Below are 60948 nucleotides of genomic sequence, written 5' to 3' on the forward strand. Positions count from 1 at the left end.
GTTAAGGCACAACAATGGGCCGTTGGAAGTGGTGGAGGGACTTTCTCGACCTACCACCTGTGCTAACGCACAAACCTCCCCATAGACGGTGCCAATTGTAAGGACTCAATTTGTAACGACTCCAAAATGATGTTGGGTTCGTACGTTAAGGGCCCAAACAATATAATTTGTAGAGCGTGGGTTTGAAAGGTTAGGCCTTGATTACCGGACGATGGTTAGTCATGGTGTTCATACAGGTTCATACAGAACTAAACCATGTTCGCTCGAGAAGTTTTTCTCCTCAATATGGCCTGGGAGGCTCTGGTTCTTGGCCTTTTTTCCCAGCCACTTCTTCTGGACTGCTTACTTCTCCTTTTATATTAGCCTTTATCCCCTCTTCCAACGTCCACGTGTAGGTTCAACTTTCCAAGGCTAATACTTGTCCTATCAGCCCATATCCAAAGTGGTTGGGGGTGGTTGTAAAAGCTGAAAAGCATTGCTCTGTCTAGCGCAGAGTATTTAATTCCAGTAATGGCAGCCTTTCCTTTGTCCTTTGTCGCCATATTGTCCAGTGCTCCTTTATCTATCAATGCGGATGTGTTCGGCTCTTCCCAAAACTGTTCCTATGCCATTCTTGCCCTTTCTTTTAGGAGTGCCTTGGGGATGCTGAGGATAGAGTCATCCTCGGCCATGTCTCAGGGCTATTTGGACTTTCACTGTAGGTCCTCAGCTATATCCCTCTTCGGCTCGGGCCTTGGGCCCCAATGTAAAGTGGGTCAGGGTCACAAATCCTCTGGCCCCACAACTGCAATATGTGACAAAATTTGATGGAGATACATTAATTAAATAAATTTGAAAATTAGAGGATTGAAATTAATTATGGTAAAATATAGATGCTTTACATTTTAGCCTTATTTTAAAGTTATTTTTAATTTTTTTTTTAATAAAAAAGCATTAAAAATCACCCAAAAAGTAAATAGGGTTTAAAATATAATTTTTTAATGACAAAATTTAGGTACAATACCTTAGGTGCTATTCTCTAAGTTCCCCTATTAAGATTCAGCAATGTGACTATTTAATTAAAAAATATACATTCATCCCATGAAAAAAAATTCACATGACAGAACCTTAAAAGGGGAACCTAAGGAATAACACCTAAATATTGTATCTAAGTCTTGCTCATTTTTTAATAAAAATTTTAAAGGCTTTTTTTAACTGATTAAGCAATAAATATGCTAATTTTTTGGTATGGTCCCTCGAATTGACAGTGTAGGCCTGACTTAAGCAATGTTGAGCCATGGCACAAACCTATAAAGGAAATCTTTATTTTTTGACACAAACTTGTGACTTAATTTTGTTCTGGGTCTAAGAGCATTCACATCAATCTCCTTAGATTTTTAGCTAAACTACCTCAAAAAACTATACTTTTACTAATTTAGTTATTCATGTTTTCTATGTGCACACATCCGACTCAATACTTTATTTCTTATTTCATTTAAATATTTATTTTTTTCTCTCTCCTCTCTCCTTTCTCTCTTCTCTGTCCCGACTACCACAACTCCCTCCATCCCAACCACCACAATGCCGCTACCACCTCAACCCACAAAACCTTGCAAATAATAAATAATAAATTTAATTTAACATAAATAATGTAGCTTAACATACATAATATTGTTAAAATAAGGAATTCATTATTACGAGGGCCTATGATTTGCTATGTAGTTGTCACAAGTGCTCTATAAGGTCTGGTTGGAGTTGAAAATGAGTTCCTCTGTCTCTAATTTGAAGATGATGATCAATGAACTCCGTAAATTTAGATGAAGAAAAAGAGTTGAGAATATACAGGTGATTTAGCAAAGTAGTCAAGAAAAAACCTTTTGTGGCCTTGCAAAGAATCACGCTCAATGAACCTATGGTGTCGAATAGAAGGATGACGTGATCTTGACCATTCTAGCAAGTCTTATAATTATCTCCAACTCATCATAAGGATTCATTTGCAATTACATTGAATACAACATTCATTCCTGCATATAAACAAGCCCATAGAATCAAATATAAGTTTCTCAAGTCAGGTAACATAAATTAAATGTTTCAATTGTGAATGCCAAACCATGCCAACCCAAAGCTCTAGATTTAGCAAAATAAGTACAACCTGAAACCCAATTATTTCAAATTGCTTGCTCAACGTGCTAAAATATGATATACTGCTTATTGCCAAAAAAAACCACGCAATCACAAACAGATATTTCTAAATAACTACTCCATAGATTAGCTGCTTATGAGTGTTTCTTTACTTATGTGAACTGATGCAGCATGGGCATACTTTTGGCTATGCTCCCGCATTACCTCTTCTTTGCAGGATTTGTAGTGTGCATTCTCAGCAGTTTAGAAATCTATCACAGCTTTATTTTCTTAATCTTCAAGGAAATGATCTTTATGTGAGTGGTCTAGGGTGGGTTTCTCATCTTTCTTCCTTACAATATTTGTATGCAAGTGGAATCAACCTTCAAAGGGAAAAGAAAAAGGCTTTAGGTAAGGAATCAGCTCCCTTCTCTTCAACATTATGGTCATCTCAATGCCAACTTCATGACATGCATTGGTTCCCAAAAAAAAAGTCAATTTTCTATCCATGATCTAACAAAATTCCTATAGGGAAATGTGTCCAAAATGCATTTTGCAGAAGTCAAAATTAAAAGAATTTAGATTGTCTTCACACTCTGTTGTCATGAATGTAAGCTCCAATGGGGCTCCTACTTTTAAACTCAATGCCATCACTGTGAGTTCTTGTTAGATTGGTCCAACATTTCCTGCATGGTTACCAACACACAAATCTTAAGCATTTTGACATCTCACAGTTAGAATTGCAGATGCTTCCAGACTGGTACTAGAATTTGGCTATGTACCTTAAATTGATCAATCTCCCTGAGAACAAATTTGATTGCAATGTATCCAAGGTATTGCTAAATTTTGAACTCATTGATTGAGCTCTAATTGTTTCAAAGGTCAGCTACCACAATTATTTCCAAATATCACAATTTTGAATATTGCACTTGATTATTTTTTTAGACCAATATCCTCATTTTTTTGCCATGAAAAGAGATTGGCCTGATAGTTTTAGACTTATCGGATAAATGTCTATGGGGAGAACTGCGTCATAACTAGATGCATTGGCTATCTTTGAAAACCGTCTTCAAGTCGAACAATAATAACCATTCATATGTAATTCACAACTCACTGGCTCCCTTATATAAGCTTGAGCCCTTATGTTTGAACAACGATAGCTTGTTTGTAACTGTACCTTTTTCATTAACTACACATACCGTAGGCTCCTTGATCTAGACTAGAATAGGTTCACAGGGATTTCCCTATCCTTCTCATTTTTTTTTTTTTCAATATTTCTTTCAAAACAACAAAAAAAAAAAAAAAAAAAAAATTCATCATAGTTTGTTAATTAGTTAGGAAGGTGTTAAGCATGAACTCAATAACCATATCACCAATCCAACCACTCCACTCTATGTCCATTCACATCCACCACAATATTTCCATCTTTGTAAATTGACCCAACCAATTAGCAGGTAGCATTATGTTTTCTAAGCCTTCATATGCCAACTACTAATCAGAGCAACTACAAAACCGTGATCTCACCTTGAATCCTTATGACTGCACAAAAGGTGGCCACATTGCTTGTGACTGCAAAAATACCACATGTTCAATACATTTCAACAAATTACAAAACCAAGCAGTAATCAAAAGAGACAAATTAGAAAAACAATGTACAAAATTAGAGTTACATATAGAATTGTGCGCCTTCACTATTCAGACTAGCAATGGTGAAAATGGGTAAAGAAAAATGATAACTTTAAGCAACAAATCACATCTTAGCAACTGAAACAGATACTCTAATTCAAGATTAATGAAATATAAGTCATAATAATTTAATCAAACACGTGTTCAGAGCACACCCAGACCACATGCCCGTAGCCCACCAAACCCACAAGCCAGTGACCACTCATATGTACATGGTAGACATACCCACACTCAACTGGGCATCATACCCATCATCAAGAATATTAGGGAAAAAATGATCAAAGCACAAAGCAAGGTGGCTCCACATAGAGTTCAAGGTGGTCACAGGACCACCTTGACCTAGAAAAAAAATACAATTATTATGTATAAATTTTAAAAATTTATAATTTTTTTTTATCATTAAAAAAAAGGTGAAAAACACATTTTGGTCCCTACATTTTCAGCCGATTCCCGTTTTAGTCCCTAAGTTTTTTTTTTACCGCTTTTAGTCCCTCTCCTGAAAAACGGTTCCATTTTGGTCCCTACCGTTACATCATAAACGGATATTGCTGATGTGGCAAACGGCACTGATAATCAATAATAAAATAATGGGTCTACAGTAACCTGACTTGCTACTGTTAGTTATTCCCGCCCTTAGTAGTCACGTGCCACTCACGTGACGGTCCCTAACCAAACAAAACCCCAAATCACCCAATTAGTCCTAACGGCGAACTTGTTGAAAATCCCTAATCTCTTACCTTACTCGTTGCTCATCACAAGACCGATCAAAAAACCCACAAATCTGCAAGCACAAAAATCCCACAAATCGGCAAGCACAAAAAACCCACAAATCGACAAGCTTCAGTGTGTTTGTGCTGAGCAGATTGCGAAGGTTGTATTTCTCTCCAACTCTCTTTCTCTCTCGTTATGTTATGAATGCCATTTTAAGTGCTGGGTAATTGTTATGGGTTTGAATCTCAGTTGTTGGGTTTTGAGAATTTGGGAATTTTGAGATGTTGTGTTTTGTTATTGCTCTGGAATTTCAATCTATCTCTGTTTCTCTCTCGTTGTGTCTCACTCTCACTCTCACTCTCTCTCTTCCTCTCTCCCTTTATAGCTTTCGTAGTGGACATTATACTGACCATGATAGTGGAATATTGTTGGGATTTTCATTGTTTGCATTGTTTGGCTGTTGTGTGTTGCTTTTGTTATTTGCGGCTATGTTTGTTTTACTTTTTGTTTTACTTTTGTTTATCAGGGACCACAATACTAACTGTATTTTTGTTGGCAATTGCATTGTTTGTCTGTATTATGTGTTACTATTGTTTATCAGGGACCACTATATTGACCTTTGATAAACCATGGAATCTTTGTGTTGGTATTTGCATTGATTGTCGGTATTGTGTCTTGCTTTTCAAGAAGTGGCTGGGTCCATGTGATCCCTTTGTCGATATTATATGCTTTTTTATTTGTTTATTAGCCTAACAAAGTATTATTAATATCTGTTTTCATTTTCATTCTGTTTTCTTCCTGTGACTTGCATGCAGGATGAATGAGCTTTTTACTCTGCATGTCCACCATGGTGGCCGTTTCATGTGGAACCCTCAAGTGTATGTGGGAGGGACAGTTGATATAGTGGATAATTGTGACCCAGATAGGTGGTCAAAAGTAGAGATTGAGAGTATATGTAGGGATTTTGGGTACTCTGAAATAGATAAGCTATGGTATAAAATGCCTGGTGTGAACCTAGAGCGGTCAAATTTCCATCAGGTGGTTGATGATGATGCTGCTATGTTCATGACTGACTTGGTGAAGGGATATGGGGAGATTCATGTCTTTGTGGAGCATCCAGTGCATGAACCAATTGAGTTACCAATGGAGGATTTTGATCCCTTAGCTGCTGGAGTACCTAGTAGTGAAGTAGAAGGTGTATGTGTAGGTGTAGGTGAGTATGATAATGAAGAGTACAGACCTGATTTTTCACAATTTGGAGGCCATGATAATGCTGAATTTGTTAATGTTGACCATGGTGAGCCACATGAGGTAGATGATGAGCAAGTTTGTGCTAGGAGGGCTGACAGAGCGCCAGTTGTTGATGACCAAGTTGAGGAGAGTAGTGAGGACAGTGAGGGTAGTGAGGGTAGTGAGGGCAGTGAGGGCAGTGAGGGTAGTGAGGATGAGAGGAGTAACTTAAAAGAAGAGCCAGAAGTGCAACCAATGAATATTGGTGAAAAGATAGTCCTAATAGTTGGGACAATCAAGCTGAAGATGCTGAGGTTGAAGCAGGACAAATGGGTGGTGGTGTCATGAATTCTGACTATGAGAGTGAGGAGTTGCTTAGCCTTGATGAATCATCATCAAGCAGTGAGGGTGGTGATGATTCAAGTGATGATGACATCCCTGTTGCTGAGGTTGACAATTCTATTAGGAGCAGCAAATACCCAATCTTTAGGCCAGTAGCCAAAGCTGAGAACCTTAGGTTTGAAAAGGATATGTTGTTCATCTCAGCTAAACAATTTAAAGATGTTATAACTGATTATGCAGTCCATGGTGGGTGTGGGGTATAAAATTCGTGAAAAATGACTTGGTGAGAGTGAGAGCCCGATGTCAGCCAGGGTGCAAGTTTGTTGCCTACCTTGCAAAGGTGCCAAGGGAGAAGAGTTTTAGATTGAAAACACTGAACATGGAACACACATACAGCAGAAGCTATAGAAATCCAAGGTGCACAACATCATACATTGGGAAGAAGTTAGTGAAGAGGGTTAGGAGACAGCCTGGCATAAAACTTAAGGATATTCAGGATGCTGTGCATGAGAAGTATATGGTTGACATAAGTGCAGACAAGGCAAGTAGGGTTAGAGAGAAAGCTCAAGAAGCTATTGATGGGACCCACACTGCACAGTTCAACCAACTATGGGAGTACTGTGATGAGTTGAGAAGGTGTAGTCTTGGGAGCACAATATTGATGAAGGTGCATACTTATGATGATGGTGATTTGGCAGCTGAGCATGGATTGGCAACCGGGCTGCCATATTTTGAAAGGATCTACATCTGCCTTGAAGGTTGCAAGAAGGGCTTCTTGGCAGGGTGCAGGCCAATCATTGGTCTAGATGCATGCCATTTGAAGACCAAGACTAGTGGGCAGCTGATGTGTGCTGTTGGCAGAGATCCCAATGATGAATACTTCTCATTCGCTTATGCAGTAGTAAAGGCTGAAACAAAGGACACTTGGACCTGGTTTCTTAATTTATTGCTTGCTGACATAGGAGATGACAAGATATGGGTGTTCATATTTGACCAACAGAAGGTATGATGGTAACTTTATTGTTTGTTGAATTAATTGTAGTTAATGGTAGCTTCATTGCTTGTTGAATTAAATGATTGTGCTTTGCAGGGGTTGGTGAACACCTTTGTTGACAATTGGCCACAGTACGAGCACAGGATCTGCTATAGACATTTATACCAAAATTTGAGGAAAAATCATCCTGGTATCCTTATTAGAGACCTTTTTTGGAAAGCAGTCAAGGCTACCTATCGGCAAGCATTTGAGAGGGCAATGAATGAGCTAAAGGAGGTGGATGAAGATGCATTCAAGTGGCTGCAATCTCAATCACCAACTATCTAGACTAGGCACATGTTCAAAAGTGATGGCCAGAGTGACACAGTCTTGAACAACATGTGTGAAAACTTCAACAGCACGATAGTTAAGTTCAGGAGCAAACCTATAATCACCATGGTATGTATAATTCTCCCTTTCATGTGCATTATGATCCATAGACCTATGTAATTCATGAATGATTAATTCTCCTTTTCTCTCTATGTGCTTGCAACTTGAGTGTATTAGGCTATATCTGATGACTAGATTTCAAGCAAACAAAGAAATGATTATGAAGGTGGAATCTGAGTTGTGTCTTAAGATAAGGAAGAGGTTGTACAAGGAGAAGTTGGCATGCAGCAAGTGGATAGCATGTTGGGCTGGTCGTATGAAGTTTGAAGTGAAGAATGGGCTTGAGAGTTTCATTGTGGACTTGGAAGAGAAGCAATGCAGTTGTAGGAAGTGGGATATAGTTGGCATACCATATTGCCATGCCATTTCTTGTATATTTTTCAACAGAGAAGATGCTGAAAAGTATGTCAATGCTTGCTACAAAAGGACTATCTACATTGATTGCTATAAACCCATTATAGAGCCCATCAATGGCCAGAATATGTGGGGACCTAGTGGACTGCCACTTGTGCAACCTCCTATCAAGAGGAGACCTCCTGGCAGGCCTAAAAAGAATAGGGTACTAGAGCCTGATAAACCTAGAAGTCACAGAAAAAATAGAGGCCTAGGCATCTCAAAACAATGCAAGTTATGTGGGAAATTAGGATACAACAAGAAGAGCTGCAAGGAAGAAGTAGGAGGGAACTCCTCCTTGCCTGGGAGTGCATCCCAAGCCAGTAGGACCACTAGGAGGGTAAATATACACTTTGACTTAGATATCCTCATTGTTTTGTTTTTCAGTTGGCAAACTATTAATTGTTATTGTGCTTGTACTTGCAGGCAGCCAAGGATGCTCAGCCAACAGTACATAGGGCACAACTAAGCTCTAATGATAATGTGACCACAAGTGCACCTCCAACCCCCACTAATAACCAGTCCAATCCAAGACCAAAAAGACAGAGGAAGAGAAGTGCAGTCACTACTGAAATCTTGAATGCAACTGGGAATGCAGCAAGAGATATGGCAGCAATGAGATCTGCTAAAAGATAGCAAACTGAAGTAGGATCTTTTTTTTTTTTTTTTTTGTGCTATATGTTGAAGCACTCTTCATATGTTTATGTAACTGCTAGAACAATTGGCATATGTTTATGGGCTGACCAAGTCCTTTTTTGTATAAATGTGCTTGGTAGACTTTGTCCCATATTTTGTAATTATTGTGGTACACCAAAAACTATCATTGGTGTTAAATATTTTGTAATTATTATGGTACACCAAAAACTATCATTGGTGTTAAATATTTTGTAATTATTCTCCCATTGTTATGATGATTCAGCTTCCATTATTCAGATTTGCTGGTTTTTAGTTTTGGTTTTTAAAAGGCTTAAACTCAAATTTGCTGGTTTTTAGCTTTGCTGGGTAGTTTGGTGATCATGCAGGTTTGGTGAGCATTGGAGTTTAATGTGCTGGGCAGTAGCCAGTTTAATGTGTAATGATGTATGATGTATAAATTAATGTGTAATGATGTAATGATGTATGAATAAATGTATATTATACAGGTTTGGTAAATTATGCAGGTTGCTGGTATGCTAAATATGTTACAGTCAGCTCCTTCATTTTGAGTGATGCTAAATATTTTACAGCCAGCTCCTTTAATACATAAAGAGCTGCCTCTTTTTGCAACCAGTTGCTCTCTAAATTGCTGTCAAATTGCAGTATCAAATTGCTGTGTCAAATTGCTGTTTCCATTCAAAATTGTAGTGTCAAATTGCTGTCTAAAACAGGATGCTTTCTCAAATTGCACAGTTAATATCAAAATTGACAGTTGATGCACAGTTAATATCACAAACTGCTTTGGCACAAACACTTAACAACAATGTAATAAATTGGTACACAAATCATAGATGAATTAAAAAGACCATATTCCATTGCTAAAGTCTTGGATTGCAAAGAGAATTACACCAAAAAATCAGGCCTTTTCCCACTATTACATACCAACAAATTCCAACACAAATTATGGCATTTTTCCACTAATACATACACCAAAATTCAGGCCTTTTGCCACTAATACATACAACAAAATTCAGGCATTTTTCCACTAATACCTACCCACCTAATGACCCATTTCCCCCCCCCACCTATTTAGCCAACCAGAAGAAGTATCAAACAAAGTAGCATCCCACTTATCACCAGAGACAGCCCCAGGCAAATGAGCAGCCTCTTCTCTCTCTTCCTGTAGCCTACAATGGCAGCTTCAAGGGTCAAAATCCGTTGCCTCTGCTCCGGAATTAGCACCTTGCCCCGCTCGCAGATTTCATCATCAAGCCACTGAAAAAATTTACACTTGCGTCCAACCTGACACCCAAGGGCCAGATAAATGATGTTAAATGAACAACCAGAATCATGAAAAACAATAACAAATAGTATTAGCAAATACTACCTTACCAGAAACTAAAATAGTATTAGCACAATGTTCTTGTATTAGCACACTTTATATTGTCAGCAACAAGCTGAGGTTTTTTTTTTTTTCCTTAAATTTTTAAATTTTTTTATTTATTTAAGAAAACAAATTCTGGGTTCCCAAGACAAGAAAACCAACTTGGGTTTTCTCTACGAATTAGCAAAAAAAAATTGGTTGTCAAATATTATGAAGCTGTGTTGGTTTAAGATCAAAATGACGGTCTTAGCGAGACAATAATGAAACCTAAGAGAAATAAAAGGTCTATAAATGAAAGAGAGAGGGGTTAGACTTAGACTAAAGGGGATTGCAAGATTGAAACGAAAATGAAAAAGGAAAACAGAAAGGCTAAAGGGAACCTGAAGTGCTTCCAAAGTTAAAAACCCAGAAATTTAAAAACATTACAAAGAGAGATACTACCTTACCCAGTAATTTGGACAACCGTAGAACCTTCTTCCAGGGTTGTCAGATGTCCACAAAACGACCACAACGGGTTTCTCCGAGCAGAAGCATCGGGCTGGGCCCCTTTTCCTCAAGCTTCCACTCGATGACATCGAGCTTGAATCCATGGAAAGTAGTTGATTTGAAGATAGTTTTCGGCTGTGTGGTGAGCGAGGAGCAATTGATTTGAAGGTGTTTTTGAGTTCGTGACTGGTGAGGGACTTCAATCCGTGTGGTGACTGATGAGCGAGGAGCTGAGGAAATTTGGGGGTTAGGGATTTCTAATTGGGTGATTTGGGGTTTTGCTTGGGTTAGGGACCGTCATGTGAGTGGCGCATGACTACTAAGGGCGGGAATAACTAGCAGTAGCAAGTCAGGTTACTGTAGACCCATTATTTTATTATTGATTATCAGTGCTGTTTGCCACATCAGCAATATCCGTTTATGATGTAATGGTAGGGACCAAAATTGAACCATTTTTCAGGAGAGGGACTAAAAGCGGTAAAAAAAAAAACTTAGGGACTAAAATAGGAATCGGCTGAAAATGTAGGGACCAAAATGTATTTTTCGCCTTAAAAAAATTTTGTGATCACCCTAAATTTTTTTTAGGCCCAACGTAATTAAATTTTGGACAAAATTTGGCAACAAGCATAGCTATAGACTAAGGCTACAACTCAATTCAATAACTTTGTTTTTTATTGAATGTGAATTTTAATAAATTCACCATTTAATTACATTTCCTTTTTTAAATCCTTCATACTTGCAATATTTTAAGAAGATAAAAGATCAATAGCTATGTCATCAATTAAATATTTAAATTTCGAGTTTTTGTAGTCTAAAATTATACATAAAAAATAATTTATGGATCGAATGGCAAATAACATTTGATTGGCATGAAATTTTAACATGTTATAAGAATATAGAGCACATGCAATTCATCGATTAAATTTTCAAAATATGTAACAATATTAATTCATTTGGGGAGAGTGACTACAACAAATGTTTGTAGCCAAATTTTGTTCTTAAATTTTGGTTCCCTTAACAATATATATGTCCTTACAAATAAAAAGAAAAAGTCCAAGAAAATTTTTATTTAACTAAACTTTTGAAGAGATGTAGCTTGCAACATTTATAATGAGACTATTATGTAACGATTTTAAAATTAAAAATTAAAAAAAAAATTGTAGAAGGAAATTGTAAGATTTTATGTATTTGTGTGTGTGTGTGTGTGTGTGTGTGTTTGGTCAATGTATGAAATTATCTTTTTCTTAGATTTTGTATAATTTAAATTTCTTAATGAATACCCTCAAAAAAATTCTTGGAGCTGCCACTGGCACAAAGAAATAAAATTTGGGGAAATTTCAAACCAAATTTGCAGTACCTGACCCATGGATTTCAAACTATGCCGAGTAAAAATTTCCTTTCCTACACTGATGATATTGACCAACTCCTCTTGCTGAAAATGGCGCCAACTCAAGAGCGCCATTGTTCACAGTGATGGAAGAGAGAGAGAAAGGCAAAGAAAAATAAATACTAGCGAGCGGGGAACATGCAACTCCAACTGTAACGAGGTATTTTGCAAAGTTAAAATTGTAGGATAAAATATTGAGATAAAATATTGAGACTGATGCGTGCTGTTTTATTTTAAGTTTCACTAGAAAAGAATTGAAATATTATTTTAAAGAGCTTGATGTGAATGCTCTAAGTATGAACCTAGACTTTTGGATTACTTTTTGGGTTAATGAAAGAAATGTGATCACTACCTTTTATCTCAAAAAAAAAAGAAAAAAAAGAATGGAGTATGTCTAATAGCACAACAATTTTCACAATTTTAGCCACAACTTGCTTACATGGCAAGTTGTAAGTGGTGGACAAAAAAATGGTGGGTTCATATGGGTCCACAATTCTACCACTCATAAGTTACTACGTGAATGTGTTGCGATAAAATTGTGAAAATTGTTATGGTACCAGACTTACTCTCCAAAAAATGGAAAAGAAATTCATTTTTTAATTTTTTTTATGGAATTAAATAAGAAGAAGAGGACAAAAGTGTAGATTTGGAGGATGTTATATATCAATATTATAATTATGAACCAATGGCTTAATCATGGACTTCCTCTGCTAATAACAAAGAATCAAGTCAGCCGCCAAATGAGTAAAAGAAGAACTGTTGGAATGTATCTAGACTTAAAAATGGTTATATGCTCATTCTTGAAGCTGATTAGTTCATTGCAATTAGTACTTTGGAAAGTGTATTTCTAGAGAAATTGACTTCATTGATATAATCAATTAGGGATGCAAAGTTTTTTACAACACTTCTTAGATAAATATTACTTTTGAAAGATAGACCTATTATTGATACCAATTTTATTATACATTAATAAAAAAAATACGTAAACAATTGTATAAAATTTTGTAATGCTAAATTTATTGTTAAACAAGAATTTGAGCATATTCTATTTACAATGCGACAAACAACCCCATAACCTTATTCTATTAGTAGGGTGTAAATGAAAGCACCTTGAAGATTTTCAGTGTATGATGATGAAATTGATCAATGGACAATTCACAGTAATCACACTCACACAAGCTGTGTTGCAGAAACAATATGTTAATAGACTTTCCATCCAAAATATTTGTATGTTAGTAGACTACAAAACAGAATTTTCTAAAAAAAAAGGGACTACAAAACAAATTATGTGCAATGTATCTTCATCGATGGTGTCCTAGTCTCTACTAAATACTAATAGGAAGAATGAATGTTTTCTCTTATATACTTTAATCCCAAAGGAGAAACAAAAATTCAAAAAGGCTTGTTCCTTCTGGCCCCTAAACAAAAAACATATGCCAATATATGTGTTGTTAAGAGTACATTTCACAACCTTGAACCAAGCAATGCATTCTGCTCGAGATATTTTGCAGTAAAGTAAATCAATTTTTTTTTTATTTAAAAGTAATAATAATACTACCAGTATGATATTTTACTACTTACTATGAAACACATGAACCCTTTTCAAACAAAGAAGGGAAGTGCTAATCCTAAAGTTGAATATGTTACTATGAAAAAGGACATTAATGACAAGCTTCTCATACTTATAGGGTTAAAGAAGTCAAGACAGTGTGTTACACTAAGCTCTACAACTCTGAACCTCTGCTCTATACGTTAAGCCCTAGCAGTCCCCTCTTAGTTTTCTGTTTGCTCTCTATTTATATAATAATACACACATCGCCTGACACAAAACCTTTCTTTTCACGAAGTGGCCCAATTGTCTCTCTTATTTGTGTTTCGGTGGAGTAAGAAGAAAGCCTAGCATCACAATTATGACCACGAGCCCACCTGTACATCTCTTGTCCATGAAAGCACTCCTATTCTATTTTTTTTTTTTTCCTTTTTCTTTTGCTTTCTACACTTCGCGCATGGATCCCTTTCTTCCTTCTTTTATTTCTTTAATTCTATTTCTTTGCACTATAAGTCTTTAGGTCTCTTCTTCTTATTCTTTATTCTTTAATTTTTTTTACTTTTACTTCATGCCTTCCAGGTTTCTTCAACATAAAACCCTTATTACCTACAACATAAAGATAATATATAATCAATTATACAATAGCATAAAAAGAAGGCTAAATATGCAAATATGATGGTACTTTATTGTATATATTTCATGTACATCACTATCCACAAGAAAATCATACATGATATTTTTATTTCACAATTCACACAATGTGTTTGTCAAAAAATCGAATTAATTTATGCGATAGTTAAAGTATTAGTCTTCTCTAATGATATTAATATATTCAACTTTTTGTAATATTTTCATGTCGTATAAGTTTATTGAAATATTTGAACGATAATAAATTATTTAACTGACCTTTTTTTTATTAAATTGTAAAAAATAATAACTTTAACTAGAAAAAACCTGACAAAAATATCCCCAATTCATTCTCAAAAATAAAACTCAAAAAATAAATGACATACCATCAACACATCTCATACAAAACACACAAATATTATCACTAGTATTGTCCCATAATTTAAACTTATAATCTAAAGCATTTAAACTTTTACAGGCAAAATCGATCAAATCATAAAAGCATTAACTTGAACTTGATATTTGTTATTCTTGATTCAATTTAACAAAACTTTTTTAAACATAAGCATGCACTTAATCATAAACTTTATTTTAAACATGGGAAATAAGTTAATTCTTTTTTATTCCATGTGTGCTTTTTTTTTCCTACGCCTATGCACATTTTTCGTTTTTACTACATATAAAGGTCATAGAAAAGTTTTTACCTTTTCACACAATATGGCTTCCGAAATAGAATATTCTTTGAAAAATAATAACACATACAGATTTAGTTTTTTCTTGTTAACTCTATTTTACTAACAACATGCTTTCTTCTCAAAACAACAACAACAACAACAACAATAATAATAATAATATGTTCAATTTCTTTATATAGGGTACTTGATAAGTTTGAATTAATTGAAATTTGTGTTGTGTTTTTGTATGTAGACTATTTGCTGTTTTTTTGTATACTTATGGTATCTCAACAGAAAAAAGAATACCAAGGGTACTTGATAAGTATGAATTAATTGAAATTTGTGTTGTGTTTTTGTATATAGACTATTTGCTGTTTTTTTGTATACTTGTGGTATCTCAACAGAAAAAAGAATACCAGACAATCACTCTAACCACTAAATTTTACTTAGCCTTTGTTTTCTCTCCCATTGCAGTCTTCAAAAGGTTGAAGGAAATATAGCCAAAATATTCTTGATTATTAGGATACACTGATCAACAGATCATTTTTTTTTTCAGGTGTCTTTAAAATATTATGGAATTTGAATAATTCAATTCCGTAGAGATTGTCATTCTCTAATCTTCAAGTGACAATATTCCTTTTTCCTTAAAAAAGAAAAGAAAAAAAGAAGTGATAATATTCATTAATGAGTCATATCTCACCTCTTTAAAACATAAATATTTGTATTGTTATTTATATACTAAATATTCAAAGCTATTAATTCATTAGAGATATGTTTTTAGAAGAATTAATTCATTAGAGATAAAAATATTACTCTTTAGAGATTTTTTTTTATCAAAAAAAAAAACTATCATATTTTATGCACTTCATTGATGTTTCTAACCAAACATCTAGATTTAAATATTTGTATCTCAATTTAAATATTTGTATATTTCACTATGTACATAAACTATTTAAAAAAAAAAAAAAAATCTTACATGTTTAAACTTGGTAAGTATCTATGAGAATTTATACAACCTTCATTTACTTATGCAACAATTTCTTGAATTTATTCATATCGATACGTAATAGAAAATAAAATATCTTTTGTCAATACAATTTTTTTAATTAAAAAATATTAAATATATATGTGGAACATCAAAAAAGAAAATTATGTTTGTGGAGTGAATATTAAAATCAACTCTTTCTCACATATGTTTAGAATATATATGTACGGTACGGAGATCCCAAAACTCATATGGGCCCTGGGCCCAGGCCCAATGGAATGGCCCCATTGCCCTAAGACTAGCGGTGGCTGTAATCATAATCTCCCCACTAACACAAGCTATAAATAGAAGAAGTTGGGGAAGAGGAAAGGGTTCAGAAAAAAGAGGAAAAAGAGTCATTAAGAAAGAGAGGAGCAATATCACTTTGAGTCTCTGTGCCGAGAACGACCCAAGGTAGGAAATCTTGAAACACAGTCTACAAATAGATTGTGAGCCCAAGTGAGTTCAAGCCCAAGAGTCTCATTTCTGGTGCGCACAATATATATACTAGTTAAAGCCCCGTGCGTTGCACGGTTTTATGATAAAATTTATAGAATATATGTAAAAATAATTATTATAACAAAATAAATAATTCTTATTAGTTTATGTTATAATATTATTTGTAGTTACATGTATCAAACTATTTGCATATGAATTTTGCATTTAATGAATCTACATATGATTACAAACCTTTCTTAGGATATGCTTGAAATATTTTTTGACAAACCTGAAAAAAAAAAAAATCAAGAAGAAAATTAAATTGAATTAAATAAAAAAAATAGAACCGTATAGATTGTAAAGTTGCATATGAGTCTATGACCGCTTTAAAATAATATTTAAAAAAATTAGCTATCATTTCAACTTTGATTTTACTATTTTAGTCAAATAAATTTAGTTAAATAAGTTCGATAATTGCAAAGGAAAAAAAAAAAAAAAACCTATTTTATAGTGATGGCTCAAGAGTAAAAATAATCAATGCACAAAAAATTTGGTATTGGAAGAATGATCCAAGGTAGGAAATCTTGAAACACAGTCTACAAATAGATTGTGAGCCCAAGTGAGTTCAAGCCCAAGAGTCTCATTTCTGGTGCGCACAATATATATACTAGTTAAAGCCCCGTGCGTTGCACGGTTTTATGATAAAATTTATAGAATATATGTAAAAATAATTATTATAACAAAATAAATAATTCTTATTAGTTTATGTTATAATATTATTTGTAGTTACATGTATCAAACTATTTGCATATGAATTTTGCATTTAATGAATCTACATATGATTACAAACCTTTCTTAGGATATGCTTGAAATATTTTTTGACAAACCTGAAAAAAAAAAAAATCAAGAAGAAAATTAAATTGAATTAAATAAAAAAAATAGAACCGTATAGATTGTAAAGTTGCATATGAGTCTATGACCGCTTTAAAATAATATTTAAAAAAATTAGCTATCATTTCAACTTTGATTTTACTATTTTAGTCAAATAAATTTAGTTAAATAAGTTCGATAATTGCAAAGGAAAAAAAAAAAAAAAACCTATTTTATAGTGATGGCTCAAGAGTAAAAATAATCAATGCACAAAAAATTTGGTATTGGAAGAATGATGATTTTTTAAAGATTATGAAAATTCAAGAATTAAAGTTTCAAAATTTTACAATTAAAAACCAATTAAAAAATGATTAATGAAAATTTGTTGGGAATAAAAAATTATACTAATAATTAGCGAACAAATATTAATTAATGTTGCAAGCCAATACATAGTACTATGCATACTTTACATAAATAATTATTAAATGATAATATTCAAAATATAAATATAAAAAAAGAAAAAAAAAAGAAAAAAGGAAAAACATGAATAAATCCAATTTGAAAAAATAAATTTCATTTTGTTTAAAAAAATTATATAAAAAATCCTATTAACTTAATAGTGATGTATTTAATTGATCCAAAAAATAACAAAGCAAATAATTTTGTGCCAAATCACATCTAACAAATAATAAAGCATTCAAAATATTGAAAGACAATTTAAATTCATATATGCTTGCATGAGATACATACTTGTCCACCATTGCTGGAAAAAAAACACAAAAACAAAGAAGAGAAATACATACCCGTAATACTTTGGATGGTAGGTTTGATAAAAACTTCTACTATGGATTTCACAGACATCAAATTGCCTAAGTAATAAGAAAAAAGAAGAAGAAGGAGAGTTAGATTTCTAAACAACATAGAAATTATAAAAGAATGAGAATTATTAATAATAATGGGGGAGAGAAAAGAAGAAGAATTTGTTATGCCTAAGATTATATAAGAATACAAAGAAAAATAGAATATATATAGAAAATTTTCAATTATGAGGAAATTAGATTTCTAATCACTCTCGGAATTATAAGAGAAAAAGAATTAATTTAGGATATATGCTGTATCCACAAAATAAAAATGTCATATAGATTGAATAAAAAAAAATGTTTGACAACAATGACATGAACGTAAAAAAAAAAAAAAAAAAAAAAAAAAAAAAAAAAAAAAAAAAAAAAAAAAAAAAAAAAAAAAAAAAGAGGAAGAAGAAGAAGAAGAATGTAAACGTGAATGATGCTAATAAGGAAATTGGATAGATTTTTTTTTTTTTTGGAAGTTATAATCGGTTTAGATTTTTAAAATTATCTAAAAAAGAAGAAGAAGTAAAACTCAATGTAACTTATTTTTTTAAAGTTATCTAAAGATGATTTATTTACAATTTTTTTTTTTAATATTTCAAGCACCTATTCTGAAATTTTTTAGATAAAAAGGTGTCATTGATATCAATTAACGTAGGTCTAGGCCTCATGTCTATCAATTTATTAGAATACTACATTAACGTTAATCATAATTCTATATTAAAATTTAGTGTTTATCCAAAGAATAAAAAAGTGAAGGAAGGGATTGGATGAAAAGTTTAGATTGTAATCAAATTAAAGTTTTTAATCAAGTTAGAAATTATAGGAGAAGAAGATAACAACAAAAAGAATTTATAATATAATTTTATTAATTCTATAGGCTTTTTTTAACTGATCCTATAAAATAAAAAAAGAATTTTAACTAATTATGCAATAAATGCGTTTAAGTTTTTGCCGTGTTAGTGCGGCTCATGTGTAAAAAGTACTTATGTACGATGGATGGACTCCTTATGGACCCTCAAATTGACAGTGCAGGCTGACTTAATCAATATTGAGCTGTGGCCCAAACCTATAAAGGAAATAATTTTTTTTTTTATACAAACTTGTGACCAAATTTCTCTCTGGGCCTAAGTTTGAACTCAGATTTTTGGATTACTCTTTGGGTTAATGAAAGAAATGTGATCACTACCTTTTATCTCCAAAAACAAAACAAAAAAAAATGTGATCATCCAAAAATTAATAAGTCCCAACATTTTTCACAATTTGTCTGTGGCAAGTTGTAACTTGTAAGTGGTGAATGAAAAAATAATGAGTCTATGAGGGTCAATTATTCCACCAATTATAAGTCACCACATTAACAAGTTATGATAAAGTTATGAAAATTGTAATGGTACCAGACTTACTCTAAAAATGAAAAAGATATTCAATTTTTTTATACTTTTTTTTTCTTGGTCTTCTTCTGCTAATATTAATAGCAAAGGATTCTGAGTCTTTTGGATTAATATTGTAAAATTTAAAGTTAATTTGCGTTATAGGAACTGTTGGAAGTTAATTGAGAAATTGAGGAGAGAGACTGAATTTCGGCAATGGGATTGCCGAAATTCAGCCAAAAAGTAGGAGAGAGAATAAGGAAGGGAGGAGAGAGAAAATGTTGAATTTCGGCAATGGGACTGTCGAAATTCCACTGCCCACTTTTACTTCCCGAATGTTGTGTGTCCGAGTGTGAAGTTCTCTTAAAATAAAAAAAAAAGGCAATGGCGGCAATGTCATTGCCAAAATAGGGGAATAAATTTTTTTTTTTTTAGCAATTGTGATAATGGCATTGCCAAAAATGGGAAAAAAAAAAGTGGTTTTGAAATCTCTAGAAGAGTAAAAAACAGGTTTCATGTCCACAATATTTTCACAATAAATCACAAAATTTTCAAAATTGGGGTAAAAATTTTTTTCCCCTATTTCGGCAATCCCATTGCCGTTTTCTATCATTTTTTTTTTTTTTTTTTTGCGGCAATCCCATTGCCGTTTTCTTTCCTTTTTTTTTTTTTTCACATTTACGGCAATGGTATTGACACAAATTTTTTTTTTTCATATTTCGTCAATGCCATTGCCACAATTAGTTGTCACAAATTTTTTTAACTAATAATAACTAATTATATGTGATTTATTGTGAAAATATTGTGGACTAATTATATGTGATTTATTGTGAAAATATTGTGAACATGAAACCTGTTTTTTACTCTTCTAGAGATTTCGAAACCACTTTTTTTTTCCCATTTTCGGCAATGCCATTATCATAATTGCTAAAAAAAAAAAATTTATTCCCCTATTTCGGCAATGACATTGCCGCCATTGCCTTTTTTTATTTTATTTTAAGAGCACTCCACACTCGGACACACAGCATTCGGGCAGTAAAACTAGGCAGTGGAATTTCGGCAATCCCGTTGCTGAAATTCAACATTTTCTCTCTCCTCCTTTCCTTATTCTCTCTCCTGCTTTTTGGCTGAATTTCGGCAACCCCATTACCGAAATTTAGTCTCTCTCCTCAATTCGCCAATTAACTTCCAACAGTTCCTATAATGCAAATTAACTTTAAATTTTGCAATATTAACCCAAAAGACTCAAGGATTCTACCGCCAAATATTTACCCCAAAAAAAAAAAAAAAAGTCAGCCGCCAAATGAGTAAAAGAAGAACTGTTGGAATGTATCTGGCCCTAAAAATGGTTATATGCTCATTCTTGAAGCTGATTAGTTCATTGCAACTAGTAGTTTTGAAAGTGTATTTTAAAGAAATTGCTTCATTGATATAACTAGTCGCTAACCTGTACTATGCACAGGAACTTACTTATTTGTGAAGTAGGCTAAAATAATTTTATAAAATCTTAAATTGATTAAGAAACTATATCATTGCATGATATTGCAAAATAAATAAATAAATAAATAATTTAGATATTAAAATTTCTGAAAGACCAAAAAATATATTAAAGAATCAGATGATTCATTGCTTGGAAATTATTGAAACAAAACAATATATATATATATATATATGACTAAACAATAGAGAAATACAAGAGAAAAATAGGTTATATTCAAAAGAATAATCCATGACTATAACTATTGAAAGTAATCAAAAGATTTTGAACCCAAAAATTATAGATAATATATGTGTGTGTGTGTGTGTGTGTGACTATATAACAGAAAAATATAAGAAAAAGATGTGTTACCATTAAAATTTTTGAAAGACCAAAAAGTACACGAACCAATAAAGTAATAAGTTTTGAATTTTAATGGGTTTAAACTTTAACGATGAAAAAAATAACAGAAGAAGAGTTCATATCTCTACTCGGTTTTAAAAAAATATATATTGAGGTTTGCATTGCTTTTATAGTATTCAACGTTTGAGTTTGAGTTTGAGTTTAAGTTGGACTTATTAGAGAGATATAGTATCACTCATTGTGAAGTTGATATTTTTAATTTAAAAAAGTTAAAATTTTTGTTTTAAAAAAAAAATAATGATATGACAAGCTCTGTAGAAGTCAATAAAAAGTCAAAAGTTTCAGTTATATATATATATATATATATATATAGATTAAGTGGGGATGAAAATTTTTTTTACAACGCTTCTTAGATAAATATTACTTTTAGAAGAAAGAATTATTATTGATACCAAATTTATTATAAATTAATAAATAAATAAAAAAAACTTACACAATTGTCTACAATTTTGTGATGCTAAATTTATTGTTGAATAAGAATTTGAGCATTAAAATACAACAAACAACCCCATAATCTTATTCTATTGAACCTTCTCCATAACTTATGACATGATAAGGTTAAGGTCAAATTTGCTGCCTACATGTTTTTAAAAAAAGAAAAAAAGAAAAAGAAAGAAAGACCTTAGTTCATAACAACCAATTGAATCTTCTCCCTTTGAGATGAAGAGTTCCAAAGAAAATTACGATTACAAACTTAGGCAACACTTTAAAACCAATGGCAAGAATTTCTTTTGCTAGATATTGGACCCTTTCTTGCACTATCCACGAGAAAATAATCCATGATATTTCTATTTCATGATTCACTCAGCATTTGTCAAGAAATCGGATTGAGTTATGCAATGGTTAAATTATCAGTCTTCTTTAATGATAATAATATATTCAACTTTTGGAGATATTTTCATGTTGTATAAGTTTATTGAAATATTTGAATAATAATAAACTATTTGCCTAATTATATATATTTTTTAATTTAAAAAAAATCATTAACTAGACAAAATATTATAAAAATATCCCAAATTCTTTTGGAAAAATAAAACTCAAAAAATAAATGACTAGCTTATTGTCAATGCATCTCATACAAAACACATAAATACTACTAGTATTGCCCCATAATTTAGGCTTATATTCCAAAGTATTTAAACTTTTACGGGCAAAATTAAATCATCAAAGCATTAAATTGCACTTGATATTTTTTAATCTTGATTCAATTTAATAAACCTTTTGTTAAACATAAACATATACTTAACCATAAACTTTACGCCAAAATGCAAAACCTATCTCTAAGTTTCACAATTTTTCATTTCAATTCTTCTAAGTTTGGGTTTTGTCATTTCAATTCTTTAAGTTTTATTTCTTCCCAATTAAGTCCTCCATTAATATGATGTTAGTTTTTGTCGTTAACTTACCAAAACAAAGTCGTTTTTGACTTTAGTTAATATTTCAATTTTATTTATTTCTTAATTTTAGAAAAATTATTATTAAAAAAAAAAAGAAAGCAAATGAGAGGAATGACGTCATTTGTGAATACATCTTACTTCTATCATTTCTAATAATAACTAAAATTGATTAACTTAGTTATCCTCCCTCTCCCTATTTATCTCTCCTCTCTCTTCTAAAAAAAGTAATATCTCCTCTCTTTTCATAGTCAGAAAATGGAATCAAACACACAATTAACCAACAACAAAAAAAAACACACACACACACACACATTTAGCCAACAAAGCTATGGGGTCTAATCATTGCGGCATGTTCTCGAATGATGTCTTAGATAGCACCTTTCTCAAATTACGACAGTAAAATTGACAAACGAAGTTATTAATAAAACTGAAGTGTAACAAAGATGTTGGAAACAATGCCATTGAAATCATAGCAGGTTTTGTTGTGGATTTACTTGTCATGAAACTCATTATTAAATTGGCTTTGATATATAGATGTGTGAGATTAATGATTATTTGGTGGAAAGTGAAAAATGAAGAAAAGAGCTCAAGTTTTGGCCATTTGGCATTTTATGTTTCTTTGTTCCTCCTTTTGGAGTGGAGTGGGGCCACCGAGAACACCAACCTCGCTCTCGATCTCTCCCTCTCGATCTTTCATTTATGATTCTTTGGTTAAAATAGATTAAAAAAAAAAAAAAAAAAAAACCCTTCTTACATGTTTAAACTTGGTAAGTATCTAAGAGCATTTATACAAGCTTCATTTACTTTTGTACCAATTTCTCAAATTTATTCATATCTAATACGTGTTAGAAAATAATATATATCCTTTGTCAATACAATTTTTTTAATTAAATAAAACAATATTAATTATATATGTGGAACATCAAAAAAGAAAATTATGTATGTGGAGTGAACATTAAAATCAATTCTTTCTCATAAATGTTTAGACTATATATTTATATTTATACATATGTTTATGTTTATGATAGGTATTACTTACTTTATGTAATGTTTAAGATAGATGTTTATCGAAACCAATTATCATAATTGATTATTACTAGAACAATGTTAATTAATCAAATGATAAACTCCTTTTAAGTTTCTTGAAACTTTTTGGCTATTGAGTTCTAATTGGATAGTATTTCAAATTTCTAGAAGCTTGTGCTTTAGAGTTTCACTTAGAATAGGATATATTAATCATTTTAATGTAATTATTGAGTGCAAATAGAAAAAGTACATCAAACAATGTATAATGTGTAAGTCATATTATGCACGTGAAACATGTGATATGATACAAAATGGTGAAAATGGAAGATTGACATCAAAAGAATTATGGTATTCTATATTTTATTTGTTTTGGCTAAATTTTAATTTTGCTGTGTTACTAATTATTTTAATTTTAATTCATATTATTATTATCAAACAAAATTAATTAGTATAAACGTTCAAACAACCTATTTAAAAAGGGAACAGGTACGAATATTTTGCGAGTAAAAGAAAAAAAAAAAGACACAAATGTAGTATAAGTCTTATATATAAATTAAACTTAGCAATATACTATAATAATTCAAATTGATATTATAGAATTTCAATTTTTTATTTACTAGTCAATGATAGGATCAGATCACCTGTAATTTATTAAGTAAAAAAAAAATTTATTTTATTTTATCTAAGATAGAATTCTAAAATATAATTTTTTTAAAAATTTTTAAGGCTTTTTAAAACTTTTTCTCAAAAAATACGCTAATGTTTTGCCCTATCGGTGTGGCCTATGTGTAAAAACTACGTAAGCAATGTTAAGCTGTGGCCCAAAGCTATAAAGGAAATCTTTATTTTATATAATTATACAAACATGTGACCCAATTTCGTTCTGGGCCTAAGTATGAACCCAGATTTTTGTATTGCTTTTTGGGTTTGTGAAAGAAATGCGTGTGATCATCCAAAAATGGAAAAGGAATTCAATTTTTTAATTTTTTTTTATGGAATTAAATAAGATGAAGTGGACAAAAAGTATAGGTTAGGAGGATGTTATATATGTCAATATTATAATTATGAAACAATGGCTTAATCATGGACTTCTTCCGCTGATAGCAAAGGATCAAGTCATCCGCCAAATGAGTAAAAGAAGTGTTGGAATGTATCTAGCCCTAAAAATGGTTATATGCTCATTCTTGAAGCTGATTAGTTCATTGCAATTAGTAATTTGGAAAGTGTATTTTAAAGAAATTGACTTGATTGATATAATTAAGTAGGGATGCAATAGTTTTTAGAAAATTGACCTATTATTGATTCTAATTTTATTATACATTAATAAAAAACATGAAACAATTGTGTGAAATTTCGTGACAGCTAAATTTATTGTTGAATAAGAATTTGAGCATATTCTGTTTACAATAGAACAAATAACCCCATAATCTTATTCTATTGGTAGGATGTAAATGAAAGCACCTTGATGATTTTCACAATAGTCACTCTCACACAAGCTGTGTTGTGGAAACAATATATATATATATATATATATATATATTAATAGACTTCCAATCCTAAATATGTGTATGTTAGTAGACTACAAAACAAAATTTTCTAAAAAAAATAAAAAAAAAAAGACTACAAAACAAATTATGTGCAATGTATCTTCATCGAGGTGTCCTAGTCCCTACTAATATGAAGAGTGAATGTTTTCTTTTATACTTTAATCCCAAAAGAGAAGAAAAATTCAAAAAGGCTTGCTCCTTCTGGCCCCTAGACAAAAAACATATGCCAATATATGTGTTGTTAAGAGTACATTTCACAGCCTTGAACCAAGCAATGCATTCTCTCTTGAGATATTTTGCAATAAAGTGAATCATTTTTTTTTCTATTTAATAATAATGATAATACTAACAGTATGATATTTTACTACCTACTGTGAAACACATGAACCCTTTATAAATGAAGAAGGGGAGAGCCATCTTAAAGTTGAATATGTTACTATGAAAAGGACATTAATGACAAGCTCCTCGTACTTATAACCTAAAGAAGTTACGACATTGTTACACTATGCTCTGAACCTTTCAGTTTCCTTTTCAATTACTTGTTTAAAAAGTCTAGTTATATATGATTTGACATATTCTTTGTCACAACTTACAATACGTGAATTAGTAATTGAAGTACTTAAAGTAGTGGACTCATGTGCAAGTGAAGCAGTGATGACTCCATGTTATGGTTAGGGTATTCATTTAAACACACTGGCCTTGAAAAAAATTATATATAATTTTTTTGAATTTTTTTTACCATAAATAAAAATTGAACACTATAAAATGCAATTACAAAGACTAATAATAATAACAGTAACAAAAATCAATAAGTTGAGTAACAACAAAAATTCTTATCTATTTTAACATAAAAATCTAATTTTTAAAAAAAAAAAATTACATAACCACTTTTCAAAAAAATCTACATTAAACCATCTATTTTACACTACATTTTATAAAAGTATTATTTATTTATCAATTTTTTACTACTCAACCAATGAACCAAATCATCTCTCTATATACGAGTAAAGAAAGTGTAATTTGCATATGAACAATTACTGTAACTACAAATACATTTTATACAATAATACATAAGTTGATGTGGATGATTTTTGTGGTTGGTTGTACAAAAGTTGGCCCTTATGCCATTTTATACGGATTAATATGAATGTTCTTAATGACTACCTTAAAAAAAATTCCTAAAGTTATCAGTGAAGTGAAGTAATCCAATTAATCTATTAACACCAAAGCCAATGGTAGCAAAATGTGTACAAAATGGTTTGTTACTAAAAAAAAAAAAAAAAAAAAAAAGGAGTCAATTATTTCCTTCTTAGGGGTGAGAGAGTGGCTGCTGTTTAGGACATAGCATAATAGCATTGCTAATTCTACACATTTTCAGCAAAAGTAATATTGACATGATATATAAAGGACAAAATTAAGGTACAATATTTAGATGCTGTTTTTTAGATTTTCTTCTTAAGATTCAGTCATATGGTTATATTTGACTAAAAATTAACTGGTGGATTTATAGACCCACTATTATTTTAATTTTTCTCACCCACTAAATATAATTTGTTATTCTCACACGTGGTGGAAAGTGTGTAAGATTTATTATTTAAGCAAAATTCATTCACAAACAATGTCTGTTTTTGGCGTAAATTATTCAATCAGAAAGACGAAAAAAGGATTCAATCAAAAATGCAGTGGGTGGCAATCAAAAAAGAAAGAGGAAAAAAAAAAAAAAAAAGATTCAATGAACCTAGACACATACAAGGTACACTGAACCTGGTCATACTTTTTTTTTTTTTTTTTTCTTCACTCTAATAAACTCAAGGCGTTTTGGACGCCAAAGCGGACTCCACGACTATTTTCCACGTCAAATCCAAGTCTAACTTAATCAGTGTGACGTGGCAAAACCGATAAAAATCAACCTATCAATTTAATGCAATTACCACGCGATAAGCCTGTGCTGGTGAGCTATAGTTCACGTTTGGTCACACATGCACACACATTCATGGCATGACTTTCTTATCTACTTTTGCATTGGTTACCAAGTAATGTTGACACCGTTGAACAGCGTCAAATGGAGCAAAGTTATTGTGTATCACCAGGGGCGTAGCCAGGATTTTATATATGGGGGGGCCGATTTTTGACAACGATAATTATCATTGTTGTATGGATAGTCTATATTTTTAGGTTGATATGGACCTCCTTTGAGATAAACTCGTCAGATTCATCTTATTTATTAATAGGAAATTCACATATTTGTTTACGTGATCCTGGATCACAATCTATCTCTTCAGATTGAATTCTTGAATATTTGGAAGGGTGTTTATTAGGCATTGAAGTATCAACATTTATATCTATAACCACATTTGTTTCTACAACCATAGGTGTCCTAAATTCTAAATTGCTAACATCTTTTTTCTTAAAGAATGCATCAATTATTTTTCGTTTGCTCATAATTCTTTAAGTTTTAAGAATATAACTCAAAAATTAACCTGAAAAGAACTTAAAAAATAAACTCTTAATTAGAAATTTTTACTTAATTATATGGATGTTATTCGTACTTAAGAAAAAAAAATTTTCCACTGTAATTTAAATAGTCAACCTATCATCATTCCTATTATTAATTATATGGATGTTATTCATACCTCCCCATGCCTTCAATCATATATTTCTCTAAAAATCTATGAAAAATTAAAGTGCATGTAAATATTTAAGTAAGCGTATATAGTTGAGAAGAAGAAAAAAAAAAACACTAAAAAAAGAGATGAAGGTGTGCTGAAGAAAGAAAAGAAAACTGAAAACTTATCCTCTGAATGATTTATTTTAAGAAAGCAAGAAGAAAGAAAATAATGGTCAAGTTTTTTTTTTTTGGATCGTGAGGACTGAGTTTGAAAGGAGGGCTAAGCTGAGGTTTTGTTTTGTTTGGGGGCTGCTGGTACTAGTGGAGTGGGCGGTGGCGTGTACACTGAAGACAAGAAGAGAAATGATATGTCTACAATATTTTTATAACATTTTTACAACAAATTCTAAGTGGCAAGTTGTTATTGATTGTTATTGTTGGAGCAAAAAAGTAATCTTAGTGTTAGATTCAAATTTGAACCAATAATAACTAACCACTTATGATTTGTAAAAATACTGTAAAAATTTTGTAGATGTAGCAACTCTCTAAAAAAATAGCAAAAGAAAGGGTTCTAATTTTGAGATTGAGAATGAGTGATAAAATGTTAATTTGTTGAGTAGTGCCTTTGGGTATTTAAATATAAGGGGGCTATGTTTTGTTTTATTAGAAGATAAAAGAAGCCTACAATTGAAACTAAAGCTGCTTGGGTCTGGGAGTGAAATGAACAGAAAAGGGAGGGGGGGCCGGATGTAAATAATTGGGGGGGCCCAATTAAAATTTCAATATAACCTGCTGGACTTTTTTTTTTTTTTGCAGGGGCCACGGCCCCCCCAAGGGGCAACGTGGCTCCGCCCCTGTGTATCACCACACACAGATTGATAACTGTGCAGTACCAAAGTGACACACATCAAGAACCGACAATCTTAACTTGGTCAACAAAATAATGATTTTGAATTCAAGTGGTTACTCAAGTGACACAAAACCACAAATTCAAAGTGGTTACTACTTAAATCTGTGTTTTGTGTAAAACTAATGGTTTTTAGCATAAAAGAGGTATATGCCAATCGTTTGTAACTGATAAAGTCTGGTTTAACCTTTTAAAAGATATATAAGAGAATTATGCGAATCTTAGAGACTAAAATTCCTCAATTTTTCAATCTATAATGTGCTTTTTCTTTTTCTTTCTTTTTCCATGTTGATGAGACAGAATTATTCAAGGTATATTTTAAATGTGCGAGAGAAGCCAATTCAGATAGCCAAAAACAATTTATCATGGAACACTTACCCCCATCAAAAAAAGACCAATTGAGGTCCACTCAATTAGTGAAGCAGTATTAATTAATTAATTAGTAACATTTGCTTAACCGTACACAACCCCAATGTAATTCACAATAACCCAATACAAAAGCTCGAACCTAGACACAAAACCATGCCATGTTCATTAATAAGAATCTTAAACTAGCCCACATACATGTTAACTAAAAGTTCTCACAACAACACTCGCTAGCTCACACCTCCTCAATCCCTCTATATATATAACGCCGTTAACATTACAATTATACAATTATAACTCCATCTGTTGTCATCTCTCTCTTATTCCAAAAAAAGGTTGTCTTTTATGTACACATCATATCGCCACAATCACAACATAGCCACACCATACTTCCAAAGCCTCATCTATCTCTCTCTCTCTCTCTCTCTCTCTCATTCTTTGTTTTACTATATATTTAACCCAGTAGCCTCTTATATATTCTGTGTCTTCTTCACATATCGTTCTCTCTCAAAAGAGCTTCTTATTGGTAGTGAGCCATTAAAAAAAAAAAAAAGAGAGAGAGAACTTTTAGACAAAAGGGCATTGGATATAAGCAAGTGTTTGGCGGTTTGTTTTTTTTTATTTTTTTATTTTATCAAACACATTTACAATGGCTAGAATTCCTGTGAGGTTTGAGAGGGTAGCAGCTGCATTCAACGACGCGTCTTCACGGGTTAGACTCTGCGAGAGCAGTGGGAGCGAGCACTCACCATCAGCAGAGAGTCTCACTGATTTATCAGATCTTGTCAAGTCGTTCATTGAAAGAGATGGCAGAGTAGTTTTTTATATGGATGATGATCAAGTTGATCAGCAGCAAATGGAAAAAGACCAACTTGAGCATTCGGATTGGTCTGATTCTGAAACAAAGGATGTGCTTCAGAATCTATTTGGTTCCGATGATGACGATGACAGTGATCGTGATGTGAAGCAAAAACTTCGTGCTGAGGTTGAATTTGCTAGTGGGCTTACCGGCGACATGTCGTCCACTGGGTTTAAACGACAACTGATGGCTCGTTTACGTGACAGCGGTTTCGATGCTGGTTAGTACCGTATGAAATTTTGGATTTCCCTCTTGTTTTTCTTTTCATCTTCAATACCGCCATTGACACAAAAAATTTCAATCTTAACAAAAAAAATCACAAATCATTTTAGGAACTATTGGAATAGTTTTTTTTTTTTTTGTTCTAATATTATTATTTTACAATAAATATGATATTAATAGCTAACGCATATAAAGTAGAATTTTATTAATCATAACTTGTTATCATTGCAAAAAAAGTCTTAGAAATTTTTTGTCTTTAAGCTACTTTTTTTTTTCCTTTTCTCCTTTAGATTACTTAATCACAAAGTAGATTAAAAAAAACAATTGCGAGTTACAGCTAAGGGGCCCATTAAAATCCGGGTTCTTAATTAGGTAGTGTTTACTTTTCAGGGATAATGTTAAGAATATTTGGATGAGTTGTCAATCTTGTGTATCAAGAATGGCATCGGTCTCGTGAATTTGTGAAAGAATTTAGTAACGTTCTTAATTATCATGAGGCACAGTGTCATTTAGCATCATTAAATCTCGGATTTTACTTACAAAAAAATAGTTTCATATGTATGCAGGAAAATCGTGCAAATTAACTTATATATGATTATGATTATATCGGCTGAGTTGTCTATACGTATCATCAAATAGGTCTTATTAATGGTGATAAAATATTAAAATTTAGTGATTTGCTTTTCAAATTGATGAATTAACTTTTAAATACAAGAAAAACAAAAAATTATTAAAAAAAATAGTTATTTTATAATTGATTTGGCATATAATTATGTATGTTTGTAAGTCTTTACTCTTTAGTAGTAAATGCACTATGCCGTATTGGTATTGCAGTGTTGTTATATTTTCTAATTACATGAACCCCATTTGTGCAGGCCTTTGCAAATCCAAGTGGGAGAAAACTGGACGATTCCCGTCTGGGAATTACGAATATATTGATGTTAATGTAAATGGAAACCGCTACATAGTTGAAGTTTCACTTGACAGACAATTTGAAATTGCTCGTCCCACTGATCAATATGCCTCATTGCTCAATGTTTTCCCAAGGATATTTGTGGGTAAAGTGGAAGAGCTAAAGAAGATTGTGAAGCTGATGTGCAGGGCTATTAAAGAGTCCATGAAAGGCGTGGACTTGCATGTACCACCGTGGAGAAGAAATGGTTACATGCAGGCAAAGTGGTTTGGTAATTACAAGCGGACCACCAATGAAGTTCCTTCAAAAAATGCACAATATGGTGAGGCTGTTACTGGAAAAAGATCAGTTGGATTTGAGGCCAAGCCATCAATATCTTACTATTGCAGAGAAGATTTTGCAAGCAAGGTTGGTTTAAGAGTTGGACATTTGACTTCTGTGTTTAATGGCAATGTCAATGGCATGGGCTTGCAGTTGTAGCAATGTGAAAGAACTAGTAGGATTGCTTTCAATTTGGAGAGCGGTTTAGGGTGTTAAATTTTTTGGAAGAGATTATTCCAGAATATATATATGTTCTTAAATTATTCCATTTCCTTGTTGATTTTTTTGCACCCTTGTCTACCGAAAGTGGAACTTGTAGCATACAGTTGTAGTATATTTGGCCTTTTTGTTTATAGGCATGCATTTGTACGTAGGTAATTGGAACTTGTAAAGAAAATTTTGGAGGATTGAGATTCTGACTAAGGACCAATTAAGGTTTACCTTATTTGAAGAAATCTCTAATAAAGATCAATTTATCATGTTGTACCGTGAGTTTGATCAATACATTATTTAAGTTTTAGCTTCAATCTTTGTGTTTGAATGCAGTTTGCGGATTGTTTATGTGCTGTGACCGAAACAGGATATAATTAAAAGTGCATTTGGCAAAGAAAAATAAGATCTGCTAAGCTTGAAATCTTCTTGTTTTAGTTGTTATTGTTCAAATGCAAACTTCTATTAGCAATCAAATAGAATAGGATAGTGTGTATCTTTTGAAATTGTTCATAACAACTCTACTTAAAAGTCAGTTAGCCAAAGCTATTTCAATCAGAAAAAGAAAAAGAAAAAGAAAAAATCTAATTGTTATGAACAATTTATTATCAACTTTATTTCAAGACATGCTTAATAATAAGCTAAAAAGAAGATTGTTCTCTAAGTCAAAATTGAGAGGATGAAAACAATATATTACCATTGGAACCCATGTCATAAAAAAAAAAAAAAAAAAAAAAATCATGTCTAGGCATATTAAATGATTGATTCTCAAACCATAACCATATAATTGGATAAAACTTAAGAAAATTAGCTTAAACAAAAGACAAAAGATACACAAGACCTATTCAATTTGAAGGGAAAAAAAATTAGTATAAAAAAATACATACCTACAAGGTTGTAGGTAGAAGAAGAGAAGAATTATGAAAAAGAACTGTATGATAAGTATTCATTATGAATTATTTGATACATATATACACTCTATATTGAAGAAGTTGATATGAACAAAAGTTTAATGTTAGTATAATTTGTGGAGTTAATGTTAGTCTAATTTGTGGTGTGTGAAGCCAAAATCTAAATCTTTAAAAATGTGGCATGTGAACAGGAAATCCAAAGAAAAAAGAAAGTCATGTGTTAGAAGAGGAAATTCAAAGAATTTAGTGTTTCATTTAAACTCTAAAAGTAGTTGAATACATTTAGTAATGTAATTTTTTTTTAAATGGTTTGGATGAAGATTTTGGATTGTATTCAAATTTAGATTTTTTATCAATTTATAAATTATAATAATAAAAGGATTAGATAAAGAGTTTGGATTGTAATCAAATTAATATTTTTATCAACTTAGAAATTATAGGAGAAGAAGATAAGAACAAAAAAAAAATTATATTCATTTTTTTTAAAATCTTTAAAAAATTATACAAATTGGTACAGCCACTTGGTACAACCACAATGTCTAAGTCCAACTTTTATTATATAGTATACTAGTTGCTAACCCGTGCAATGCACAGGATAGTTAAATAGAAATTAAATATAGTTATATTTTTTAAGGTATTGAATTGAAATATATGAAAATAAAACAATTTGTTCAAAATAATAGTTCACAAATAAAGATAAACACTATAGTTTGTCACATTTTTAATCACAACACTTGTAGAAACCTAAAGCAATATAATTTCATAGAGGCAATAGATCGCAAAAGTAATATATGTAAAATTTCATAAGCTTAGAAGAGTAGGTGTTATCAACGCAAGTTGAAAATTTCTTTTATTATGAACTTGTTTGATCAACCTGTTTGAAGTACCAAAAATAACCTTTGTGGAGGATAGGGCCAAAGCACCTGATGTTGCATGTTCTTAAAATACATTTTTTGATAGCAATGGCTTCTAGTGCATTACCTGAATAAGGGGTTTAGAGACAGGGCCACATGCATTAGTTTGAGCAAATAACATTCTAAGCTAGCTTTATGGAATCAGAATGCAGCAAGTTACGAAGGCCCGTATGATTTACCCAAAGGTGTAGAAGTAGCATGGGCATTTACATAATCCACCTGGTTAGGATAAAGGCCAGACTGCAGATCATAAAAAAGTGAGCATATTATAACAAACCACAATTATCCTTTAATGCACATTGGCATAAAATTTAACTTAATCAAAAGCATTTTGTTGAGGAAACTATTAAATCAATCCTACAAAAGAACTATTTTTAAGGTTCGTACTAAGATGGCAAATGAAAAGAGTGAAACAGCAATGAAGTTAGTCACCAAGACAATTAGCCCTGCACCCGACCATTATGACCATACATCCACCAAATTTTATGTATTCTCATGTGAAACTGATCGCATGAGATTTGGATGGGTTAAAACAATCATTTAAATAAATTTTAGGTACATAACAATTTATTAAATTTGAATACATATCCACTAATAGTCTACAACATCCTAAATATGTGTTGCCACCACAAAAGAGTACCAAAATAAAAATAGAATTGATCTACAAGATATATTGATCTACATATATGTATCATTTGCACAATTAACTAATGATAATATATGCATATACAAGAATACATGTGCATGCCACCAGTTAGTGTACATTACATAAAAGGTTCAATGCAATCAATCAGATTGTTAACTGACTTAAGGCATGCTTCATGGCCAAAATGGCACCTCTTCCATTAATACGTGGCTGAGTAATGTGATATGCATCACCTACAATGTATTATAATCTTCAGAACCCAATAATCCACAAAAGTATTATAATGAGAGATTTAATAGTTAGTTTTGTCCATGATAAACAACTTGACATCCCATAACCACAAATCTCTGCATAGATTTTTGCATCTCGGTTCTTTTGCATGCTCAAGTTCCTTCACAAAGAAAAAAGATAAATACCAAACCAAATGAAAAATAGTGAAAATTACTCGATAAGGATAGAAAGAAAGGGAAAAAAATCTATATGTTCAAAAAAGAGATGTTTCAACTCACTTCCAACACCAAGACTATGGAGCCTTCTCCTATCTTGAGTTCAATGTAAAATTTAGACAGTAGAATGCAGGCATATCAAAACAAAACAAAGCATAAATTTCAAAAACAAAGAAGCAATCAGAATATGCTTACAAATAAAAGTCCATCATCAGTTCATTATTTAATTAGAGAAGTAGATAGACTCAAACAAATAAAGTCCATCATCAAAGAATGAAAATCTATCCAAAACTCAATCAAATCAAATAAGGATTATAGAGAGATCTAGCAAGTACAACAGGGACTCTACCCTCATACGTGCAACAGTGAAAACGATAGAGTTAGCTCGTGTAATATGCAGCTGGCTTTGTACCTAATGAACTTAGCCAATGGTTCTTTTGCAGTTCTCATGAATGTGTTCAAAGCAAGATTTTTATGTCTTTGTACAATCACACGGGTTTGTTTAAACAAAATTTCATATACGCTCAAGGCGTAAACAAATTTTTGATAATTTGACCACAGCACGGTTGCTACAGCCTACATCAACCAACAGTATTCGAGTTAGACAAAAATCATTTACACATAAAAACCACAAATAAAGATTCATGACAAAACCAATAACTCAATTTCCAATCTATTAAAGATGTAAACCCCCTAAGAGATATCTTTACAGTTTACACAATCAAATCTAATTTTGCACGGCCAAACACAACTCTCTACTGTAGAATCAATATCAGTTTCCTGCGTGTTTTTCATGGATGTAATTTTGTAGTCGGATTTAGTATTGGGTTTTAGAAATATAAAATCAGAATTTTTAGAGAGATAGAATTTGAGTTTAAGTTGAATTTGTTAGAGAGATAGAGTTTCACTCTTTGTTAAGTTTGGACTAAACAAAAATAATTTTTGTAAATAAAATGATAATTTTATTTAAATATTGTGCTAATGTGGAAAATTGTGAGAGCTTCAGAGGATATATATATATATATAAATTTATAAATTCATCAAAATTAATTCATAAAATACCAAGAAAATCCAACTAAATAATTAGAGTAAGGTTGATGAAAAAAAATTTATATATAATGGGTCCAATTGGATTAGATGAGTTGAAAAATTACCGACATGAACCCAATCCAACACCAACTCAAATATAAATCCAATCAAACCCAACCCATCAACCCACACAAACCAACTCAAGAAGTTAGAGCAAATCATCAAAAAAAATACAGATTTTTGTGTGAGAAACCATCATAAGTGTGATTAAAAAAAAAACTAGGGAAACATTTTTTTTCTTTTTTTGATAGGAAAAAACAATTAAATGGAGAGTTGGTATATGAATGACAATATATATACTAATATATCTTTCTTTCTTTTTTTTCCTAGGTTCTTTAACCCATAAGGCTCTTAGCTACATTATACATCCAATTTAAAACCAAATTTACGGGAGAAACCATTCTGTTCATGAAAATTTCTGGGGCAAATTCATAGTAGAAATTTATGCAAGGAGTCCAAGGACACAACACGAGATTGCAAACATCCTAATAATTTCATAATCATCTTCAAAGAGGAGAAACAAAAAAATCTTTAATAATTAAGTTTCAAATTAAGCTTATATGCCAATAATGAAAGTTGCCAGTTACACTCTCATACAAAAATACCCTAACTACATGACAATAATTAGGTGCAAGGCGATTCAGCCTTACACAATGAAATAGAAACTGTGCTAGTTAAAAATGGCTTTTGTATTCTTGTTCTTTCTTTCTTTTTGCTTCGTTTCACCCCATAATTAGCTGGGTACTTATTTTATCAATTTTAACACATCACTTTAAAATACACCCTACATCAAATGTGCTATTTTAACGTTACAACAAATTAAAATAATAAAAACAACCCAAAAAAAAAATCATTTAATTTCTATAATCCCAAAGCTTACCTCTTCTCGCTACTCTGAACTCATTCACCATAGCCTCCGTAACCACAGCACAAATCCGCTGTGACCACCACCCATAACCATCGTTCATCCACTGTGATGCAAAAAAGTAAAAAAATAAAAAAATAAATCCCAAATGCAAAACACCCACAAAATCAACCCAAGCACAAGTAGCAAACATAAGCCCATCAAAGCACTAGATTGAAACACCAAAACCACCACCACCAATTCAAATAAAAAGTACGAGAGGAGAGAAACCAGAACTCACCACTAGATCGGAACCCAACAATAATCTGCAAACCCAACACCACCCAAAATCAACCCAACACCATTGCCCAAAACCACCACCAATCAGCACTAGCTCAAAACACCAAACCTACATAACTACAATCCCACTTCTCAAACCAAATCCAATCCCCAAAATCAAACATAAACAACCAAACCAAGAGGGGGATTCGGCGCTTAGCGACAGGTGGAGTTCGACAAAGGCGGAGGCAAGTGACTTGGCAAGATCGACTAGCGAGGACAGAGTTCAACGCTTGGCAAAATCGGCCATGGGCAGAGATCACTGTTGGCGAAGATCAGCAGCTTGAGAGAAAGAGAGAGGCAAGAATGTAGGAGAGAGAATAAGTATAATAAAATAATGACAAGAGAGACAAAGAGAATAAAAATTGAATTTTTTTAGCATTTGTGTCAGTAGCATTCCAAATTTGCAATGGTATTGTTCACTTAAAACACTCATGTGAGAGAATTTTTAGTGTTTGGTGGGCTAAATGCCAAATATTTTGCATTTAGCACATGCTCCTATGCTAATGCTAAAAAATGTATGCAAGAATGTGAGTAGAAGATGGTGCAAAACTCAAAAGTCAAAAGTGATATTTGGAGACATGAGCCCCCCAAAAATAGAAATATGACACTTGAAGTAAGAGAACATGGAACCACTTGTAAGGAGATTCTTAAAGGAACTTCATAAACACTCCAACAAAACCATAGCCAATAATATGCAGAAGAGAATTTTAGGTAATGTTATAATGAATATATACAATCACTAACATATAGTTGAGTAAATGTTATGAGTTAACCTAGTGAAGCTTGATATTTGAGAAATGATAGGTTAAGAAAAAGGTATAGATATATAAATTTCATCATTCATTTTGCAATTTTTAAGTTAAATTAGACAAAGAAAATTTGTGTTTGATAATTTGCTGCTTTCAAATGCTGGAAAAGTACTTGAAAATGTTAATAAGGTAAAGTAATAGTTTCAAATGTATGAATTGAATCGGTAATCAGTCACTTTTTTCGTGGAAGACACTTGTCATTGCTCAAAGATTCAACCTTTAGGCTCTACCAAGTACAAGAGGATGCTTTAACACTTTTTTCTTTAGAAGACTTTATCAATTATTTTATTGTGAAAGTAGGTACTTATAACGTTGACAATGGGGAGGGAATGGGAACCTTGAATTCAAAAGTGGCAAGTATAGACAACAACACATACCCTTTTATACCAAAAGCAACAAAGTTTTACTGGTATTACATACATTAGAGAATATGTGGAAAACATGTAATTGCCCAAAGCCAATAGTTGTTATATTATTATCATTTGTGATTGGGGTCATCCCTATCAAGAGATTCAAGACCATAGCAACATTACATTTATATATGCTATAAGTAAAATAAACAAATATGGTATTTGGGAATACCGAAAAAGGGTTGAAGATGTATTGAATTAAATTTAGGCTATCAATTAACTTGAACTAAAGCATATGCATTGTATGAGAGAGATTTAATGTTAATGGCATAGTGAATATGCAATGTCTATGGTTAGATTTCTTTTTATTATTATTTTATTAATGTTTATTCTTATGTTTATATTATGTTTTAGTTTTAATTGTTACAATCATATTGTTTTGTACCCTTATATATAAATAAACAAGTAATGACTCACATGTAGTGGTTTCTTTGTTAATAAAAATTAAAGTATTAACTTGGTTTATAAATGTGCATAAGTTGAATTAAAAGTAATCTAGCATTTATTTTTGTAAAAGGTTTGCAAACTAATCTAGTCTTATAAAATGTGGCATTTTTGGCTAATGAGATGATGAGTCACTAGTAAAAAAATGCATGACTTCATAAAGATTATAATCATCTATAGTCTAATAAGACCTTTTAACAGGGACATTGTTGAGAAGTGGACAACGAGAAATCTTACCCGATACTAGAGATTCTACTTGTATCTTAACCTAGACCATGGCTATTCTAGTAGACTTCTTTTGTATCTTGGGTTTGTAGGAGAAAGATGCCTTGGTCTTTGTAGAAGGCTAGGATGTCGAAACTTTTCTCTTGTAAACCTGACTTATATATATATATATATATATATATATATATAGAAATGATTATATTCCATAATACAACATTAAATTTGTGATATCTAATATAGACCATGAAATTGATCAATTTTAATTCAATAGAAATGATTATTTTCCATATCATTAAGGCAAATGATATATGCTACCCCTAATAAATAATGAAGGGAGTGAATTTTGTACTGAATGTCATTTTGGTGTGTCTAGGGGAATAAAATATTTTGATACCATTTCTAATATATATGTGTTTGTGTCTTTTTTTATGGTTATGTTTATGTTTGTTATTACTTTTATAAACATATAATTTAAAATCCAAAAATTTATAAGCTCAAATATTAGTTCAAATACATTAGTTCAACATCCAATCCAAGTTTAATAACTATGTTTTGGGCTAAAAAATTGAATCTATATAATAGATAATTTGATTACATTATAAAATTATATCTTGAGACAAATACACAAAAAAAAAAAAAAAAAAAAACAACTTATTGGTTTGTTTTAGAGAAGAATGCTACAACATAAGCAAAAAATTCCACAACATTTTTTATTGGTTTTTTTTTTTTTTTTTTTTTGACTTACCACCAACATCACCAACATCACTTTTTTCTTTTCCACTAATAATTTGTCACATCAATAAGGGGTAATTTTTTTTTTCTCGAATTCGGTGTCTATAAACTTTCTATTTTTTAGATAGATAACAATTTAATTGTTCTTATGAACTTCATTATTTTGGATAAGAACAAAAACTAATTAATTTTTGTTAACAAATTTTTCCTTTACTTTTTTTTTGTTTTTCTTTTTTCCTAGTACACGGCTTCTTGCTTTTGTTTTTGTTTTTTGGAGGTAAATTAAAAAGTTGGTCCCTATCTTTTATATTATATTTCAATTTAGTCCTTAAACTTTTAATTGTGTAAATTTAGTTTCTAAACTTTTTAGTGCAGTATCAATTTAGTATCTATCATTATCCCTTGAATATAAAAAACTAACATGTCAAAGGGAATAATAAAATTTATCTTCCATACCACATTAGCTACTAACTATATTGTTACATTAGATTAAAAAAAAAAAAAAAAAACTAGACTCATCATACACGCTTCATGCGTGGGATGAAGCTTTTTTTTTTTTTTTTTTGGGTTTACATATTTTACTCATAGTAGTTTTATTTTATTTTTTATTTTAAGAAGAAGTTGTATTAGTACTTGACTACTAATGTGAGAGAGAAATGTGGAGGTGGAAAAAAACAATTTAGTGATAAAAAATAAAATAAAAAAGAAGAAGTTGTATTAGTACTTGACAACTAATGTGGGAGAGAAATGTGGAGGTGAGAGAAAAAAACTATTTTATTTATTTATTTTTAATTTAGCTAAAAATTAGGAGTTTTTAAATTACTAATTTTATATATCTAACCTTATGATTTAAGCCTTAGAAACAAATGAATTTGAGGTTATTTTGGGCATCCAAATTGAGGGTGTCCCAAACAAATGAAGTTTTTTCTTATACTGTCATAATTTTTCATTCATTCCAATTTGAGATTTACACGTTTTTCACTACTGATGATAGCTCTTTATCATCAGACTAAGACACCAATCAATTTTTGGTGCAGGCGGGAATTGAATCTCAAATCTCTTATACAACCATCAGAAACTTTAGCAATTGAGCTAACTGAAACCCATGAGAGAAAGAAACATTTAAGTCTTGATAAGAGGAAAAATAAGTGAAAACATTGGGTTTTGTGGTCCTATTTTGTAGCCAAAAAAAAAAAAAAAACTGTTTTTTTATTTTATATATATAATTTTTATTTTGAGAATATAATTTATAAGTGAATAAAACAATTTAAAAATTAACAGGAGAGTTACTCTATTTTTTAGGCAATGTCTTAGTAGAAGTTAAAGTTGTATTTTTACTAGATTGTTCTTTAGTTTTGTCTCTACTTAAACATAGAAGCATAAAGACATTTTTAAACCAAAAAAATGAGAATCACAAACAAAGGAAGCCCATTAAATAATATTGGCTTGATTAGGGCTGTGGTCCTTCCGTCCTTCAATGCTCATCCACCAAGGCAGATACAATCATGGTGATTACGGAGAGAAATACGTCAATGCCCATCCTTCGGAGGATTGTGATGCCACCTTCTTTTCCTGGGATCCTTCGAAGAAATGGAACAACTATTCTGTCATAGATGGGTGTCCATATGCTCAAGCTCATCAAGAATACAATGTAGGATGTAGCTAAGATCTAGAAATTGCTTTTTCCAAGGTTTCTATTGGATTGAATGGCATGGAAGACTACAAAAGTATGTTGTTGGACAATAGCAACATAGTATGTGATGGATGCAGGCCATATGGGAATCACTCTCAACAAGCATTTAACTTCTTCCAAATGCTACATTGTGCAAAGTTTCCATGGATTGGCAGCTGATCCATCTGGGTTAATTTGGTCTTGGGGCTCACAGTTTCTGCTTTTGTCAAGGAATTTGCGAAAGTTATCAAGTTGATTGGTTAATTTCAGGCGTAAATGCACTTTTAGTCCTTATATTTTGACTTTTTTTCATTTTAGTCCCTACATTTTATTTTTACCACTTTTAGTCTCTAAATCAATTATCGTCCTTCATTTAAGTCCTTAAACCTCGAAAAAATTGACGGATCAATAAAATAATAATTTTTTTTACATGTTGGTCAATAAAATAACAAAAAAAAAAAAATCAAACTTACCAAGCAATAAAATAATAAACTCACGTGAAGCACTTAAAGGAATCAAGCACACCCATGTGATTACCTCTCTGGCGTGCAGGTAAAGAAATCAAGCACATTGCAGTTGACACGTGGCTTTCCCGACGCACACGTGTATAAAATTGCATGTACTATGCTCCCTCCTCATAAGTAAGTCCAAGCCTAGAGCATGTGTATCTTGACCTTTAAGATAAATGAAAATGGTGGGGGCTGAGTTCAGAGGTGGCGATGGAGGTTGGAGAGCCATGAAGAGCTTTGGCTTGCATGTGCTCCTTGGTAGATGGTTCATGGCCTTTACATCGTTGTCAATCATGTCTGTCTCAGGTTCAACGTACATATTTAGCGTATATTCCAACAACATAAAATCAACCCTAGGCTATGACCAGACATCGCTCAACTTGGTCAGCTTCTTCAAAGACTTGGGTAGCAGCGTTGGAGTCCTATCTTTGCTTATCAACGAGATCACACCCCCATGGATGGTCCTCTTGATTGGGGCAATCATGAACTTGTTTGGCTACCTCATGATATGGCTTAGTGTCACTGGCCGTGTTGCCAAACCCAAGCTATGGCAAATGTGTTTATATATATGCATCGGTGCAAACTCACAAGCATTTGCAAATACTGGAGCTTTAGTCACTTCTGTTATGAACTTTCCCGAAAACCATGGCAGTGTCATAGGCCTTCTGAAGAGTTTTGTTGGTATAAGTGGTGCTATTCTGACACCTCTACTATGCTATCTATGTGAATAACTCAAAGGCTCTGATTTTGCCAATTGCTTTGCTACCGGCAACTGTTTCCATTGTCTTTCTTCGAACGGTTTGGATTATAAAGATAGCTCGACAATCCAACGAACTCAAAGTTTTCAACAACTTCCTCTATATTTCACTTGGCCTTGCCGAGTTTCTCATGATTTTGATTATCACACAAAACAATCTCAGGTTTAATAGAATTGAATATGTTGGAAGTGCTTGTGTTGTTGTTATTTTACTATTTCTCCCACTTGTAACAGTTTTGAAAGAAGAATCCAAACTTTGGAGGAGAAAGGAGCACCTCATAAATGATCCTGTACAAGTGAAAGTAGTAGCTGAAAATCCACAAATATTGGAGGAACCTGTACTACCCCCAATTGAAGCACAAGCAAGTGAAAGAAAGCCAGATTCTTGCTTCAGCAACATATTCAAGCCCCCATAGAGGTGAAGACTACACAATTTTACAAGCATTATTCAGCATCGACATGTTAATTTTGTTTGTAGCCTCAACTTGTGGTGTTGGTGGGACTTTAATAGCCATTGACAACTTGGGTCAGATTGGTAAGTCACTAGGCTATCCAGCTCATAGCATCAAAACCTTTGTATCACTCGTGAGCATTTGGAATTATCGAGGACGAGCTATGTCTGGCTTTGCTTCTAAAATCTTCTTAGTCAAATAGAAATTCCCTTGTACCCTCGTGCTTTCATTTGTCATTCTTTTCTCCTGTGTTGGCCATCTCTTAATTGTAAGATAAAAATTTAGAGTATGTAGCGGAAACAAAACAAACATAAACATACTTTCAGTTATAGTTGTTTAAGTGTTTAGAGAAAAAGAAGACTCATTATACGATAGTGTATATATAAAAAGTGTCTTCTAGTCTATGACCTTTACTTCACATATATCATTTTGATGGAGATAGGCTATATACATAGGCTAGACTAGGGACCCTTTTAAATGAAGATTTCCGTAACTCTCCTTCCATCAAGGAGCTTAAAAGTTGTAACTTCATGCTATTTATTAATTAAATGAGTTACACAATTTGAGAGTTACTAAAGGATGTTACATCTAACATGTAACTTTCACAAATAGGAAACTTAAGACATGAAATAAGAAACTTAAGACATGAGTTTCATTTTCACTCAAATGTGGGCCACATAAAATTCTCTTTAAAGAGATATAATCCTACATTAATCACCTTTCCAGCCCCATACTCTATTTACTTTGCTTCAGTGATTATTGGGTTCTGCTTTGGTGCACAATTTCCTTTAATATTTGCTATCATATCTGAGATTTTTGGCCTCAAGTACTATTCCACTTTGTACAATTTTGGTGCCGTTTCAAGCCCAGTTGGGTCTTACATTCTCAATGTGATAGTGGCTGGTTGTTTATATGATAAGGAGGCTTTGAAGCAACTGGAAGCTTTAGGTCTCACAAGGAAGGTAGGTCAGCAATTAACATGCACATGCGCTCACTGTTACAGGATGGCTCTTATTATAATCACATTGGTAACGTTGTTTGGGTTCTTTATTTCTATTATTTTGGTTCTTAGGACGAGAAAATTTTACAAAGGTGATATCTACAAGAAGCTCAGAGAGGAAGCAAAGGCAACAGCTAGTGAAATGGCCTCTAGGGAAGATGACATAGCATCGATGAGAGAAAGAGAAAGTGGAGCCAATTTCATTGCCTCATCCGATGCTGCCTCTTGCAGTAATACCACCAACACCAGCAGCACCATCCATCATTAAAGGTTAAGATACGCATGCTCTAGGCTTGGACTTACTTATGAGGAGGGAGCATAGTACATGCAATTTTATACACGTGTGGGGCGGGAAAGCCACATGTCAACTGCAGTGTGCTTGATTTCTTTACCTGCACACCAGAGGGGTAATCACATGGGTGTGCTTGATTCCTTTAAGTGCTTCGTGTGAGTTTATTATTTTATTGCTTGGTAAGTCTGATTTCCTCCTGTTATTTTATTGACCAACATGTAAAAAAAATTATTATTTTATTGATCCATCAATTTTTCCATTAGTTTGGTAACGGAATAGTACTTCAAGGACTTAAATGAAGGGCGTTAATTGGTTTAGGGGCTAAAAGTAGTAAAAATAAAATGTAGGGACTAAAATGAAAAAAGTCAAAATGTAGGAACTAAAAGTGCATTTACGCCTTAATTTTAACATCCTATTGGTCCAAAATGACCATCAAATGCAAAATTCTTGAAGTTGGTCACCCAAATTGGCCTGTGTTAGGAAGCTTGGAGTTGATGGGATAGTTGAAGAGGGACGACCATGTTTGTTCTGGTAGCTTTAACATCCTTTGGTTGATGGGATCTCAAGTGTCTCAGTTATAATTTAGTTTTTTTATTTTTATTTTTATTTTTTTTATTTTTTATTTTTTTAAATTTGACCTAGTGTTACAATTGGCAATTGATGTAGCATGAAAAATAATTTTTATTGTTTTGTGTGAGATATCAGCTTTTTCCATTCAAGGAATAGTAGTAAAGACTAAATTGTCACAGCATTGAAAAAGTTTGGGACCAAATTGACATATTTAAAAGGTTAGAGAACAAACTAAAATATGGTGTAAATGATAGGATTAACTTTGTAATTTACTATTTTTTTTTTTTTTTTTTTTACAATAAAGTGTCACTATTTTTTTTTTGTCAATTTATTTCTACTTTGTTTCTTTGTTTTTCTTCTTCTCATATACACTACATTAATTTTTCAGATGTACACGAAAGGCTTATTTACTTTTTCCTTTCCTATGATAATAGGAGTAACCATTTGACTGTGTTTCATATAAGCCATTGGTATATATCTAAAAAAATTGTACTGAATGTACACTTTTACCATGAAAATGTACACTTACCCCCAAATCTATGTCTCCCTTTTAACATGACTATACACACCGGAAGGCCAACAACACGGACCAAAAGAACTAAATCAATCTTAATTTCTAGACCATTCAGCCATTTCATGTACGGCCTTTCCTAGACCATTTAGCTAATTCATAAGCAGCCATGTTAGCCCAACTTAAAGAAATTGAGTGTCTATTTGGGAACAACTTATCTAACTTTTTATCTAGTTTTTTGCTAAAAGTGTGCTAAAGTATACTTGTATTTTGAAAATTTTGAAAAAGTGAGAAAATATAAGGAAAAAAAGTGAAATTTTAAAAATTTGTATATAAAAACTAAAAATGGCTAAAAGCTAATTCCAAAGGCACTCTAAATCCAGAAAGGATCATGCCAACAGCCTCTAAAAAATGATTTAGCAGCCAAGGAATAGTGTCCCTAATAGATAAGATGAAATCAATACATGTCTTAGAATCACTTTCTATAATTAAATATGAAGCATCATAACAAACATACTCTTGAAAAATTAAAAAGAACTGAGCTGAGATTTAATTAAAAAAAAATGAAGAAAAATATAATCTAAATCGAGAAAAATAAATATGAAAAGAAGAAAAACACTTGGAATAGTTTGAAAAGCTGAAGAAGATTTTAGAATGTACATAGGCACCGATAGACGCAAGCTTGCCGGAAAGGTGACTCTCTAATGATTGATCTTGGAGAAGGGTCTCTCAAAATGGTTAAATCCTATGCTATTTTCTTCTTCTCTCCCTTCTCTTTCAACTCCACAATTTTATTTATTTATTTTGGTTTTAAGAAAATAAAAAAGAATGTGAGAAGTTCGATAAGCAGATTAGATGACAGAGAGAAATCAAAGAGATTTCACAACAACCGGCCAGTTAATATCTCAAAGAAGCTTGATTTTGCTACAGCCACTTTGGCCAATTCAAGAACAAGGGTACAAATCGAAGTTTCTCACCCTTCTCTTGGTACATGTAGCCACTTTCCAATATATCAATATCACATATGAACAAAGGAAAAAGATTGAATGGAGTTCAGAGTTCGATAAGTTAGAACAAAAGAGCTAATGAAAAACGAGAGAGAGCGGCTGTGATAACTGTTAGAGAAGAGAAATGATACGATTATGTCGACACCTAAAGCCCCTAGTTGCTGGTTTTATATTTGGGCAGGAATGATCTCAGCCGTTCATCTTCATGTAATGTGGTCAATGTTATAAAAATTTTGAATTTGACAAATCAAAAAGTTACTTTATTAAAATTGCAAATCCTACTGATCGATATGCCTCATTGCTCAATGTTTTCCCAAGGATATTTGTGGGTAAAGCGGAAGAGCTAAAGAAGATTGCGAAGCTGATGTGCAGGGCTATTAGAGTCCATGATAGGCATGGACTTTCATGTACCACCATGGAGAAGAAATGGTTACGTGCAGTCAAAGTGGTTTGGTAATTACAAGCGGACTACCAATGAAGTTCCTTCAAAAAATGCACATGATGGAGAGGCTGTTGCTGGAAAAAGATCAGTTGGATTTGAGGCCATGCCTTCAATAGCTTACTATTGCAGAGAAGATTTTGCAAGTAAAGTTGGTTTAAGAGTTGGACATTTGATTTCTGTGTTTAATGGCAATCTCAATGGCATGGGCTTGCAATTGTCGCAATGTGAAAGAACCTAGTAGGATTATTTATAGAGGTTGCTGCATAATCAAAATTCTCTTTTCTATAGAGTTTCAAGGCAAGATTCTTCCCTAATTGTTCTACAATGGAAGCAAAAAATTCACGGTCTGGATCTTATGCATGGACTAGTATTTTGAAAGGTCGGGATGTAATTCAGAGAGGTGTTTGCTGGTGCATTGGGAATGGAAGATCTGTGAAGGTTGGCTACACCATTGGCTACCAATAAAATACCCACCGATGGTCTTTTCTCCTATAATGGATTCGTTGGAAGAGTTGACAGTTGAAGAGTTAATTGATACTGAGCCAAGACGCTAGAATCACGAGCTGCTTGACGAAATTTTGTTCCCCAGGAAGCTAAGATAATTAAGCGGAAACCACTTGCAAGAATGGAAGCCGAAGGTACTCTCTATTGGCCTTTTTCTCAAGATGGCTATTACACGTGTAAGTCGGGTTATTGATTTTTGAAGTCTGATTCTGAACTGAGAACTCATGAACCTGAGCAGAATCATGATAAAGAACTATGGAAGGAAATCTGGTCCTTACATGTCCCTGATAAAGTCAAGAACTTTTTGTGCCGGGCCTGTCGCAATTCCATGCCTATAAATGCTAACTTGGTGCGACGGACTGTGATCAATGACCCAGTGTGCGACAGATGTTGGTCTGCTTTAGAGGATCAGATTCACGCTCTGTGGTCTTGTCCACAGCTCAATGAAGTGTGGTCGGATGCTTTGCTATGGGGTCTTAGAGCATCATCTCAGTTTGGAACTTTCAAGGAGTTGGTAACGATGATTTTTCAGAAGTAGGAAAGAGCAGACCTGTTTGCTATGCTGGTATGGTCTATCTGGACCCAACAGAACCATATTAGACTCCATCAGCCATGTTGTAGTACTCACCAATTAGTTCAGGTTTCGAAAGACCGATTACAGGAGTTTCATGAAGTTCAACCGATTCCCCTCTACCTCAGGTCAAATGGAAGCCTCCACCTGCGGATTTGGTCAAGATTAATTTTGACGGGGCTATCTTTCCCGACGTGAACAAGTCCGGGATTGGTGTGGTGATTCGGAATTCTCAAGGCTTGGTGTTTGCCTCCCTTTTGCAACAAGTCTCACAGGCATATAGTCCTTTGGAAGTGGATACATTGGCCACCAAGAGAGCTATTCAGTTTGCTTCTGAATTAGATATAATATCTGTTGTTCTAGAGGGTGACTCACAGGCCTTGATTCAGTCTTTACAGAGTGGTGTTGAGTATCTGTCCCCCCAATGGTTTACTTCGTTTAGTTTCTATTTCGTTTAATCAATTAAGTTATTCTCATGTTAAGAGAGAAGGTAATAAAACTGCTCACAATCTGATTAGGTTTGTTATTAATGTTCAGAACTTTCCTATGTGGATAGAAGATATTCCTTCGCAATTTATTTCTTTTCTTCAAGCTGATTTAACTAGCATTTCCTAATTTTATGCAATTTTGTCTTCTTTCTAAAAAAAAAAATAATATATATATATATATATATATGCAACTTCTGTTCGCAATGAAATTCGACCATTTGATACTTTTTTTTTTTATATATAATTTATGTAAAAACGGTAGTTGTCTATAATTTAAAGAATAATATTTACAAATTTACATCAACAACAACAAAAAATAAAAAATAAAAATTGCAAAACTCGGATCAACAACAAGATACTAGACAAATCTAACAATATATATAGAAGAAGATTAAATCTACTCTCATACAATTTGAAATTATGAAACAAGATAAGATTTTTTAGAAAACATTTGATATTTATACAATATGAGAAATATTATCCTAATTAAATGGGATGATAAAAACAAACATACTGTAATTGTTAGTCTCCCACTAAATATTTACCTATAATTTTGTATTAAATTATAGATCTAAAAAGGCAATGATTATTATGTCTTCAAGAAGCCATTATTGTTGTAATTTCTGGGTTTTAACATTTGTGTCGAGGATCTCTTCTTTCGAAACCTTTGTTTTTCCTTCGTTTATGTTAGCCTTGGTGTTCTATCTACACTTTGCCAGTAAAAGAATAGTGCAATGACTAAATAAAGATCTAATTAAATAAAAACATAGATGTTGACATTTATCTAGTTGAACCTGTAAAATTATAAAAACAAAAACAAAAAAGGATGTAACTGGGGCATTAGAAATATAAAACATAAGGAAGTGTTTCTCTCGGCATAGAAGATAGAACCATAGTTCTTTCAACTTATCTTGAGATGATAGGTATACCCTTATACCCTATGCAATTTGATAATGCTTCAATAGGTAATTGATTTTAGTTAATAACAATTCAAAACTAATATAATTAATTACTTAGGAAGATTGTTATTTTTTTTTTTTTTGGTTAATATAGAAAATACTGTTTAATTGAGAATAAATGAAAATATTATAACCGAAAGAAATTTATTTTAGAAAGATTGTTATAAACTTCTTTGTGTTACCAATACTATTATGTTGCTCTTTTGGCTAAGCTGAATTGGAGGTTCCAAACTGAATCTGAGGCTCCTTGGGTTAAGGTGTTGGAAATGAAATATTGTAATCATAGGAGGAGGGCTGCTGCTAGTGCAAATAAGCTCTCTTGCTCTTCCATTTGGTCGGCTATGAAGAGAGGTAGAGATACTTTTAACAAAGGGAGTAGGTGGCTGGTGGGGAAGGATAGTGCTTTAAATGTGTGGCATAGTAATTGGACAAATGGGGGTTCTCTTAGAGAGCTTATTCATGGACCCATTACCCAAGAAGCTAGCCTCCTTGAAATTAAGGATTTTATGCTAGACACGGGTTGGGATTGGGGGAAAATCCCTTTTGAGATTCCTCTTGAAATTAAAAGGATGATTCAAGCTACTCCGGTGACAATCCTAAATAGGGGAACTGATAAGTTGGTTTGGGCTGGGACTCCTAAAGGCACCTTTGATTTAAGAAGTGCTTATAGGTTTGCAATGGGTTTTGATACAACTACTACTTTCCCGGCAAGTTGGATTTGGAAAGCGGAAACTCTCCCAAAAATTAAAACCTTCCTTTGGAGATGTGCTCATAATAGTATTGGAGTCAAAGTTTGCTTGGAGAGAAGGGGTATAACTCAAGATATTGTTTGTACAATTTGTCAGGGAGGATCTGAAACCATTCTGCATGCTTTAAGAGACTGCAACCAGCTGAAGTGTGTGTGGAATCAGCTTGGAATATCCTCTTTGAATCACGAATTTTGGAGGAGTGATCTTCAGAGTTGGCTGTCTTGGAATGGTAGGATGATGAGCAATCTTTGTGCTTCTCAACCCCCTTGGAAAATTGTTTTTCCGATAGCCTTGTGGAATATTTGGAAGAGTAGGAACAATTTGGTTTTCAACAATAAGAACAGAAACCCGAGTCTTGCTTTGGATATTGTGAAGCAAGCTTTAGAGTATTATCACTGTGTTGCTTCCCCAAGGCTGCAAACTCGCAAAGTGCTGAAGGAAATTCGTTGGGAGAGGCCGCCTCAAGGATGGATGAAGCTAAACACTGATGGGTCGGTCAATGGGACTTCCAGGTTGGCAGGGTGTGGGGGTGTGATAAGAAATGATGAAGGGCAATGGATTGTTGGTTTTAGCAAGTGTATCGGCATCACTAGTAGTTTTGCTGCTGAATTATGGGGGCTTAGGGAGGGTCTTATCTTGTGTTGCAACCTGAATATTTCTTCTCTTGAGATTGAGATTGATGCCAAAGCTATTGTGGATATTTTGAACAAGTCAGATCTTGAAAACAGCATTATTTCTCCTATTTTGGATGATTGTTTTCTCAGATTCGTGTGAAGCATTGTTTCCGTCAGGCGAATAGATGTGCGGATAGCCTTGCTAGAATGAGTTTTAGTCTAGATAGTGTTTTTTCTTCTTTTCATAGTCCGCCTGTGGACTTGTTGGATGTTTTTGAGGATGATCTCAATGGGTTGTATGTTAGCAGGCTTTGTCCTGAACCTGTTGTTCCCTTTTAGTTTGTTTTAATGAATCGTTTTTCACCAAAAAAAAAAAAAAACACTTTTAGATTTTTAGTTGTTCAAAAGTTTTTGTGTACCCTTGTGATTCTCCATCTTTTGTGCTCTATCAACACTTTTAGATTTTTAGTAGTTCAGGAGATGTCATTCAGGAAAAGACTACATATATCTATGTACATAGAGCTGACCATAGTTGAAAACTGGTTTTGACAAGTATAGCCCAACATATTTGAGTGTTTGATCTGGACTATTGTTTAATATCATTGCAAAGCAAACTTTTACAAGAAATTGTCAGCTCTTCAAGATGAATGGCCGTTTTGATTCAGATGGTAAAGGTATTATTCTTGGAATATGGACCTTCGTTCTAATTTTGAACCTATAATTATCTTTGCCTCAATTATTTATTTGTCCAAATGTGATAAATATTTGTCATTTAATAATAATATTTATCTATAATTAAGTAAATATATTTGTCACCATATTTACAAATATGTGCTACTTTATATTTTTCAACGTAATTGCCATGAGAGTATACAATTAGTACAAGAAATCAATAATCATGTTCATCAAATTATAAAATCACATAATGGAGCAAGATTCATAAGGACAATAATAACATACTAAAACATGTGAATTTATAGAATGAGAATCAACACATTTATAGTCAACCTCATGCATACACACACACACACAAATACATACATACATACATACATATATATTCATATAAGAATCACCAAGCATGTATAACTTCACCAAATGGACAACAATATGGAAAAATCTTCATTCATAATCAACAAATTCAAGCACGAAATTTAGGGCCTTGTTAAATAAGGAACCCAACTAAAACATAAGAAAGGTAACAATCAGTTATACTAAAACATGCGAATCATGATGCATGGACATGTGGATTAGATCATTATGTTCATAGATCATATTGAAATTCTCATCTAACATGCATGGCAATACCCATTTCAAAGTAAATTCAAAATTTGAGCCGAAATAACACGGGTAAACAAGCTAGAAACCAACAAGCATGTATCCACAATTCACTATGCATGAACATATAAATTGAAGCACATTATTCATAGAATTAAAAGTAAACAATCTACTCTAAAGCATGCATAGCAATTCCCATTGATAAATCAACATAATACAACTCATACAAAAATGCATCTTAGTCGAGCAACATGAGCATAAGAATGTAAGAATCAAAGAGAAAGGATGAGAATTATACCCTTAAAGTTTAAAGATGGATTGGAGGAAAGTTTTCTGAGAGTTTTCTTACTGTTTAGGAGGGTATTTTACAAGGATTTTGCCTTGAAAGTTGAGAGAGAGAGAGAGGGGGGGGGGGGGTGTGTGTTCTATTGTATAAGTTAAATGGGGAATAAACTAACAACGCTAGGCGTATGTTAGTCCAGGTCTAGTCTTGTGCCTCAAGTTTAACACTTTTTTTTTCATTCTTGCAATCGTTTGAAAGCTCATGCTACATAATTTCTAAAGGATCTAAATTAGTGTCATTTGGTGCAGTGTCCAATAATTTATTTGTTCGTTTTCCCTAATTTTGCATAGCAGATATCTAACAATTCGAATGTAGTCTTGAGGTGTCATTTTTTCCAGGATGTAGATAATCACCTCTACTTCCAGGATGAGACCAGAGAGCCTGTTAAATTTGCAATGCTTGCCTGGGCGTTATGGCAGCGTAGAAATAAGCTTTGGTGCAAGGAGGCTAGTACCCCGGTCCACAAAATTTATAAATCTGCCTTGACACTCTTGGCTGAGTTTCAGCAGAAGAAGCCGACGATAGTTGGTCAAAGCCATGCCAGTCCGATCCATTGGCAGCCTCCTCCTCCCAACTCAGTAAAGGTAAACTTTGATGGTGCAATCTTTGGAGATTCTCACGAGGCAGGGGTGGGGGTCGTGATTAGGAACAAACGTGGGGAGGTGATGGCTTCTTTGTCTGAGAAAATAGTGATGCCAGCATCGGTGGAAGTGCTCGAGATGCTGGCTGCTAGGAGAGCTGCCATCTTTGCTAGTGAACTGGGCTTCAAGAATGCTTGGTTTGAAGGTGATGCCGAGGGGGTGGTGAGAAGTTTAAGGGATGGGGACAGCTCAAATGCTTTTGTTGGGCACTTAGTGAAAGACTTTATCTCTATAGGTGATTTGTTTCAAACCCATTCTATCTCTCATATAAGGCGGCAAGGCAATAGTGTTGCTCATGCTTTAGCTAGGGAGGTTAGAATGTCTTTTCCTTTACTTATTTGGATAGAGGATGTTCCACCAAATGTTTTGATTTTTATAACCAAAGATTTTCCTTGTGAATAATATTTATCCCAGCAGGAGGGATTTCTCCAAAAAAAAAAAAAAAAAAAATCCTCTACTTCAAGAAAGTACCTACTTTCTGGACCAATTTTGTGTGAGTGATAAGAAATCAAATCTCAAAGAGAGCACCGAAACCTAATTTTTATGAGTTTCACATTATTTTTCCTATCATTGCAACCTTGCTTTTAGGCCTTTTCGACCTCTGTTTGGTTCAAATGAGGTGTGATTTAAAAGCTTTTGACATTTTATAACCAAGCTTAAAGTCGAATTTTTGCTTCTTTTTTCAGTGGTATTCTTTGTGCCTTGGGCATTCCAAATTGAAGTTTGTCATAAAATCTTTCCAATGACTCCTTATTTGTACTAATCTGTAGTAGTTTGATTATAGTTTAATTAAGATCAAACTATAACCAAGCTTTTGGACACTTGTTCTCATAACTGTCTAAGAGTTTGAATTTTTTTTTTTTTTTTTTTTAGAATATGTTACTTGTCTTGACTCTGAAGTAAAAAGATGAAATTTGGTAGTTGGATGAAACTTTGAGTTTATTTGACCACCAATCAACTCGGTTAAAATTTTGCCCACAAAGGGCATTTTGGTTATTTTGACAATTCATTGTACTGATTATTCTGACATCTGATTGAAAAAGAATTAATTTATTTTTATCATTACCATGATCCTAATGTGAAAACCCTATTTTTTTACAAGAAGAAAAAGTCTGGAGTTTTCGAAGAATACTGTAGCAAAGTCTGTTTAATGGAAATAGAGTACACGACACTGCTTCAACGCTTAAGCGAAGAAGAAGATGAATTGCATCGCAGTGTCAAAAAATTTAAGGAAAGCAACGGTGCAAGAAGCTTATTGCAGCCTAGGAGCCTAGTCAACTACAAGGATTGTCTCGTGGGAGATATCCCTGGAGCTTATGAGAAAGCTTTCAAGTTTGACAGAGGAGGGGAGGAAGAATATGAGTCAGATGCTGAACTGGAGCCTTTGACAGAAGGTATGGCTGAGGTAAGACTCACCAAGGAAACTAAGTTACGCATCAGAGCACCATGGACCAAGGCTTTGATTGTGAAAGTGTATGGTAGGTCAGTTGGTTTTCACTATCTCACTTTCAAAATCAATACCTTATGGAAACCGGTGGAGAAAATGGATTGTGTAAATTTAGGTAGAGGTTTTTTCTTGATTAGATTCAGTAGTACTGATGATTATGATAAAGTGCTCTGTGGGGGACCATGGTTCATTGGGGGCCACTTTCTAGCAATCAAACCATGGGAGCCATATTTTAAAGCTTCTGAGGCTAAACTAAATTCTGTTGCGATATGGGTAAGGCTCCCTGAATTACCAATTGAATTTTATGATACATCTGTGCTTAAAGAGATTGGGAGTGTCATTGGGCCGGTGCTTAGGATAGATTCTTACACAACTTCTGAAACTAGAGGCGGTTACGCTAGGCTGTGTGTTCAGATAGACTTGGAAAAGCCACTCATTAATTCAATCAGGGTGGGAAGACTAGTGCAAAGAGTATTGTACGAAGGCATATCTTCCTTGTGCTTTTGCTGTGGAAGAGTTGGGCATAAACAGGAAAACTGTAGCTACTATGTGAAACAGATTGCTAAGGAGAATGATGGACAAGTTTCTCCTAAAGCTAACGAAGCTAACGAAACCAGGGAGGAAGTTCAATCCAATCCCAAGTATGGGCCTTGGATGGTAGTTTCAAGGCGAAAGAGTACTAATAAAGTAGGTAGAGCTAGTGGGCCAACTAATACTAATCAAGTAGCTCAGTCAAAGTTGAAGGGCAATTCGGACCTTTCCCAAACACGTGCCTTGGAGGCAGAAGGAGAAAATCTTGAGAAGTCAAATCCCAGTGATTTAGCTGACTCAAGAATTGAAAACACACGTATTGTAGCAGCCCAAAATCTGCAGCTTACCCTTGGGATGGAGAAAGATTGCGTGATTGAGGAAAGCAAAGATTATTCAAATAAGGATTTTCTACAGGGCCCGAGGCAGCATTTTGAGGGAAAAGGTAAGGCTTTACTCAAAAATAAGTCTAAGGGTAACAAAGGGTTCGAGATTAAGGGTACAAAAAATTTGAAAAGCTCAAAAAGTCAGTCACAACTTACCTTCAGTTCTGGGGATAAGGGCAGCCAGCTTGAGTATGGAAGGGCTTTTGGTAGGGATGACCTTAATGCCAAAAATTGGGTGGGCCATGTGGTTCAGGACTAGAGTGATTGTGATTCCACACGAGATAATAGCCCAGATAAGGGCAGCGTCGACAGAAACTCCGGGTTGGTTCGAGGAAGAGCTGGGATATGCTTGGAAACACCTTTTTCCCATCACTTCAGTGAGCATCAGAACGGGGAAGCTTCCTCTAGATCACAATGCATGGAGTCTCACGCCCAACCCATGGTGGAAATTCTACATAGACATGCCGGAGATATCGTTGGAAGTGGCGGAGGAATTGAACAGGCCAAGACGGTCATTAGTCGTGCCACATTGGGACGAATCCGGGTGGATCATTCAAGAGAGGAAATTAGTGGACTTCAGGGGAATGGCCACAGCTCACTGAGGAAATCACCCAACCTTGAAGCTGATCCAACTCATGGCTCCAGTGATAAGGTGCGATGTACTCCTGAACTGCAGAGAGGAGATTTCGAGTATTCTGAAATACATGATGATTTGGAAGCTAGAATGGGGGGCGTCCAAAGACCTTTTGAGGAGGATGGGATGGAGTATGGTAGACATAGTCTCGATGAATACTAACCCGCCGGAGATAGAGGTACCCCTCAGTCAGTTTGTCAATATGAATATTCTACTCTAGAATTGTAGAGGAGCTTTGAATGTTGATTTTAAAAGAAGAATTTTTGAAATGGCTATAAATCATCGTCAATCTATATTGGTAGTTACGGAGACAAGAGTGGATGGAGACAGGGCAGCGAAAATAATAGAGGGGCTACCTTTTGATGGGTTTATAACTACGGATACTGTTGGTTATGCTGGTGGATTATGGGTTCTTTGGAAATCAAATGATGTTGAAGTGCTTCCCTTATCTTCCACATAGCCACTGTTAAGGTGAGTTCTTCTAATTTTACCTGGCTTATTTCTGCAATTTATGATAGTCCTAGGCTTGTGGAAAGAAGAATTTTATGGGAAAACCTTAAAACTGTGGCCCATCTCCATAATTTACCTTGGCTCATGTTAGGCGATTTTAATGAAGTATTGTGTGGGGAGGATAAATTTAGGGGGAATCAAGTAAATTTGAATAGAGCCCTGAAGTTCAAGGGTTGTTTGGATGAGTGTAATATGCTAGATTTGGGTTTTGCGGGTCCCAAGTTCACTTGGACAAACCGTAGGCCAATCTCTAATCTTATTTTGGGAAGAATAGATAGGTGCTTTGCTAATCCGGGCTGGCATCTTCTTTACCCTGAAGCCATATTTACACACCTGCCTAGAACCTTTTCGGACCATTGTCCAGTTCTAATTGAGTTGTGTAGGGCTACTGTGAACCACGTGAATAAGCCCTTTCGCTTCCAAACAATGTGGCTTCTTCATCAGGATTTTCCAAGAGTTGTGCAGCAAGCTTGGGCAGAGAATAGAATTTTGAAGGAAGCAATTTTGGAATTTGTTGTTAGAACTAGAAGATGGAATACTGAATTTTTTGGGAATTTATTTGCAAAAAAAAAAAGGAGGGTGTTAGCTAGGCTGAATGGAGCTCAAAAAGCTTTAGCTAATCATCCTAATGAGTTTCTTTTGGAGCTTAAGAATCAGTTAATTTCGGAGTATTCCCTAATCCTTTTGCAGAAGGAGGAGTTTTGGGCTCTTAAATCCAGACTTAATGCAGCTGCCTTTGGGGATCGAAACACTTCTTTTTTTCATGTCTCCACTCTAGTGAGGCAACATCGAAATAAAATTAGATGTGTTAAGGACGTTTCAGGGAATTGGCTGACTGGGGAGGATGAAATTAAGGAGCATATTAGGGCTGGTTTTAAGAAGCTTTATACTACGGAGCAGATTGTATCCTCCATGACTTCGGATGTCTCAAATTTCTCTTGCTGTTTTTTGGAGGAGGAAGATAGAGAAAAAATTGATGGTGTGGTGATAGAGGAGGAGATCAGATTGGGTTTATGGGCTCTTAAGCCTTTTAAGGCCCCAGGACCTAATGGGCTTCATGCAGGCTTTTACCAACACTTTTGGCTAGATGTTAAGAATTCTGTTTGTATGGAGATTAGACAAACTTTTGCTCGAGGGATTATGCCGAACTATCTAAATGAGACATTAATCTCTTTGATTCCCAAATGCCAGAATCCAGAGTCATTGAACAATTACAGACCCATTAGCTTATGCAACTTCGTTTATAAAATTGTTTTAAAGATTATAGTTGGTCGCATTAGACCTTATCTTAATAAGCTAATTTCACCCGTGCAGACAGCCTTTGTTCCTGGCCGTAGGGGCACTGATAATGTGCTTATCGCTTAAGAGTTGTTCCATGCTTTGGATAGGAAGAAAGGAAAAACAGGTTATATGGCTGTGAAGTTGGATTTAGAGAAAGCTTATGACCGTTTGGAATGGAGTTTCATTCATAGAGTACTTCAAGCCTTCCATTTTCCCCATAAATTATCAAGGATTATCATGGGTTGTGTCACTTCTTCTAGCACTTCCATTTTGGTTAATGGTGGTGCTTTGGAGTCCTTTGAACCAACAAGGGGTATAAGACAAAGGGATCCTTTATCCCCGTATCTTTTTATCTTATGTATGGAATATTTGGGGCATCTTATTGAACAGAAATGTGTGGATGGTGTTTGGGTCCCTTTGAAGGCTTCAAAGGATAATTTGGGGTTCTCCCATCTTCTTTTTCGGATGATATCATCCTTTTCAGCAAAGTGGACCTTCGTGCTTGTGATGCAATGGTGGAAGTGCTGGAGAAATTTTGTTGTGAATCTGGACAAAGAATCAGCCAGGATAAATCACAGGTATATTTTTCTCCAAATGTTAATAGTGAATTAAAGGAGGAAGTGTGTGAGAGATTGGGGATCCGAGAGACTCATAACATGGGGAAGTATCTTGGATTTCCCCTTAGGCATAGAGGGATCTCTAGAAATCCTTATAATTTCATTGTGGAGAGGGTTATGAGCAAGCTTGCTGGGTGGAAAGCTAAATTCCTCTCCTTCGCTAGTCGGGTTGTTCTTATCAAATCAGTTATGTCCGCTATCCCAAATTATGTAATGCAAGGGGCAGCATTACCAATTCATGTTTGTGAGAAATTAGATAAAATTAATAGAGACTTTTTATGGGGCTCTACTAATGAAAAGAGGAGAATGCACATGGTGGGTTGGAATAAAATTGTCAAATCCAAGGAAGAAGGGGGTTTAGGGATACAAGAGGCTAGAGCTAAAAATATCGCCTTGTTATCAAAGCTAAATTGGAGAATGTATCAAGAGCAAGCAGCTCTGTGGGCAAAGGTAATCCTTAGCAAATATTGCTCCTCATCAAGAGTGAGATCAAGAGATCCGGAGAAACTCCCTTCTTCTCCAAATTGGAAAGCTATTAATCTCGGTTTTCCCACCTTCAAGAAAGGAATTTTTTGGGGAATATGAAATGGCTCAGGAGTTAGTGTGTGGGTAGATAATTGGATCAATGGTGACTCCCTTAAAGCAATGATTGAAGGGCCTCTAAGACAAGAGGAGCAATCCATGAAGGTGGCTGATTTGAGATGTGGCCATGATTGGAATTGGGAGTGCATTTCTTTCGAACTCCCTGAATGTATTAAAGATAGGATCAGAGCTGTCCCAATACGTTTGTTTGGGGGTGGGAAAGATACTATCATGAGGAAGTACTCTAAGGATGGGGAGTTCACCACTAAATCGGCTTATCAAATTGCTAACCAAGGAGAGATCTTAGACACTCAGTTTCATGGGCAGTGGATATGGAAATTGGATATTTTACCTAAGATTACTAACTTTCTTTGGTTATGCTTACATGGTAGTATTCCTGTGAGAAATGTCTTGGCATCAAGGGGTATTAATTGTGGCAGGATCTGCCCAGTGTGCAAATGCCAAGATGAAACAATTGTGCATCTACTTCGGGATTGTGGAATTGCCCTAGAATTTTGGAGGAAATTGGAGGTCCCTCCCTCACTGGTTAGTTCATTTACTGAAAATTTTGATAGTTGGCTAAAAGTGAACTGTCTGAGCACGGTGGGGCATAAAAGTGATGTCCCTTGGTCTACTGTTTTTTTGTTTGCTATATGGTCTTTATGGAAGAACCATAACAATGTAATGTTTGATAACACCATCCCAAACCCAGTTCTTGAAAGAGTCTGCACTAGCCAAGCTAAGGAATATTTTTATTGTGTGAATAGAGTCAAGGATTTAGCACCCAAAGTTACTATCTCAGTCAGCTGGACCAAACCTTCACCGGGTTGGCATAAGTTAAACACTGATGGTGCATCCCTTGGTAACCCAGGTAAAGCTGGTAGTGGAGGTCTTATTCGGAATTGTCAGGGAAACTGGATAAAAGGTTTTTCAAGATCTATTGGAGTTACAACTAGTGTGATGGCTGAGTTGTGGGCGTTAAGAGATGGCCTATACTTAGCCTTTCAGCTGGGAATAAATCTTCTTGAATTAGAGCTTGATGCTAAGGTAATAGTGGAGATGATCAATAGCATTGATTGTTCTAATAGAAAACATTCTCCTCTGTTACATGATTGCAGGTCCCTCTTGGCAAGGTTCACGCAAGCTCAGGTGGTCCATGTTTTTAGAGAGGCGAACAAATGCACCGATTTTTTGGCTAGGAGGGGTTGCTCTCTGAGGGAAGATTTTGTTATTTTTGATGCCCCACCCTTTGCTGATTTGGTTAATTTGCTTGTTTTAGATGTAAATGGCCGGTCTGATATGAGGCTTGTAGCCATGACATTGGCCTCTGTGGCCAACTTATAATGTTTCTCTGTTTGTACTGTTGTTTTTATTAATATCAAGCCTTTTAACCAAAAAAAAACCCTATTTTTTGGATTTTTTGAAATTAAATTGGGACTTTTACACATAAAACGAGGGGTAAGTTCTAAGGGATCCTATTTATGCATACATGAACATCCACTCCAAGCTAAAAGCTCCAATTCCAAAACCCTCTAAACTAGAACCAATAATTTGAGTTTTAACTGAGTCTTTCCAAATCCAACACATAAATGGGACCCCTGATGCATGAGTGATGTCATAACTAATTCAACACAATAGAGTAGGCAAACATTAAGACAGAAACTATGATGAGTAGCGGTAATTTGGAAATGCTTACTTTGAGCCTTTTATCACTTTAATGCAGTGTCCCACAAATATGAAAACACTAGTGCTTAGCTTGCTTGAAAAAAAAAATTGGATAAATTGGATATGATGTTGTGATGTGGGAAAATTATTTAATACTACATGGGCAATGTTCACTCTTGTCGTATTCATGGTAGATTTCACCATAAATTTAATTAATAAAACTAACTATTATGTAAAAAGATAAAGTAATTATCTCGTGAGATGGGGTTGAGTTGATATTGATTTTAGTATAAAAATTTTATCTAGTAAACAAAACTAAATAAGAAATGAGGAGAGAAAACTTGTAGAAAGATATTTCAAGTAATAGATCAAATAAGGAACCAGTTGTGAGGAGATTCTCAAGGGATTATCAAAAAAAAGAGAGAGATTCTCAAGGAACACCATAAACATTACAATAAAACTATAGCCAATCATTTGTAGAAGAGAGTTTTATGATAGAAATATACAATTATTGATCTGTAATTAACCTAGTGAAGCTTGATATTTGAGAAATGCTAGCTTATGAAAAGGTATAGATATATAAATTTCATCATTCATTTTGCAGTTTTGAAGTTATATTAAACAAAGAAAATTTGTGTTTGATAATTTACTGCTTTCAAATGCTGGAAAAGTA

The 60948-nt window shown here is 33.5% G+C and overlaps 2 protein-coding genes, 1 non-coding gene and 1 pseudogene across 3 annotated transcripts; 3 read left to right on the plus strand and 1 right to left on the minus strand.

Annotated features, from left to right (window-relative positions):
* The first annotated feature begins 6071 nt into the window (after positions 1 to 6071).
* LOC115961126 lies at positions 6072 to 7390 on the plus strand. Its single transcript, XM_031080159.1, has 3 exons — positions 6072 to 6244; positions 6310 to 7072; positions 7160 to 7390. Exons 1-3 carry the CDS (start codon positions 6072 to 6074, stop codon positions 7388 to 7390), a joined length of 1167 nt encoding a protein of 388 aa, XP_030936019.1.
* A 21981-nt stretch (positions 7391 to 29371) lies between these two features.
* LOC115962140 lies at positions 29372 to 31705 on the plus strand. The gene is made up of 2 exons (XM_031081027.1): positions 29372 to 30008; positions 30886 to 31705. Exons 1-2 carry the CDS (start codon positions 29579 to 29581, stop codon positions 31401 to 31403), a joined length of 948 nt encoding a protein of 315 aa, XP_030936887.1. The 5' UTR covers positions 29372 to 29578; the 3' UTR covers positions 31404 to 31705.
* Positions 31706 to 41629: 9924 nt separating this feature from the next.
* On the plus strand, positions 41630 to 44184 carry LOC115958915 (annotated as a pseudogene).
* Positions 44185 to 45855: 1671 nt separating this feature from the next.
* Positions 45856 to 45962, minus strand: LOC115962376. Its single transcript, XR_004085417.1, has one exon. It is a non-coding gene; the product is annotated as a small nucleolar RNA snoR109 (small nucleolar RNA).
* Positions 45963 to 60948: the final 14986 nt, after the last annotated feature.

The sequence above is a fragment of the Quercus lobata genome, chromosome 9, assembly GCF_001633185.2.
Source record: "Quercus lobata isolate SW786 chromosome 9, ValleyOak3.0 Primary Assembly, whole genome shotgun sequence".
Lineage (NCBI taxonomy): Eukaryota > Viridiplantae > Streptophyta > Magnoliopsida > Fagales > Fagaceae > Quercus > Quercus lobata.

Coding starts and splice junctions, on each gene's coding strand:
- LOC115961126 (XM_031080159.1), top strand. CDS start 6,072: ATGAATTCTGACTATGAGAGTGAGGAGTTGCTTAGCCTTGATGAATCA. Junction 6,245..6,309: donor GCCAAAGCTGAGAACCTTAG/GTTTGAAAAGGA, acceptor CTGATTATGCAG/TCCATGGTGGGTGTGGGGTA. Junction 7,073..7,159: donor TCATATTTGACCAACAGAAG/GTATGATGGTAA, acceptor TGTGCTTTGCAG/GGGTTGGTGAACACCTTTGT.
- LOC115962140 (XM_031081027.1), top strand. CDS start 29,579: ATGGCTAGAATTCCTGTGAGGTTTGAGAGGGTAGCAGCTGCATTCAAC. Junction 30,009..30,885: donor TGACAGCGGTTTCGATGCTG/GTTAGTACCGTA, acceptor CCATTTGTGCAG/GCCTTTGCAAATCCAAGTGG.